This window comes from Lissotriton helveticus, chromosome 9, assembly GCF_964261635.1.
Source record: "Lissotriton helveticus chromosome 9, aLisHel1.1, whole genome shotgun sequence".
Lineage (NCBI taxonomy): Eukaryota > Metazoa > Chordata > Amphibia > Caudata > Salamandridae > Lissotriton > Lissotriton helveticus.
In genome coordinates, this window is record NC_136070.1 from 1,291,830,703 (window position 1) to 1,291,902,791 (window position 72,089).

The following is a 72,089-nucleotide window of genomic DNA, read 5'->3' on the forward strand; positions in this document are numbered from 1 at the left end:
TTTGCAGGCCTTGAAAGATGTAATCAGGGGTTCCTAGATAAAGGGCATTGCAGTAATCCAGCCTGCTGCCCCCAATACTGCTTACCACCAGAGAACGATTCTCTTTAGGTAGTAAAGGGAGAATTTTGCACAGCATGCAGATGAGGGTAAAGCAGACGCTGGCGGTTTTATTTTCCTGTGATTCCATCTGGAGGTCAGCATCAAATAGCACCCCCAGATTATGAACTTTCCTAACTGGGGTGAGCAAATCATTCTCAGGTAGGAGTTTGAAATCACAAGGCAGTTGTCTAGATACCCTGCCTGTATAGCAGAACATCACTTCCGTCTTCTCACTGTTAAATTGTAGGGAGTTCCTTCTGAGCCAGTCTGACGTGTGTCGCATACATTGCTGGAACAGGTCCATCGATACTGCATGGTACCCTTCCAAAGAAAAGGCCAGCTGCGTATCGTCAGCATAATTGACTAGACTGACTCCAAAAGATTTTATGATGGAAAACAGGGGCTGCAAGTAGACATTGAATAGAATAGGGCTAATTGCAGAGCCTTGCAGCACCCCATGAACAACTGGGGATTTAGCGGAGGAGAAGGGTGTAAGAGTTACTACTTGCTGGCGACCCTGTAAATAGGACTGAAGCCATTGCAGTGCACGACCTCTCACTCCCAGCCTCCTCAGCCTTTACACCAATAAGAGATGATTCACCGTATCGAATGCGGCCGACATATCGAGAAGCACTAAAATAGTGACATTCTGCTGTCAGCCTGCATACGTAGGTTGTCCATCATTGTATTCAGAGCGGACTCAGTCCCATGCCCCGGACGGAAGCCAAACTGGTCTTTATCCAGTAAGAGATTCTCCTCCAGGAAGCAGGACAGAGTCCTATTGACTGCTTTTCTCTAGAATCTTTACCGGGTATGGGAGAAGGGAGATGGGCCTAAAATTTTCCGGTACTGATGGGTCCAAAGAAGGCTTTTTAATCAGTGGAGACACCACCGCCAGTTTCCAGCATTTTGGGACCTCACCTTCTTCCAAGGACTAATTGCAAGTCTGCCTCAGCCATGGAGGTGTTACGTCCTAGAGATTTCCTTAATTTATGGGGAAGAAGGTCCAGGGGAGAACTAGATGAAACCTTATCACCCAGGTTATTCAAGACCTGGGGATACTGCTATTACTTACTTTTTTTAGTTAGTAATGTTTCCATAAAAATCAATTTGTGTTTTTTTAAAGAAATGGAAATCATGTTTAGAAGTTTTGTTTGGGGGAAAAAGGCATCAAGGGTGAAGCTTTTAGTTGTTCAGTTACGCATGATACAGGAGGGACTTGCTTTGCTGCATCCAAAGGTATTTGGAATAGCTTCTTTTTTGATAGAATGCTACAAGAAATCGGCTTGCAAACACAGGGGTTTTTAAAAACCTTAATACTCCCTAAAAAGACTAGACACAAGACCCTAAAGGTATACTTTTTTAGGCTCTAAGCTTTTGCTCTAAAGACAGGCTTCTTGGGTGTACAATATTTGAGTCTAAAGTAATGTACCAGACTCAACCTTCAGCTAAGGACAAGTCACCTAAGGAACTGGTAAGACTGAGTTACGAGAGCGGAGGCAGTTTAAGATTCAAAATAGGGTATTAACTTGGCAAGAAGTAATGGCAAGGGCAAACAACCCCATGAAATGTATCTTTTTCGAATATATTCAAATCGTCCATTTTGTGAAAGACGTTAACGTTCTCTGTGACTCTCCTACAGCATCAGCGACAGCATTATATGGGGTGAAAATGAAAGGTATTGGCAATTGGTATAGGTTGCTACATGAACAAGGACAAGCAACTGTGGTTGAAAAACATTTAGAAAGGCAGGTAATGTAATGCAGTGTGTGTTTTCATGCAGAGATTGGCAGACTATATGCCATGTAGGAACTAAATTATTGCGTGCAGCCAACTTTAAAAGAATGCAATTTTTATCACGGTGGCTTGCCTATTTTACCCCGGAGGCATTGGGGAGAATGTAGCTAGAGACAAAAAATAAGTGTTTTAGTTGGCAAGCTATTTCTCAGGGGGGGGTGGCACCATATTTTTTATTTTTGTCCTCGATTGGAATCTTTTTGGAAGGGAATCTTTAAGGAAATAGAGTTAGCAATTGGAAAGAGAATCCAGCCTGAGCCTCAATCAGCCCGTTTTAGAATATGTAAAGACAGAACGAAGCTAACAAAGGCTGAAGAGACATTTTTATCTATCTCTTGCATGGTAGCTTGTTAGTTATTACTCCAGAATTGGAAATGCAGTATAGTTCCCTCACAGTGGAAATGGTTCAATAAAATGGACTTGTAAGTTTGAAAAAGCTCACTCTAGTAGGGTAGGGGCCATTGGAAAATTTGAAAAGATTTGGAGTTACTTGAGAAAGATAGAGGAGTCGAGGGGGAGGGGGTAGTAAACTCTACACTGATACAGAGGTTGATTTTGTATCAGATTCTGCAATTATTAATATATTCAGATACTACAATGTAATTATGAGTGTCTGGCAATTAGATATTTGGCAATGATATCAGCAAAAATCATGAGCACTTTTTAGGGCAATTGTACTTTATGAAGTTTGCTTGCATTTGCACATTTTTATCATTTTAAATATGAATGACAATACTGGCTGCTACTGGTTTATAGTAATTGCACTTTATAATGTTTGCATTTCATTATGGTGTGGCACTGTTTTTGCTGGTTATTGCACAATATCACTTTACAATTTAAGGATTGGCTTATAGGAAATTACTGTTTTGAATCAAGTTTGATACCTTGTTTTGCACTGTTTTATGTAGTACTAGCTTCTAATAATTATGACTTTAATTCAATGGTGAAATGTATTTTATATACCTTTTTCTTTGCTTAATAAAAAACATTTTAAAAATACAAAATAATAACTATAGTGAAATACTTGAACATTATTGCTACAAGTAAGTTTCTAAAAGTACATTTATTACAATGCTAGTGTTGAACATTGCTAGAAAGTGAAGTGTGTGCTACAAACATTGTTGTCTTTATTGTACCTTTACAGTTAATAAGCTTTAAATGCTATGTATGAAGTATGTACTTGGAGATTGGTCGTTTTAGATAGCATCTGTCACATTTAAATATCTTTGGATCAATATATATAGGGCAATGGAAAACCTTCTGAAGGGTAACCTGCGGAGAGATATTAATTTGCTGCAGTTTCAAATTAAGTTTTGGGTCACACTGCCTATTTCAGTGGTGGGGAGGGCGGCAATTACTAAGATGGTGGTGCTCCCCAGGATGTTGTACTTTTTCACCAACCTACCTGTACTGGTACCGTTTAGGATGTTTGCCGCACTCTCCACTCTGCTAATTGAGTTATTATGGGTTAAGGGCAGACGGCGCATAGTACTAGGTAATTTGTATTTAGACACTAAACAGGGAGGACTGGGAGTCCACGATCTGAAAGCATACTGTTATGCGAGGCAACTGCACTGGCTGGCATACTGGCTGGTGGGTCGCAATATGCAGGAAATAGGCATGAGACACTCAGCATGGCAAAGGGGCGAAGTTCATTCACTTCTGTTGTCTAATAGCAGGATATCATCGTTAGCACCACAGTTTTGAGAATTGTGTTACTTTATTGGAGACAGTCAGTTAATTACACTACAGAGGCGATTCCATATGCCCCTATTATACATCTCTTTGGGGATCTTGACATAGATAGGCAAAATGCGTCGAATTGAAGCATGGGAAGAAGTGGGAATGAATACAGTGGGTGATTTCTTCAAAGAGGGTACTATAATGTCGCATGATAGGTTTGTGAGGGAGCATGGAGCACCAGACACTTTTTTTTGTTACATGCAAGCTTTTTTTACTATACCCGCAGTACATGGGCACCAGAAGGGGTGGAACCGGCCATGCATGCGCTAGTCACAATGCAGCACCTGATGGACATTGGCGGACACTTCACCAGGTGGTTGTACAGAGGTATAAGGGCGGTGGCAGTAGTGCCGCTCTGGGTTTTATGAGAAAAGTGGGAAGGGGACGTAGGATGGGATTTTAGCGATAAGGAGTGCGATGTGTTGATAAAATACCATAGAAAGGTGTCAAAGAACCCAAAATTTATGTTCATCTAACTTATGCTTCTGCATAGGGCATATCTGATGCCATGCAAACCGAGTTGTAGGTCTACAGACCATTCGTATATGTGCCCGCACTGCCATACACAGATGCGGATTTGATGCACATGTTGTGGAACTGCCCACAACTATGGCGTTATTGGGAGGCTATAAGCACGCTACTAACTAACATAGCACCAGTGAGAGACAATTATAACCCAGTATACTGCCTACTACGGTTGGGCCCTAATGGGAAGAAAGGTAGTCCGGTTACAAAATTTAACAAACTGGCACTCATCTTAGCTAAGTGCAACCTAACAATGCACTGGAAAGCTACCACGGTGCCATTGCTGAAGGCCTGGCATGATGAGGTTCTGAAATGGGGCAGAGTGGAGGGTGCCGAGCTACATAGAAAAGAGCAGAGAGGGTTGCGTAAGACAGCAATATCAATGGAGTGGTACCAATTACTGGAGGAGCTGGGTCAGTAGACATACTGGAATTTGATGCATAGGATGGAATGTGTGGTATCCGGTTCAGAGCAATGGCACGTGGGTTCTAGGTTTTTAGACATGAGCAGGAGTGTCTCTATGGCCCAATGGCTTGATGTGCACACAAACCAAAATGAAAACTAGCGTTGATAAACTAGATACTTGATTATGCAATAATTAGTCGCCGAGCTAGATAGTAGATTATGCAAAAATTAGTCGCCGTGCCGGAGGGGAGAGGGTGAGGATAGGGATGATGGTTATTGTTGTGGGTGTGTTAGTTAAAATAAAATGACTCACACGTTATGTGACATACAGACATTGTATAGACTGAACAGAGGTGTCAAATACCATGTTATCTCTTGTCGAGGGCATGTATGTTAGCTGTACCAGTGGAGGGTCCTAATTGCTGTATTGCATGTAGCAAGATATATGCAGATGACTGCTTAAGGCCGGCTTTAGCACTTCCTAAGTGTGAACATGCAATAACTGTACAAATGGGATCAACAAAGATATGTCCGACAATGTCATATGATGCCGATATGGTATATGGATTTTAAAGATGTATCGTGGATTTATGTACTAATAAAAAATATGTCTAAAAAATGTATGAAGTATGTACAAGCATGGGGTAAGTACTTGATGTCATAAATATGGTAACAGTTGGTTTACTAAATATTACATGCGAAAATTATTATGTGGATATATGTCAGTAAAAGTAGTAGAAAGATGCATTCAAAATTAGCATTATGTACATCTGTGGCAAAAAAGTTAACATTTGCACCTAAACAAAGTAACTAACTGAGACTTTATACTATAATTCAAATGTCACATTGCTAAGCGGCACAGCTGCACGTGTTTTTTTTATAATTGTTTATTGTTCTTTTGCTAGTTATTTTAGTGACATGCTTGTAAAAATAAGTACTTGTGAGTCTGTAAAGTGTAATTGATCTGATAATGATATTGGCAGACGGTAAGCAAATTTTATATTTAAAAGACTGTAATCTCTATTGATGTTGGTTAAGAAGTAAAAAACATATATTTAGAGACAAGTACTATATGGGTGAAGTATGGCATAATTTGAATACTTTTGAAGCAAGTAAATAACTGAAACTGTATTTAGTAGAATTTGGTATAAAAGGCAGTGGTAATGGACGTAGCATCTGAATTAATGAAACACTTAAACCAGCTAAAATATTTGGGCTTAATCCATCAGTGTTCTAGCCCATTGTGCCATTCCAGTTTAGACATGGCCATATGCAAATTTGTCTGACCTTGTGCTTTATGGTAACAGTCTAGCCAAAACTGCCAAGCTATGCATTTTCTAGACTGGAAACAGGCTTTGTATTGTGGCATTACAGCCATCTCATTAAGGCTTCCTTGAATCCAATAGCAAAGTCTCACGTTTGAGCATCTTATAGCAAACAAAGCAGTACAAAACTGGGTGGTGTGGAGAGAGCATCTGAACTAATGAAAAACTTACAGTATTTAGTAGGGTAGCATGCGCAAATCGTATTTTGAAGTGAAGTGGTGTCTATTGAGCTTGTAGACCAGTCACTTATGAATGTATAAAAGGTATCCAAGTTCAGTAATATATTGGTAGTTTACTTAAAAAAGGTATAGACAGAACTGTAATCTGTACTGATAACAATTAAAGAACTACCAAGTTATGTTCAGTGTTTATACTGTCTGTAGCAAATATAGTAAACAGGCAAACACTTTTGTAGAGAGAAAGTATTGATGAAGCAAAGTTTTACATGCCAAGTGACTTGCGGAGTCAAGACCCAAAGTAGATAAAGTATTAATATATTAATGGATTTGTTTGTATTATTAATTCTGTTGCATTTCAGGGGCTACTAGAAAATGAAGCTTGTCTATGTGCTTTATTAAATCTAATATGCTAAGAACTAAAATGCCCGCTGGCAAGCGGGAACCTTTCTGCGCATGCGTTTGTCACACTCACGTGACGCGCGTAACTCCTCTGGGGGGGTTTATTCTTTTTTTTCTCTCTTGCGCAATCTTGCAAACTAACAATGTAATCTTAGAGGCTTGCTCTGCTGCTTTGCAATAAGGCTGTCTGTTTGCCTAACAAAACTAAATGCTTAAATATATGGGATTAATTGGGGATAGTATAGAATTAAGTGGTATACAGTGAAATTATTGTGTGCTGTGTCTAAAACCTGTTTTTTTCTTATTCTTGCATGTAACAAATTGCCGATGACTGACTAAACACAAGACCTATTCATCCTTAATTGTACTGAGCATGCGCAAGAGCTTCTGCGCAGCGACCTGCGGCCTTGGACCAGGTGGCCTTGGAGTGTATTCAAAGACAGTTGTGGAGAAGATGCTTCAGAAAACTTTGAATCACGTGACTTCACGTTCAGAGACTTTTGTAACTGTAGTGACATGCGCCGTTTGGTCCAGAGTGATATCATGGGAAAGGCCTGACAGGGGTGGGGACTTTTAGGGGGTGTACACCTTACCTCATACCTGACTGACCAATGACAATTGAGAATTATGACAGTTTGCAACATTTGGGGGAGGTACTTGACCTTAGGAACAGTATAAATAGGGTGGGCACAGATAGGTAGTTGTCCATCTTGTCCCAGTAGCTGACCTGACACTGACCCTACACTCTTCAATAGGTTCCTGAAGCAGAGGTGCTGCGAAGCGCTCTGTCCGACTTTCTTGAGGCCTTGGCTGAGGTCTCTAAGGAAACATATAGGTGCTGGCGGAGCACTTTGTCAGTGATTTTGATAATCGTCCTTGGGGTCCGGACTACTTTGCTGAATTTCTAAGTGCTGTGGTGCACTATATTGATCTGTCCTGAGATTTGGGGCAGAACCCAGAGAAATACCAAGTACCAACGAGAGATGTTATAGCTGATGGTGCTAGTGCTTCTCAGAAGTTGGTCCTAACTAGTTGCTGGAGAAGAAGGAGTCTAGCAGGAGAACTCTGACTGAGAGGATTCCTAAGGCACAGGCTGAAGGCTTGGGGAAATATTAAGTTCCAGCTGGTTATATTGGCGGTAGGGCTTGGTGTTTCCCCGAGTTTCCTGACTGACGACTATGGAGAAGAGTGACGCTGGTCGATTACAACTAATCTGTGGGAAGTGGTCGTAACTCTTGAAGGTGCAGGTCCTATTGGGTGTATACCGTTTTTCCCTTTGGGTGCAACGAGGCTGTCCCTGACTGACATCTTTCTTGGGGGTCCTGACATTATACCTTTTCATGATACCGGATGAAGTTTCTACTGACGCTAGGTAAATATTAAGTAGGGTTTATTTCTATGTTTAATGACCATAATGTAATTTGCTCATGCCTAACAAACGTTTGTCCACTTTGCGCAGGATTGTACTACTGATCTGCATTCTTTTAATTGAGAGACGTTTGCGTGATGTACTACTGAAATTGCATTATAAACTAAAGTGATTTAGATAAAGTTTTTGAAACTATTCAGTGTTGTGGATTTTTCATTAATATTGACCATTGATTGTTAAGCTGGTTTTCTATAACTAACTCTCTGATCCGAAGGGCTTTTAGGTACCGATGCAAGGATTGGTAGGTCATTGGTATAGGTCCAAGGTTTTCACTGATAGTGGTATTATTTTCCCTGAGGAAAGAATTGCGCAGGTTACCAGGTTACGACTCACGAGGGCCCAGGTAGGTAGGCTAGGTGACCTCCCGCGCTATCAGTATGTAAAACGGCAGTTACTGTAATAATAGCAGGAACTGACATGCTCATAAATAAAGGATGTGTAAGTTTGTCACAGATATCTAATTTGAGAAAGATGTTGGCAGCCAATTTCGTAATTGCAAGCTTGTAAGGGGTACTTGACTCTAGAAAGATATACTCAATATTTCAATAACTCTTACAAATACTATATAAACAATAGCTTTAAGAATATATTTGTTAACCAGCATGTTCACTCCTATTATTGTTTTGATTGCTACAGCTACTGTATTACATCCGTTTAACTTGTTCATTCTCCTTTTTAGGTCCGAGACCTGCCATACACTGCGCATGCAGTGTCACACTGCACGAGCCTATTCTGGAGGATTTGAATGTGGACCTTGCATTCTACAACGCTCGTGCCGTTGTGGAATCCAAGCTCCAATTTTATTGGCCTTTGGGTGCATGCTATTTTAAAACTGAACACACAATAGGCCATAGGCGTTCGCTTAGCTCCGCCTACGGCCTATTGAGTGAGTGCAGACTGAGAGCACAGTGAATGCAAACTGAGAGCAGAGTGAGAGCAGAGTGAGAGCAGAGTGAGAGCAGAGTGAGAGCAGAGTGAGAGCAGAGTGAGAGCAGAGTGAGAGCAGAGTGAGAGCAGAGTGAGAGCAGAGTGTGTGCAGAGTGTGTGCAGAGTGTGTGTGTAGAGTGTGTGCAGAGTGTGAGTATGCAGGATGAGCAATGTGTAAGTATGCAGGGTGATCAGTATGGGGATGTCCAGGGTCAGCAGAATTGTGTGAGTGTGCAGGGTGAGCAGTATGTGAGTATGCAGGGTAAGCAGAGTGTGAGTATGCAGGGTAAGCAGAGTGTGAGTATGCAGGGCGAGCAGAGTGTGAGTATGCAGGGCGAGCAGAGTGAGTATGCAGGGCGAGCAGAGTGTGAGTATGCAGGGTGATCAGTATGTGGGTGCCCAGGGCCAGCAGTATGTGAGGGTGCAGGCTAAGCAGTGTGTGCATCTGCATGGTGATCAGTATGTTGATGTCCAGGGCCAGCAGTGTGTGAGTGTGCAGAGTGAGAGTATGCAGGGTGAGCAGTGTGCGAGTATGCAGGGTGATCAGTATGTGGGTGCCTAGGGCCAGCACTATGTGAGGGTATAGGCTAAGCAGTGTGTGCATATGCAGGGTGAGCAGTATGTAGATGTCCAGGGCCAGCAGTGTGTGAGTGTGCAGAGTGTGCAGAGTGTAAGTATGCAAGGTGAGCAGAGTGTGAGTATGCAGGGTGAGCAGTATGTAGATGTCCAGGGCCAGCAGTGTGTGAGTGTGCAGAGTAGGCAGAGTGTAAGTATGCAAGGTGAGCAGAGTGTGCGTATGCAGGGTGAGCAGTATATGGATATGTAAGTCCGGCAGTGTGTAAGTATGCAGGGTGAACAGTGTGTGAATATGCAGGGTGAGCAGAGTGTGAGTATGCAGGGTGAGCAGAGTGCGAGTATGCAGGGTGAGCAGAGTGCGATTATGCACGGTGACCATTGTGTGAGTATGCAGGGTGATCAGTATGTGGGTGTCCAGGGCCAGTAGTATGTGAGGGTGCAGGCTAAGCAGTGTGTGCATATGCAGGGTGAGCAGTATGTTGATATCCAGGGCCAGCAGTGTGCAGAGTGAGCAGAGTGTGTGTATGCAGGGTGAGCAGTATGTTGGTGCCCAGGGCCAGCAGTATGTGAGGGTGCAGGCTAAGCATTGTGTGCATATGCATGGTGATCAGTATAAAAAATGGAGAGTTATTTTAGCCGGTGCTACATACAATCAGCGCTGGAAGAGAAGACTAACATAGCAGCCAACCACAAAGTACAAGTTGCAAAACACAAGTGGTGGACCATGAGCACAGTGGCACTAATTAGAACGGTTTTTGGGGGAAATATCAAGAACAATGTGGCAACCAAAATGTATCAGACAGAACCAGTCAGTGAAAGCATATTACCAGTCAAATATTTATTTATTTGTGAATAACTGAACAAAACATTTCCACAATATATAAATCCATTCAAAATATATTTGCATATAAGAAAATACAATGACAATATGATTTATTAAAACATTTAGTTATCCTAAATGACATTAGAATGACTTGAACAATGTCATGGGATTCACATACAGCTGCTGTATTCAACTGTCCTATTGCACAGAAATGTTCAGAAGTTCCTATTGCTTGCTAACAAGATAAACTAGAATCCTGAACAGTAGTACAGCCGGTCAAAGTACACAGCACATAGCTATCAAAACACAACATGACTAAAATTGGAAATTGCAGATAAAAGATTACAATAAAAACTCAAGAGTGGACGACAAATAATTAGTTCTTGCAGTATGGCCAAAACTATCCGTTTCGTGAGCGTCAACGTTCTATCTAGATTGTTCCATACCTCTTTGGTTGGGGGATGGGTGGTTTGGGGAGACCTATGAGAATGACCACCTGTCCAGTGTTTGATCACAGCAGATGTAGCAGAAAGAAGGCAGGTTATACACCATGGTTCCAAAAGGTGAGAGCATTGGACAAAGCTCTTCAAGAAGTCAATGTACCCAGACATTGCTAAATCGAAAATAGTTAGCAGATAGGCACCCTCCACAATCCTACAGCTAGTTATGCCTGGTCCTCCAACATAACAAAACTGCTAATATGTACCTGCATTATGCAGAGCTGTTAAGACCATCTTAACAATGAAAAACAAACCAAGGAACACCGTCGCAGGCCAGGCAGAAAGGTGCCAGTGTGATATACAAGTCTCCAATGCCCAGCTTCAACAGTGTGCACAACTCTGAACGGCCACAGACAAAAGGAAATCGATGCTTAAAGGGCAGGTCTACAAATTAATAGTTTGAATAACTATGTATTCATTAGTAAATCCAGGCCTGAAGTTCTTACTGAGGACACATGCGACTAGTAGTTCCTAGAAGAACAAGCATTTTCAATGCAATAGGTCTCGCATTTGCAAAAGTTTGAGCTATTGGAATTGTAAATGATAAACCTTTTATCTATGTGTTGGTTTTCAAAACAGATAAATAAAGGTATTGTCATTTACAATGCCAATAGCTTAAACTCTCTCAAATATGAGACCTAAGCATTTGCAATGCAATAGGTCTTGCATTTTGCGAATTTGATCTATTGGTATTGTAAATGACAATTTATTTTATTTATGTTTTGGTTTTTAAAACGCAAATAAAAGGTATTGTCATTTACAATGCCAATAGCTTAAACTCTCTAAAATACGAGACCTAAGCATTTGCAATGCAATAGGTCTTGCATTTTGCGAATTTGATCTATTGGTATTGTAAATGACAATTTATTTTATTTATGTTTTGGTTTTTAAAACGCAAATAAAAGGCATTGTTATTTACAATGCCAATAGCTTAAACTTGCGAAAATGCGAGACCTACTGTATTGCAAATGCTTATTTTCAAAGTGCAACGGAGCTACCAAAAGGGGTCACTGCATGGTCAGAATTAGAGATAAGGTGTGTGTGGGGGGGGGGCATAGCAAATGGGGTGTTCAGATGAGCTACTTAGGTCCCCGCACGGTTTATATTTATATTTTTGTAGGCATGGGAAGGTTTCCATAGTATGACCAGATGAGAAGTGAGTGCATTGTATGTGCACAGTCTGTTCTCGCCGCAATTAAAGACAGGAGGGGTCACTGTCCACACCAAGCCAGAGAAACACAAGGACTGACCTGAGTAGGTTTGCTTACAGAGCCTGGAGGTGATTGGTTCAGCCCAAAGCGTTAGAGATGTAAAGCCATTGTTTTGACACTTCCTTTATAGTTTGTTTTCTCTGGAAGCCCAAAACTGCATAGTTTGTATTTCCTACATTTTAATTATGTATACTGCAGTGACTAGTTTTATAACTCTGAGACTTAGTTCAGTTTGTTTCACACAAAAAACCCTTAAGAGAAATACACAAATACTGTCAAGAAATCGTGAGCATGGGCAGACCACTTCATTTTAAAAGTGTACAGTGATTCTGACAAAACGTTTAGAAATGGTGGCTCTTTCTTGGAAAAGCACCGCAAGAGCTTGCGGTCACTTATTACTCCGATTTATAGAGCGCCACTGGAGGTCCTCTCCAAGGAGCCATTCTTAGACCCTTGTAACTTAGTTCTTGCAAAACTGGTAATTGCTTCAATGGCTGAAGCAAGGATTCGCCGCTGAGGTCACATTTATTTTGCCATTCACGGTGCAGCTGTTTTTTTAAGGGAAGAGTGAGGGGGGCTGTCAGTGGACTGCCGGGGCAGGGGGGATCCTCTCACATCAAAGGGCAGTCCCTTGCTAATTCCTTTCAATAAATCGCCATTTGCAGGAGGTGGCAACATGCACTGGGACAGACACGGGTCATCGTAAGCAAACAATCTTGGTAGCCCACAACCCCCTCTGTACCCCCCGTTTCCTAAAAAAACAAAAAACTTCCCTGTGATCTGCTTGGAAAACTATTGTGGATGGACAGCCTTGCGAGCTTTTTTTTTTTCATTCTTTGAACTCACTCGCCATTCCCTGTACTCCTTAATTTCATGCACGGAGGTTAACAGACAAAGGTCAGCTCTGCACGCCGGAACCCACTTCTGCAAAATAAAAATAAAAATGCTTGTTGATCTTGGCGTGGCCCAACGTCCTGTGATCCCGGGCGGATTATTACTGTCGGAGTACTCACAAAGAGGAATTGGCCTGGGGTGAAGCAACAGGGGTAGCAGGAGGGGGGCATAAGAAAGGTTTTTAATGTTGGAGGTGGGTTAGAGGGAGACAAAGGGCGGGAGTGGGAGTGGTGAGAGTGGAGGGGCATTGGGGCCCTCGTTTCGGTGGCTTAGGGAGGGGCAGCAAAGGGTTTAATTACAAGGGTAAAGCGGGGGAACCAGGTGGCACGGGAGGAGGTTTTTGCAGATAATGGAGGGGGTCAGATAGAGTACATTGCCCCCACATGTCTGCAATTATGGTCAGCATGGGGTACTCAGATGAGGCGATGCAGCAAGTTTGCTTACACTTAACATAAACAAGCTAGCGCTATATAAAACTTAAAATAAAAATAAAATAAATAGTGAAAAGGAAAGTGGTGGTGAAACCTGGGTTTTGCAGTGTTTAAAGGCAGCCACTGATGTACTCAATATGTACAGCTGTGTCTAAAACGAACGCTCGCTGCGGGAGTCAGAGGGCTCAGCCAAGCGTGAAAAGCACTGAGGACACGGGAGGGTGGAGGGGCAGATGGAGGGAGCCTGGCAGAGAGGGCGAGCAGACTGGGGGTGGGAGAGAGATGAGTGTCTATAGGGGAAAGACAAGAGTCATTCAGGATTTAGGTGAGGTCTGGAGACAAGAGGGGCCTGGAGAGAGGGAGAGGAGAGAACATGCTGGCAGCGACGGAAGAGACTTGGCGTCTGACTTCGGCTGTGTACTGAGAAACCCACTGCTGATCTTCTGCTCAGAGGATGGGGGAGGGCTTCTAACGTGAGGAGGGAGGGGAAAGCCAAAATCATAAAGAGGCAGTGACGGAAGAGACATTTAAGGTGGACGTGATATTGCCTGACAGATGCTCCCACTGGGAGAATCCCGAACGCTTGTAAGCGCGGGGGAGGGGCGGAGACAGGGAGTACGCGGGAGGAAAGACAGATGGCGCGTGAATGCAAGCGCTAGGCCAGCCAGCAGCACTTTGAAAACTCACCTACTAAAGTCTCTCCGAGCAGCGCATGTGCGCTGACTCAGCGAGACCTAAAAACTGCTATTTTTGGACCCAACAAGTCAGACTTGCTTTTGTGATGCTTTAAACCATGTTCTTCCATCCTGCCTGCTATTCGAACCAGCTGGGACAGCTAGAAGTTAGACAAAGAAGTGAAGTATTAGCCTATAGATGGCTGTTCCCACCATTCTTACTGGCACTTTACAGGACGGTCAAACTGTGCATGGTTGTAGTGCAGGTGGTAATATAAAAGGATATTTTGAACCATCACACACGTTCTAAAGCACAAACTAAGCAAGGACACCTTAAAACGCCTGCTTGAGGGAACCCTTTCATCACACTGTGTGTCTAGTAAGCAGCCAGGACTGAATCCATAGATGCATCAATTGGTTTTTACTAATGTGTCTGCAGGTAGGCCTCTGCAGAAGAAGCAACATTTTACTTGATCATTCCAAGATTTCTAGATGGGACTATATCCAAAGTGTAGCCACACTTTTAGTTGAGCATGGACACTGCCTCCTCAACAGACTATGGAGAAAATGATGGCTTGAGGCAGCTGTAAAACAAAATATAGGGTTGCATGAATGTTTTACAACCGGAAGGTATAAGCTCTTGTGGTAAAATTCACCCAGTCTATAATACACTGAATGTTTCTCTTCTCTTTGTATTCAGTATTACGTTGGGGAGGGATGCAAGTAGAGCTGCTTTTTTTTAGAGAAATAGCATGGTGGTGCTATTTTAGAATGACGACCCATTTTTTTTTATTTTGGTGGAGAATTTTAGGGTGTAACTTTGTAGTGCTTCAAATATGAAACTCTAGCAATTAAAGCTAGGAGAGGATGTGGCCTCACTGCTAGGGCGGACAACCTCAAATCTGGGGAACCAGTTTCAAGCCTCGGCAAAGAAGCGCAGTGCCCTGTGATTATGGGCCAATCACTTTATCTCCCCGTGCCTAGCTAAAAGGAATGTAGCCTCATGCAATGCAACTGGTGCTCGTGTAAAGCGCTCCGATACCAGGTATCTTCAGGTCAAGTTCATGCTATATAAAACAAAAAAAACAAAAAAAGCTCATCGTGGAGCTGAAAAGCTTTAATCTGGATGGAACCAAAACGAACCCTACTGTAGCAATTCCTCCAACTCAAAGTTTCTTCAATGTGTATTGCAAGTAACCTGCTTGGATCCTTGAGGCTTCACTCAACCAGCAAGTGAAATGTTGCAACTTGAAGACTTTCTATAAACCAGAGCAGTGCCTAACCTTTTTCAAACCACAACTCACATTTTAGAACTACTGTAACCCATCTAGCTTTGATGGCCGTGAGGCAGGCGCGTTTTTTAATGTAATGTGGGGTAGCACACATTTACAGACCGCATATCAACTGAAATAGACAACATTTGCAGGCATACAGTTTAAATAATAAAACTATCCTGAACACAAATGTTAATATGCGGAAACAGAGTTTCAGTGAATATTTATCATGTGTGCATGCACCAAATAAAGTTCTTCATTTGTTTTGACCCCAATAAAATTGTTGCTTCAATCAAAATTCAAAATGTAAAAAAATGTGCTTAATTTTTGCTTTCCAAACTGCTGAATGTTTACAGTTGATTTACAGGATTTGCATTTTGCTGTGTTACAAAAAATGACATCCTACAGCCTTTCCGTTCACACATTCTGCACCCCAGCAAGATTGTCACAATTCACTATTTTTCCTTCTCTGACTGCAATATAAGAGGATTTTGTAAACACCAATCCTGTTTTAAAAAAATTACCATCAATTTGTCAGAGCACAGTGCCTGGTATTTGACCTTTGTATTTAACTTGTCACATTTGCGGGACCGGAAAGACCGATTTGAAAGGCATCTTTACTGCTTAGACTTTCCAAATCCACCAAAAATCAGGACCTACTGGTAGGTCGCGACCCACAGTTTGGGAAACACTGAACTAGTGTGAAATGCATGAATATTTCTCTTCCGCTAAGGCCCATAGGGATCAATGTAGCAGCTTCAGTAATGAATAGAGGAAGTAGCACTGAGATGTGAGATTGAAACTCCACCCCCAAAGGGCTTGGTACCTTTTGATTTGCTGTGTTGATTAGTTTCAGCCAATGAGTCATCAGTATATGTTACTATTGTTATAAATAACCATAAAAGTGTGCACTGTAAAAACAAAAACCATAACATTTTAAAACATGCACCAACCTCCACACAGTAAAAAACGGAAGCACAAATCACATTTCTTAGCAACTCGTAGTCTATTCAAGCAGCACAATCCAGGATCGTAAACAGGGATAAAGTGAGTGGTGCATAATTGAGGTCTATAAACTATATGCAACGCAGTAATTGCTATACCAATTAGCAAATACAATATTTATAAATGACTTTTTTCCACAACCCGATGTAACCACTGTTCCTCCTGCCACCCACCACAACCACTCTTACTCCCCTGACCCTGTGGGGCAGCTTCACACACCCCTCTGAGTAACCACTATCTCTCACCATAGCCAAGCAGCTACTCTTCCTACTACCACCCTATATAACCTCTTCCTCTCACCCCCCTAAGAAACCCATTATTTCTATTTATCACTCCCCACGTTCAATTCAGTCCTACTGCCTGTATCTCCAATCCCCGTCCTCCACCCTAGATCACCGATCTATTCCCTGCATGAATGTTCTTTTTTTTCGTGTGTACACTACTTCCCCTTATGAGATCTATGACAATACCATTTTGGCTCGGATCTCCTTCCCACTACCCTGGCATATCCAATCTACCTCCTCCTGCCCAGACAGATCAAAGACTTGCGTCTAAAGGATTTTTAACAGGAAATGTTGTATTATTAGGAATTACCATTCATGTTGAGCCATAGGAAACTGGATGGTTGAGCAATGACCATATTTTCTAATCAAAACAAAAAAGGATTGATGTTGAGTGGCCTTTGATCATACTTGAACCTTACCCACTTCTGCAATATGCATGTTGAGGCATTAGGGTCTATACAGATGATGGAATAAGCAAGACAGTTGATCCGTACTACTGCTAAAAATAAGGACCGGTTCAAGGCGCTACACCTGAAATGGGGCTCCTTCATAGCTATGGGAAATGCTTCAGGAAGTCACAATAACCTAGAGACTACAACATTAGGGGTGTTGCAGTCCAGATGACCAGAGGAAATAATGTTCAAACCCCTGGTACTGCCAATATCTCCCTGGTCTGCCTGCATAAGAAGGCACCTGAACAGCTTGCTAACCAAAGACAATGGAAATGGTCTCTGCAAAATTACAGCCGCAAGAAAGTCTGGTGACTGTAGACTTGGAATGTAGCCTTCTTAGAAATGATGGGTGGAGGAGACACAGGAACCAGTCTTTTACATCAGCTGGGTGCCTTGCAAAACATGAACAGCCAATGCCTGCAGATACAATACAACCAGTCACTGTAGAAGGATGCATGAAACATAGGAAACAGTTTGTAGAACAGGAGGGTGTTTGTAGACATGAATCAGTCCATACTGAGAATCAGTAACCTTTAGTTAGATGAAGCAGTCTCTTTAGAGGAACTGGGTGATTGCCAACACACAAAGAAACTTCTAGAGAGCACCAGGGTACATAAAGACACCAGAAGTAGTCGTCCATGTCTAGCAATTGGGTGAATACAAACAAATGATGCAGACTTTGTAGAACAGATGCGGAAGTTCAACATGTAGCAAGCAGTCGATGTAGTAGAGCTGGACACTAGCAGACAAAGGAAGCAAGACGGATAGCCTGCTCTTCATGGTATCTCACACGTGCTTCTCCCCGAAGTTAGTGTTGTCATATTATTGCATGGAGACCTTCTCTTGCTGTGCAATTCTGCAATTGAAATGAAAAGAAAATGATTAACAAACGTACAATTGTGAAAATCTAATATCGCACATGCATTCTTAGTTCTTGAGGAGAAGCTGATCCTATTTCCCCAGGTTTCTCCGATCTCCTTTTTTATGGTAGACCAAAAGTTAGGTGCATGACAAAGTTTCACTTAAAGCATAGAAGGTGCAAATAGCCTAAATTCAAGCAACAACAAAAATGGCCCCCAAGTTACGGAGTGAAATACAGCCACAATAAATTGGTCATAGCTCCTCACATCGCTAGACTCCAATGTCACCACCTTCTACACCGCATAGAGGTAAGCTCCAGGACCGCTAATTGGTTTATGAGAGTTCTCCAAACACGGTCATTGACAGTTATATGCTATAAATTCAAATGTATCCTACGACTTGCTAACTGTGCAGCTCCTGAGGTATCCTCGAAGCTGTGCACTGGGGATTGAGAAGCCCCGAATCAGAGCTCCACCTGCACCGAAGATCAGCCCTCCACACTCCACGAGTTCTGCCTGGGGCCCTTCTGCTAGTGTTCTGCTCGACGCGTTGTCCGGTTGCTGGCCCGCCAGCTAGTAGCCTCTGTGACGACAATCCTTTGAAACCAACTTGCTGATCTGGTTGCTCCAGACTGGCCCTTGCCTCCATGCAAAGGTGAGGCACCTTAGACCTTGCTGGTCTGCATCAGAAGCCTTCTTTGAATCCTGCGTGGGTTGCCTTTGCCAAGGCTTGTTGACTCCAATCCAGCAGTCGACCCCTCCATCTGCGAGAACCTTCGTGGGACAGCTCCTCTCCAGCACCTGGTCATCCTCGACACCTCCTGGTCCGCGTGGCTGAAGAGACAAACTTCACGAGAGCACCAGATTGCTCCTCAACGTCGTCTGGTTCCTTCCTGGTTCCACCCGGTCACTGGCTAGTGACCCAGACTCTATCCCCTCTGCTATCAGGTCCTCTTCATCCTCGATCCGCCCTTGGATCCATCCGGACACCTTCCTCCTGGTCGCCTGCAGCATCTTTCTTCACAGGCTCCATAGACTTCAACGGCGAAACCGAACACATCTTCACACTTATGCACCCGCCGTCCGTGGGTGAGGTAACACGAGTACTTCGGTGCTCCCAAGGGTATTGACTATCCAAGTGTCTAGGTTTTTAGTTGTTTCCTTCTAGCTAGACCGGAAGTGTCCTGAATCCTCCTTTTTCTAAACTCTAAGTTCCCATTGACTAAACATTGACTCACGCTTGTGTGTAAAGACACTGCACGCGCCGCCTGTGGGCCTCCTACTCCTAACCTAAGGTTCAGATAGTGTAGCCCCAGCGATTCTCTAGGCCCTAGGCCTTTCCTTTCCTCGTGACGTGGTACTTATACGGGTACATGGTATATGGTTTGCTTCGCCCCTCGGGCCTAACCGTAAATTGTGCAACTTGACATTCTGACTAAGTAACTTGTGATGTGCTTTTGCCTCTGTTCCCATAAAGAGTTCAGAGGAGTGTGTTAGTAAATAAATACATATGTATTTTATATATATCCTGAGTGGTGTCCTTTCATTTGGTATTCAAGGGGTTACATATGGTAAAACAGCTGGCTTTACACGCCCTCAAGAGTGTTTTAGCCTAAGACTGTTCTGTCCACGCTACCACTAGGATAGCTGGTCTATAAGGTTGACTTACAACAATCACCATAAGGGTTGTTTAGACTGGTGCAAGGTGTTCACTAGAATAGTGATCATATACCAGGTCAACTTCTCACAACTGGGTACACTGTTTAGTTTGGACTGCCACAAGGACTGTTAACTGCAAATCACCTTATGGTAGTTGTGAGGGACTTCGGGTGAGGAGTTGCTCACAGTAGGGAAGCACCTGTTTCTGCAATGTTTTTCTAACATTTTAATCTATTGCCCAGTGGCTTACCACCGGTTGTGTCTGGAGTTTTTTGTGCAGTCTGTTGCATCCCAGGACGTTTCTTTTTGTGTTGTGGGATGAGTTGTACTCGTGGGATGGTGCAGAAATATCACCCACCGTTGCAGTTGTGTACTTGTCTATCACTCATATCTGGTTGTGGGTTAGTGCAGAAATACCACCCTTTGTAGTGCAGATTGTTGATGTGAGGGTGTTTTTCCTAGTGATTGCCGTTTTCCCTAACTACTTTGAGTGTAGAGTTCTGCACATTTACATGTTCCGTGTGGAGCATCTTGCCGCACTTACTTCGGGTTTTGGTGAAGGGCTGAGTTGAAGCCAGATTTTGAAGTGTTTTTCCTAGTGATTGCGGTTTCTCTTCCGATTTGATTGGGTGTTGAGTTGTGTACTTTTACATGTTCAGTGTGAAGCGCCTTTCAAAACATGCAACCCCAACTTCAGGTCTGGGTGTAGGGCAATGTTCATGCAATATATTTTGTGTGGAGTTGTGTTCCACACGTACCACCCATAGTATGGGTAAGGGTGGAGGGCAGCGTTTATGCTGTCTGTTTGCGGTGGAATGTATTTTCCACATTTTCTACGTGTTTTTTATTTGTTCTTGTTTGCAAGGATCCCTACCGCGCCTTGCGATTGGGATCCTTTGTACCATCTTCTTGTTGGCCTGGCCTGGCCAGCCAGCTTGTTTCTGGTATCTGGGTTTGGTTTGTGTTTAGTGGTGTGGTATTGTGTGCGTTTTCTTGGTTTGGTTCAAAATGGACATTGTTTATTTATACTTTCTATTTCCTTTATGGTTTTCTTTGCTTGCATTATTTTATCTGTTGTTGTGGACCTTCATGAAATGGTTCGATCTTTTATCTTCATGCTCACGCATCGGCAATTTGCTACAATGATGGTCTTGCATTTGTTCTGATGTCATGGTGTTGCATGTAAAAGGTTTGTCATCCTTTGCATGCACTATTTGTAGCAGCTCTTTTGTCATTTCTGTAAAGAAAGGAGATGTGTTATATCTGCTGCTCAGCCAGTTTGAATGTGCAGTGGAATGTTGGTGTGCATGGCGGTGTAATGGAATGTGAGGATGCCTGGATGTGAAGTATGTCAGGTGGAGGATGGGCTGAGCAGTAGTAAGGCTGCTCCTGGTGGGGCTCTACCTGGAAACATCTTACTTGAATAAAACTACCTGCTTAACACATGGACTACCTGATGACTTTATTACCATATTCACCCAGAGGTTATGATACTTTCTCTGAAATAGGTTTTACTGAAAGGTGCTTTCCTTCTACTGTAATTCTCTGTTGTACATTTTAGTTGTACGGTATTTGAGATGAGCCTAACCAGTCTTCCTCGGACAGAATCCATTGGACTTGGCTTGATTAGTCGCTATCACAAAGCTTGAATGAAATTCTGTATACCACATTTTCTCTCAAAATGCTTAGTGTAAAATACAGGGAACAATGTACCAATTATGGATTGTGTACTAAATTCCAAGGTCCACTCCACTTAGTAACTCCTTTGATCTGTTGCAAAGTTGCAGCAATCCTCCTGTGTGAAGTACCTGCTCATTCCTGATCCCCACTTTCAATGGATTAGATTCAACTGTTGAGGTGGGGGCAGCAGTGGGGAGTGTTGCGGAGCACCATATTGGGTTTTTAAAGGCTAGCCATTAGATTACGCACTCTGAATCACCCCCAGCATCTCCGCATAAGACCAAGACAACAGATAAAGAGGGCTACCTTTAAAATAGGTGAATGTTGAGTAATTTCCCTACGTGGTTCTCAGATACCTAATTGCAGTGGCAGGTTATTCCAATGGTGAGGGGCAGGGAAGTAAAACTACCTACATCCTGACCTGGGCTTTCTGAATCTGGGGAGCCTAAGCAAAGGCTTGTCTCATGGTCTTAAGAGTATGGAGGGGGTACAGTGAGTGAAGTTTAATGATATATAGGTAGTCCCTTTACCATGTAGAGCCTTGTGAGTGAAACAGCTAATCTTAAAAATAGTTCTGCTTCTCACAGGTAGCCAATGTAAGGTCTGTCTAAGAGGGGCAGATGCGGGTCCAGGTGAGTGGCTGCAGAGAAGATGTGCACCTGTGTTCTGTGCTACCTGAATCTTAGATAGCAATGTCACATTGGCAGAGGCCAAAAGCATATTCCCATAGTCTAGATGACTAATAACTAGTGCTTGGGCTAAAGTTTTTCTTGTTGAGAGAAGTAATAAAGGAAAGACTCTGCCATTGCTAAAGTGTACATGGTCAGGCGTGAGTTTAAATTTTATTTGAAAACCAAATTGCAGTGTTTATCTTCTCTGTAGCTCCAACCCTTTCTCTAACATTCTTAGCCGCAGTCCTTTTCAGGTTCTGTAGGTGCTGGTATGTGTTGCAATCCTTGGTGTAGGGATGGGACCTTGCTATACAGTTCTATACAGTTAAAAGTTTTAAAAGGCTACAAAAAGTTAAGCCATCCCCTCAGGTTGACTTTCAGGAAGGCCTGTTCTGCTACTCCCCACCAAAACACCAAGTTTCAATCGTTGGCTTTATTTATGGGGGAATGGAGGCTTTTTCATACCCGGTTTGAAAATATTCTCATGAATTGGATGTAAACCAGATTTAATACTTACACTATATGGATTTGTACTCTAGGGCCTGCTCCGCGGGTACTACGGCAGCTCCTGAGCCACTCTTCTTCAGCCAAGTAAGCCTCATATTAGTAGGGAGGTTATGTGCTAGGATTTACTTCAAGTGACGTTTAAGGTCAGGAACATATTGAACAGGCCTGTGAGGCATTCTTGAGGCAGCTCGTGTGCAATTAGTATCCAAACTAGTCTTCAACTAAGCAGATGTACACAGAGCTAACCTGTGCCACCCAGCTGTAGCAAATTGTCCTTTAAAAGCTGTAAAACTTCCCTTAGGAATCCAGGGGTACACAAATGTCGGTGCTTATTTGTATGTGTGTCTGAAAGTCTACCTAGAAGAAACTTGTGGTTCATCTCACTAGGTCAAGCCTCTGTGGAGGGCTTTGTGGGAACGGAGTCATGGACCTAGGTAATTGGATGAATTCTTGCACACAAATGGTCCTTCATGTCAACCCTTTCAATGTGACTTTTGAAATTAACTATCGACAGCAATTTCCGCTAATGAAGATTTAGTAGCAAGTGCTTTAGCAACTACTACTTTGATGAGCTGGTATGATTCAATGTAGTATCTGCTTCGTCTGTCATGCATCCATTATATGATGCTCTCATCTGTGATCTTGGAGATGCAATATCATTTGGAACTTGAGTCTCTAAAAGCAAATGACGTGCCGTCAGAGTGGAATAAATAGCTTATGCTATCTGGAGGTAGGCCATGCTCTAGTATTTATTTATTTATTTATTTATTTCGATTTATATAGCGCTATATAACCCAGGGGTCTCTAAGCGCTTGTCCAGTAAACACCACAGGAACCAAAAGGAACACTACAGGCGATTTATAGCCCTCCCCAAGCTTTCTGGAACAGAACCGTCTTCAGCTTCTTCCGAAAAGTCAGCAAATTGGGTTCTTTGCGCAGGTTCACCGGTAGACTGTTCCAGACCCCTGGAAGGGTGTTGGAAATGGCACGACCGCCCACCGTCGCCAATCTGAACCGGGGTTGCGTGAGCATAGTTGCTTCGGCAGATCTTAACACCCTGGACGGTGTATATGGGGTCAGGCGAGTCTTGATGTAACTAGGTGCCTTACCATAAAGGGATTTATGTGCAATACATAACCCTTTAAAAAGCACCCTCTGCCTTACTGGGAGCCAATGTAACTCATGCATGAGTGGGGACACATGCGTGCTCCTGGGTTTCTTGTGAATGAGCCTGGCGGCATCATTCATCACCAACTGCAGTTTATCCAAAAGTTTTTGAGGTAGGCCCAAATAAAGCGAGTTACCATAATCCAGTCTTGCCAGGATCATAGCAGAGACCGCCCTTCGCAGGGTAGAATGGGACAATAATGGCGCGATCTTCCTAAGTTGACGCAACATGCCAACACAAGTTCCTACCACCGTGGTGACCTGTTTCCGCATGGAGAGCTTATCATCCACATAAATGCCAAGGCTTTTTACAGCCACTGCCGGCTCCGGGGGCGGTCCAAGTTCCCTCGGCCAGAATCCATCATGCCATGGGTTGCCGGCGATGGTAACAGGTAGAACTTCCGTTTTCTCCGGATTAATTTTTAAAGAATTCAGTGACATCCAGTTAGCTGTCTGCTTCAAGATGGCTTGCAGATTAGCTGGTGCCCCATCATCCATTTGGATAATGATTTGGGTGTCATCAGCGTAATTATATACCTGACAATCCATCTGATTCAGGAGTCCAATCAGTGGTTGAAGGTATATATTAAATAACAAGGGCGACAAAGCCGACCCCTGTGGCACTCCACAAGAGATTGGTGATGCCGTGGAGAGTAATTCTCCCAACTGAACTCTTTGTATTCTCCCTTGTAAAAAAGAAGCAAACCAGGCATGGGCTGTGCCCCGGATGCCGAAGTCTCTCATCCGCGTCAACAGTTGTTTGTGACTGACGGTGTCAAACGCCGCGGAGAGGTCTAACAGCACCAGGGCGCCGGGTATCCTCTTATCTGCCCTAGTTCGAAGCTCATCTATGATGGACAGCATGACCAATTCCGTGCTGTGGTTTGCACGGAACCCAGATTGGTTAGGTTCCAGCAGGCCATTCCCTTCTAGATGGTCCGAAAGGGTGGCCAAAACGTGCTGTTCCAACACCTTGGCCAAGAAAGGGATCTGGGAGATAGGCCTAAAATTCTTTAGGCATTTCACATCTGCCCCAGGCTTTTTCAGCAGAGGGATCAACCTTGCTTCCTTGAAGGCATTAGGAACCTTTCCTAATGCTAGAGAGGAGTTCAAGAGATTCAATACCTCCTCTTCAATTCCTGGCATAGCCAGTTTGAAAACGTCAGGGGGACAAGGATCTGCCTGGGAACCCGACTTCACTCTCCCGATAAGCCTGGGCAGGTCCTCCTTCATAATGGGGGGAAGAAACTCCAGAGGTCTAGCCACCGGCTTTTTGGCCGACGTGGTCAGTGGAGGGCAGGCATGTATGGGGGTGCAGGCAATTTCCGAATTAAGATCCGCAATTTTGCTGGTGAAAAAATTCTGAAAACTCTGGCAGTCCTCTAGAGTGAACTCCGGCCTCTGTTCTTTCACTTTTTTAAGTTCATTTAGGACTCTGAAAACTTCTTTTTGAGGGTTTGTCGCTGTGATAATCCTTTCTTCATAGAATTCTGCCTTCCTAGCTGTAATTGCCTGCTTATAATTCGCTAGTTCAAGCAGATAGACGCTTCTCGCCTTCGTATCATAGGCTTTACGCCAGGCTCTCTCCGTCTTGCGCAAGACCCTCTTTTTCTCCCTTAGGGCATCGTTATACCAAGTATAGTAGGTGTCTGATGGCCCCATTCCAGTCACCAGAACAGCCTGAAAGCTTTACAATTTCATCCCAATATGATCTTTCTATAAATAGTTGAAGATTCTGAAACCTATTCCCATCTGTTAACATTTTCTTATCTGTTACACTTTCCAGTTTACTTTAAAAATCAAATCTGTGGTTTCTTTGAGGACTCCTCTAATGTCGTTGTTCTGGTCTCTATTCTTTTCAACCATATCGGGCTGTTTTCCTTTTTAAAGGCAATCCTCTTTCTAGATTTCAGGGGTTGTACATGGCCATGGGTTACCAGTGCAAGTGTTCTGTTGAGTGAAGTCAGAGCAGCCCTGTGTGACTTTTGAACAGGCTCAACGAGGACGTAGTCCATGGGACATTCTTGGGGAGGCTACATCCACATATGCTACCTCCCTGCTAGGTTGTGTGCCATGTATCCGACACATCACACCTCTTCCGCAAGGTCAACGCTGTGGCTTGCTGGGCAGATCTAAGAATAGGTTGATATTTAAATCTCTACTGGGTGTTGGTCATTTCAGTCTTCTAAATGCATCAGTCCTTATTACGCCGACACAAAACAGCAGTTATCACAATTTTAGAAAAATGGTTGGACACTAAATCCAAGTGTCATATTGGCCACAACCTTATTCATACTGGTTGTCATTCCTGTTATTCCAGTCACAAAAGACAGGTAGTTTGTACCACTTCAAATCGGGGACTAACAATGTACACTCAAGGTGTGACTCCTCCGGGCACATGCACCCGAGATATCAGCAATTGTCTTTCCGCTGAATGTTTAAAACTAATTAAATAAGTGAACAAAGTATGTACTTTCTTTTACCCTATGTTAGAACCCTATTGATTTGAAGAACTCTGGCTAGTTTTGCCACTTTACCCAGTTATTCAGGCCATGGCCTTAATTTCAAGCCTGTCGAGCAGGCCCACGTCTTCCCTTTCAAGAGTGGAGATCTTGGAGGCAGCATGTGCATACATCCTAGAGCCAGATGAGATCACATGACCAGGGGGACCTTGTGACTTATGAGGACAAGAACCAATTGTAACCAAGCCACATCCACTCTGGGAGCAGAAATGCCTCCCTAACTTCATATTTGTCATGGCCCCTATAAATGTTAACCTCAGACAGTCAGAGTGCAGATAAAACAAGAGTGCTATAGATTATAACATGTTAGTGAAACCTATTTCTGGCATTGAGGGAGGAGGAAGTGAATGCCATAGAGCTGAAGCCGGTATGTTGGTGAAACTGGAAAAGTGATCTAATGTATTCCTCACGGTGATAGAAGAACAGCATGTTTTTAGAATGTGGACATGCACGCGCTTGAAACGGAGCATGGCAGCCAGCGAGGTTGGATTCAAGCATGAAATATTGTAACGAGAACAACGGGGCAGATAAATGAAGATTTGGCTACGTAGAAGGAAGAATGTGAAATGAATTGTGCTCCATGGGTTGCGAGAGACGTGGGACAGAGGGCATATGTTAAGAAGGTTGATAAAGACCAGTAGATTCATTAAATTTACATTATACGGCGTCGGGAAAGCAGGATGGGTAGAACGTTGCTGGAAAAATCAGTTCTACTTATTGAGAGGATGAGAGTGGCAGTTGAAGGACAAGGAGAATGTTTTAAGATAAACTCGTCCTTAATAAAGCAGGGCACCGTATTAGTCAGACAGTGAAAGAAAACCACATAGATGGAGATTATTTACAACAGGTGTGTTTGCATCAGATTGGATGTTGTAGTAGAGATTCATCACGCATAATATTGAGGTGTTAGCATGGGTAATGGGGTATAATGTCTCATTGCAGGATTCCGTTGCGGTTTAGATTAAGCAAATGAGTAATGGTAACTAAAGTTTGCTTTTATTAACTTTTTCAGTGACCCCCGGCGAATGGCTGAAATTGCCCGAAATGCATTGGGTTTAATAAAATACTGCTTCCTATGACCTGAATGCGTCTGTACTTGTTCTTAAATGAGGTCCAGAAGGATGACTTTGAACATGAGAAAACATTGGACATTTGCATGAGACCATACGTGTGGAGTTTAAAGATGGACTGAGAAGAGAAAATCTTGTTAAAAAATAAAGAAAATTATGATAAAAGTGTGTCATCAGGAAAAAGAAAGCGCAAATAGCCTACAGCTGTGCCACTTGCTTTGGGGGGATGTGTCGCCTTAAACTCCTTGAACCATTGTAACCAGGGGCCAACGGGGTAAGGCACCCTTACCAGTGAGCACGCAACGGTGGACAAAATCGAAGATTAAGTTAAAAGAAAGAAAAAAGGAGGTGTGCATCTCGTTCCATTTCAAATCATTTGCTGCAAAGAATGTGCATCGTGCAGGTCAAATAACTTTTATGTTGATAGCTCAGTGGGTTACGCTTGTCACAGACATCTTTTTGTTACTTGCAGTTCATAAGTTACAACCCTAATATAGCACACTGAGCTATGAACTGTCTAAGCTGCATGAAAACTGCATGTTATAGGTTGGAAGAAAACAAGTTACTTACCTGTAACTTTGGTTCCCCAGTATTGGTAACTTTCATAGATTCCCATGCTTTTGTAACATTCCCTGTCGTCGGAATGTGAGTCTCGGTAACAAAAATACCATAGCTGTAGGTACAAAAGATAAAGGAAAAAGGCCTAGGCCTCATTTCCTTTTGTAGCATATCACCCTCTTTTTGTAAAAGAGACCAAACTTAGGCATCAGCCAATCAGAAGTGCCTCACCCCTTAGAACCCTCCTGAAGGAACCTCAGAGCCTCAGATTTTCCTAGCCGTTGTGTACCAGACACCATATCTGTTGTAGGCTGAGCTTTCCTCGGGGAGGTGGGTGGGCGCATGGGAATCTATGAAAGTTACCAATACTGGGGAACCAAAGTTACATGCAAGTAACTTGTTTTCTTACCCCAGTATTGGAACTTTCATAGATTCCCATGCTTTTGTATCAGAGTAGCAAGCAGTTTGCAACAAAACCACATTTTGTGGTGTCATAAAACTATAGCAATAGGCAACATGACAAAGTGTATAATACGGAAGGTGGGATAGAAAGGAAAGCTCACCAATTATTGGAAGAGGTTCCTCAGGACAGCCTGTCCTACTGCCGCATAATCTTGTAGTAAAGACTACAAGCAGTAATGCCTGGTAAAGGTGTGAACGCTGCTCCAGGTAGCAGCTCTGCAAATGTCTTTAATCTGCACCCCCGCGAAGAGGGCTGTTGAAGCCACAGATCTTGTGAAATGTGCTCGAATCCTCCCAGTCAGAGGTTTTCCTGCAGCAGTGTGACAATGCAGAATGGCACTCGGGATCCATCTTAAAATGCCCTGTTTGGATAGCGGAAGGCCCTTGCTTGGACCCCCGAAGGCAACAAATAACTGTATTTCCGAAATCCCTTAGTACGTTCCAAATAGAATTTCAAGCACTGTTGTACATCTAACGAATGCAATGTTCTTTCTGCTGGCGTAGCCGGTTGAGGAAAGAACGCCTTCAGAATTACCGGCTCATTCAAGTGGAAGACAGAGGGAACCTTAGGCATAAACCTAGGATTAGTTCTCATGATGACAGTGTTTCTTTTGAATTGGAGGAAAGGTTCTTGGATAGTCAAGGCCTGCAATTCTCCAACACGCCTAGCCAACGTGAGAGCGAGGAGGAGAGCCAATTTCCATGAAAGGTATTTCATGTCAGAACGATGGATTGGTTCAAATGGGCCTTTCATGAGCTGAGAAAGGACTAGATTTAAATGCCATGTAGGAGGAGGCGGTCTCACTGGTGGATAGAATCTGAACAAGCTCTTAAGAAATTGCTTGACAATTCTGGAAGACCACAAGGAAGGCCCAGACCCAGTCCTTCTGAACCTCGATATTGCTGCCAAATGGACTTTAATCGATGAATAGGCTAGTCCCGATTTAGCCTAGGACAGCAGATAAGGTAGGAGCTGATGAGGCTTGGAAGCAAAAGGATCAATTTTTTCTCTCCTACACCAGCAACAAAATCTTTTTCACTTAAGACGGTAAGTTCGGTTTGTTGAAGGAGCCCTTGCCTGGGAAAGGACCTCCTTAATCTCTCTTGATACGGGTAGATTCATAAACTCTCGCTGCTCAGGAGCCATGCAGTCAGGTGTAATGACTGTGGATCTGGGTGCAAAACCTGTCCTTCGGACATTGTGAGGAGATCTGGTAGAACCCTCAAAGGAAGAGGAGGAGCTAACGGCAACAGATGGAGTTCCATGTACCAGAACTGTCTCGGCCAAGCAGGGGCTATTAGGATCATCCTGCACGGCTCCACTTTGATCTTCCTGACGAGCCGTGGGATCAGAGGTATGGGGGAAAAGGCGTAGACAAATGTCCTTGACCATTCTATCGAAAGCGCTTTCCCCAGAGAACCTCGATGGTGAAGCCTGCTTGCATAAGACCGGCATTTCTTGTTGGTCGGTGTGGCAAAAAGATCCATCTCCGGTCTGCCCCACTGGCTGAAGATCTCCTCCAGAACTCGCTGATTCAATTCCCATTCGTGGCTGACTGAGGATGACCTGCTCAGTCTGTCGGTGTTTTCATTTAGGACCCTTGGCAAGTGTTCTGCCTTCAGCGATATCCCCTGAAGGATCGCCCATTCCCAGATCCGTTGAGCTTCTTGCGACAATGGATGAGATCTGGTTCCTGCTCCCTTGTCCACATTGTGCATGGCCGTGGAGTTGTCCGTCCTGATAAGCACTTGCGAGCCTTCCAGGCGAGGAAGAAAAGCTTGCAGAGGCAGTCTTATCGCCCATAGCTCTAAAAGGTTGATGTGGAGACGTTTCTCCTGGGGCGACCAATGACATGCAGGTCGTGCATCACTGCTCCCCAACCCTCCAATGACGCGTCTGTTGTTACTACTTGTGGAGACGGGTCGCTTACGAAGGATAGACCTTGACAAGTTGTTTTGATCTGCCCACCATAAGGCCGCTTCCCTCATCATTGGAGTGATGGTCACCTTGTCCTCGAATGAACCGTGGACCTGCTTCCACTGGTTGTCTAGTTGCTCTTGCAGAGTACGCATTCCTAGTCTGCAATGAGGAATTAGAGGAATACATGATAAAATCACCCCCAGCAGAGACTTGTAGAGGCGTACTGAAAGACACCTTCTTTCTTGTAACTCCCGAGCCAAGGTCTGTAATTTCTCTCTTCTTTCCGGAGTAGGGAAGGCTCTTGAGAGTTTTGAATCTAGGATGGCTCCCAGGAAACGAGCCTTTCTGGACGGGACCAGATATGACTTTTCGTTGTTTAGAGTGAGTCCCAGATTCTGAAACAAATTTGTACAAGCCTGAACAGCATCCAGCACTGCCTCCCTGGACGGAGCTTTCAGCAACCAGTCGTCCAGGTAGGGGAAGACTTGGAAATGGTTCCTTCGCAGAAAAGGTGCTACTGGCGCCAGCACCTTTGTAAAAATCCTCGGGGCTGAGCGGAGTCCAAAGGGTAAAACCCTGAACTGAAAATGGATTTTGGCTACTGTGACTCGCAGAAACCTTCTGTGTGCTGGGTGAATCGGGACATGGCAGTACGCATCCTCGAGATAGAGCGTGGCCATGAAATCCCACGGGCTGATAAGCTTCAAGATGTCCTGGAGAGAGACCATCCGGAATGAGAGGGAGATGAGATAGGTGTTTAGCTCTCTGAGGTCTAAAATGGGGCGCCATTTCTCTAGCGTCTTCCTCACCTGGAAGAACCTGGAATAGAATCCTTGTCCCTTTTGATTTGAGGTGACCGGCTCTATCACTCCCTTCCGGAGCATCTGTTGGATCTCGAGCCGCAGGAGACGCTGGTGTTTCGATGGAATGGATGCCGGGGGTTTGGTTGGAGGGACTTGCGTAAATTCCAAGGTATGCCCTTTCCGAATGATGTTGAGAACCCAACGATCCGATGTTATCCTGGACCAGTTTTGAAGGTATTTAATTACCCTGCCTCCAACTGATGATCTCTTGGAGGAGGGTCCAGTAGGAAGAGCCAGGAGGCCGCTATTGGCGCTTGGACGAATCTCGTCCTCGTCCAGCCTGTTTACCCTTATTGTAAGGCCTGGAGTAGTTTGTAGACTGGCCCTGTCTTTGCGGATAAGGCTGACGGTATTGCTGGGGACCTGAGCCCGTGGAGGAATAGTGCTGCTGTTGATCGGATCCCCTGTAATTATTACCTCTGCCTCTGGATCCCTTAAAAGGAGACTTGCGGTATTGAAGGGTCCCCAAGGACCTGGCAGTCTCCGTGTCCTTTTTTATTTCCTGAAGAGTGTCAATCAGTTTTCCGAATAATGCTTCACCATCAAAGGGAAGATCCAGGACCTTGTTTTGGATCTCAGGCCGAAACCAAGTAGCCGTCAGCCATCCTTGACGACGGAGGACTGCCGCCCCAGCCAAGGAACGAAACGCTGTTGTTGCAATGTCCATTGCACAGTCAATGATCTCCATTGACGTCGCTTCTCCCTCCTGCAAGATCTTTTTTGCCTCTGATGTTGACTCCGGGGGGTAGCTGGTCTAGGTACGGGGCGACATCACACCAAAGCTGGCGGTCGTATCTACCCAAGATCGCCAGGGCATTTGCAGCTCGCACCAAAAGACTCACCATCGATGAGAATCTCTTCCCCGCATTATCCAATCTCCGCCCTTCCTTGTCCGGAGGAGTTGTTAAGGGGGCAGACGGGTTACGGGATCTCCTCTGCGCTGCCTGTGAGATCACGAAGTCTGGTCTTGGATGACCCGTCAAGGCCGCCGGTCCATCGTCGGGTGCCCTGTATTTCTTATCCAGACGCGGTAGCACAGGGACCACCGTCGCTGGGTTCTTCATAGCCTTTAGGCCCTCCTTCCACAGATGATCTACAATAGGAATTGACCTAGTTTTCCTAAAGGGTTCTTTGAAAGCATATAGGAAACAATCCGTAGCCACTACATCCATGGCCAATTTGAACCTGCCAGCTGCTCTTTCCATCAGCTGATGGAAGCCCCCAATGTCCGCTGGCGGGGAATCAACTGGATCTGTAACTGGTGATGAGGGATCCGGAATGATATATTCATCATATTCAGTAGAATGAACAGAGTCATGATCAGACTGTTGATCCTCATCCGAGGAATCATCATGGGCATCTGCCAGCCCGGAGGAATCCTGTGAAAAGGATGTTTGAGGCTGAGGAGAAACCTGAGCCGGTAAACTTGGCATCACCGTTGAGGCAGAAATCACTGCAGGCGCAGCAGGCGCCGTCGGGACCAGAATTGGCCTATTCGCCTTTGATTTGTAGTCCTGCAGCATCTTATTTAGATCCGGAAGAAAAGAAGAAAGGCACTGTAACTATATCCTGCCCAGAATGGTGTTGCGACTGGGCCTTCTGATAATGACCAACTTCCTCCTGGTCGTATTCGCCCTCAGAGTCAGTCTCCTGTCATTTGACTAGAAGTTGGGAGGGACTATTGGCATAGCTGTACGAGTCCTGGTCATCCTCCTCTGACTCCCCTTTCTGAAAGAGCATGGTTGGTAGCAGTGGGGTCACTCTCCTCGGAGAAGTAATCCCCGGCGTGATTCTGGTTACAGAAATCGTAATTCTCTTTTCAGAGGACAATACCGTCGACGGTTCCGTCGCCGAAGGTTGTACACACGTCGATGCCCTCGTCGGCGCCTTCGTCATCGGCGCCACAGTCGTCGGCAAATCTCCCGTCAACGCTGATGAACCTGCCGTCGACTGTTCCTTTGTCGACTAATCCCCCGTCGACGGGCTTGTTGACTATATCAATTTAGATTTTGATTTCTTAGTCGACGGAACCTCCGCCGTCGAAGTCTTCGTCGACGAGGACTTAGAACTCCTCTCAGAAGACTGGGAAGAAGGTTTCTTGAAGGCTGAGGCAATCTTCTCACCTTTGGAAGGAGTAGTAGGTCCTACCCTCTCCTTTTCACCTCGGTGAGGAGATTTGCTGGGATCCAGGTTCTCAGACTCCCTGGGGGTCTTTTTTGAGGCCTTATAAGATTGCTCCACAGAAGAAGGGGAACCCCTACCCCTCTTCACTGACCTTCTTGAGGAAGACATCGACGCTGCATCCTCACTGTCACTAGAGACCGTCTCCTTCCTGGATTTCAGCTTCTGGAGCCATGTCAAAAGTCTACCCTCACGGTCCCGGAGGGTCTTGGTCGAAAAGATGCGACAGATCTTGCAGTCCGCAGCCTTGTGGTCAGGATAGAGGCAATAAATGCAGTCTTTGTGCTTATCCTCCACAAAAAGCCTTTACTTGCCACAGGTGGAACGTGGCTTGAAAAGGGCCTTTTTCTTCTCCATATCAGACATCCTGGAAGGCAGCTAACAATCCTGAAGTGAATCTGAAAAGATTCTGAAGAAAAAATCCTGAAGAAATTTCTTGAAGAGTAGAAGTTGAGCAGATAGAAAATCTGAAGCTCCTTCAGGAGGGTTCTAAGGGGTGAGGCACTTCTGATTGGCTGATGCCTAAGTTTGGTCTCTTTTACAAAAAAAAGGGTGATATGCTACAAAAGGGAATGAGGCCTAGGCCTTTTTCCTTTATCTTTTGTACCTACAGCTATGGTATTTTTGTTACCAAGACTCCCATTCCGACGACGGGGAATGATACAAAAGCATGGGAATCTATGAAAGTTCCAATACTGGGGTAACTCCCCCCCCCCCCCCAGTCTTTTATTATCCTAATTTTGCTAAAACAAAGATTAATTTAGTTAGAAACACATTTGAAAAGCCAACCCCAACCAGTGGTCTGGTTAAGCACAAACTCAGGATTTAAAAAGCACCACAAACACTTAAAATATACAGCCTATTAGTATTGGTGACATGTCACTCCTACACTTTTTAAGAACAATTGTTACTTACCTGTAAACAGGTGGTTCTCCAGTAGTGGTGTCTTTCATAGATTCACATGCTTGAATATTCCCAGTCAAAGTGGGAGTGTGTGTAAATACATAACACAAAATATTTACTAGAAAATATATAGTAAATACTCAAAAACAAATCCTACATAGGAATACATGGTAGAGAGAGAAAACACTTGTAACATATTCCTGTCATTATGTTAGTCCAAATTACAGCCAATCAGGCGCCAGCACCCTTCCAGAACCTTCTTCTCAGAGCTCAGACCCTCAGATGAGGAGAAGCGAGCCTCTGAAGGGAGGTGGGTGGGTCGGTCGCATGTGAATCTATGAAAGACACCAATACTGGCGAACCACCTGTTTACAGGTAAGTAACAATTGTTCTTCTCCAGTATTAGGGTGTCTTTCATAGATTCACATGCCTGAATAGAATAGAGAGCAGTAACAGCCTAAGAGGCCCGATTGCTATGTAACAGCATAGAGAAAATCAATGAGACAAATACAGTCATGTAAGTACTGATAGCAATCATAAAACCATAATGGAGAAGGGAAGACAGAGGCTCACCTTAGTTAAAAAGATGACGAAGTACTGCCTGTCCCACTGCTGTATCCACCTCGTTGATGGCATCCAGGCAGTAGTGCTTCGTGAACGTGTGCCTGTTGGACCACGTGGCGGCTCGGCAGATCTGACGAAGCGGCACACCAGCAAACAGGGCGGTAGAGGATGACATCGCCCTGGTGGAATGAGCCCTCACTGAAGATTGTAGAGGCTTGCCGGCTTGCTGATGGCAGAAGATCATGGCTGAAGAAATCCAACGTGCAATAGTTGGCTTGGTAACAGGGCGCCCTTTACGCATGCGTCCATAGGCAATGAACAGTTGATCGGACCTGCGAAAAGGGGCTGTCCTGTTGATGTAAAATTTACATTGATTTCTTCTTGAAGCCTTTTCTGTTAGGTGTGAAATCATCTCCGAGACACAACGGATTTTATAACAAAAGTGGAGGGTACACAATTCAATGAAGACACTCAAATTATGGCCACACTGGATGTAACATCCTTATATACCCAAATTCCCCAGGGCGAAGCCCTGGAAGTGATGGAATTTTACTTGAGTCTAGAGAGAGACCACATAGGGTCCCCACATCATTTGTCATCTCACTGGCTGAAATATCACTTAGAAGGAACTACTTCAAGTTTGAGAATGAGTTTTTTGTACAGGTCAAGGGGACAGCCATGGGCTGTCCTTATGCATCAGAAATGGCCGTGCTGTTTACGGCCCAATATGAAGAGAGGTTTATATACAACAATAACCCCTTCTCAAGTAACATACTACAGTGGTTGAGGTACATTGGCGAAGTCTGGCTCCTGTGGCAGGGGAGCCAGTCTGAGTTAGACCAATTCTTTGGATGGATTAACACAAGACACCACGACATAAAATTCTGTATACAGTCCAGCAAAACTAAAATGACATTCCTTGATGTTTCAGTCAGTTGCGATGATCAAAAAGTAATCACATCGTTGTATAAAAAGGTGACTGACAGAAATACCATTCTCCACTAGAATAGTTCACACCCACAGTGTTTAAAAGAAAATCTTCCGTATGGACAACTACTGCGGATTAGAAGGAACTGTACTGAACTAGCGGAGTTTGATACCCATGCGGAATCCTTTTGTAAAGAGATGGAGGTGAGGGGTTATCCTAAAAAATTGTTGAAACACTCCAAGAAGAGAGCCAGATTCACCCCTAGGGAATCCTTGTTGCAGAAAAAAATCAAGACAGATTTGGACAAACTTGTGTGTGTGACAACCTACGGGCCTCATACCAACAAGTTTAGACAAATCATTCTAAAAAACTAGCATCTACTAGAGAATCTAGAACACCCAATGTCTAAACCGATTTTTGCAATGAAAAAGAACTTAAATCTTGACCAACAGCTAATCAGAGCTGATAGTTACATCCCAAAACCTAGGAGTGACCTTATAACACAATGGAATTTAAAACCCATTGTGGGGCACCACAAATGTGGTAATTGTGTTACCTGTCCCTCGACGTTGGAGGGGGATGTTTTTAACCATAATGGAGTCACATGGAGACAGGCTTTAATACAGGCTTTTGATATAAATGGCAGTTAAAAAACTCTGGGACACTTATAGTACCAAAACCATCCGTTCTCTAAGTTTAGGAGACCCTTGAGTTGTTGAATTTGTTTACAGTCAAATGTGTATTTTTCCTGTATATATCAACTGTTTTTTGACAGATTAATTGTCTTTCTATTGTTGCACTCTTTTTTTGTATTTAGATGGTTGTACTTGTGACACATTTATGTGGAGTCTTTGATGTATCATGTTTGATGTTTTTGTAAAAAGGAGATTTTCTGTTTAGTAGATGATGTGTTCTTTGTCTGAAATTAAAAGAGTAAAAATCAAAATTAAAAAAGGCAAAATTGATTGCCCAGGTAAACTTATTCATTTGTGTTTATTTGTCTGTATTATTAATTTAACCTATTAATCGGAGGGTCAGGTAAATTTGCATTTTTTCCAAGATGTAAAATTTAAGGTATCGTTTGATGTCCAAAGAGTGCAATCGTTGCTCTGCCGGAGGCTGAGGATCGGCAAAGAAAGTCTTAAAAAAAAAAGTCTCATTTAGATGGAAATCCGTAGGCACCTTTGGCAGAAAAGTTGGGTTGGTGCGAAGCACCACACAGTCCGGTTTGAATTGGAGAAAAAGAGGTTTAATAGTGAAAGCGTGAAGATCACTCACGCGACGAGATGTCAGAGCAAGGAGAAGGGCTACCTTCCAGGTCAGAAACTTTAAGTCCGCCCTATGGATAGGCTCAAATGGCGCCTTCATTAGTTGGGCCATGACGACATTGAGATGCCAAGAGGGAGGAGGATGCCAAAGAGGTGGGAACTTCCAGTACAGTCCTTTGAAAAACTGACAAATAACTCTGGAAGAGCTGAGAGAGGAGGAGCCATTCTGCCGGAAACTAGAGATTGCCAAGAAAACTCTGAAAGTAGCATGGGAAAGCTCTATTGAGCCAGGTGCAAAAAGAACGGAAGTAGCTGCTCCGGAGTGGCGATGACCCTCCCGATCCGGAGGAGCTCTGGCCTGAGCGAGAATGTCTCTGCATTCCGGCGAGATATTTAAATGCGCAAATTCAAGGTGCTCAGGTTCCAGGCCGACAATTGTAGAGAGGAGGGGTTCGGATTGCAAATCTGACCCGTGTCCATGGTGAGGAGGTCGGTCGAGAATGTAGAAGGATGGGCTCGCACTGGGACAGAAGGAGCAACTCCGAGAACCACGCCTGTCGGGGCCATCTGGGGGCGATCAGGAGAATGTGGCATGGCTGCCTCCGCATCTTCCACAGCACACGAGGCACCAACGGAATCGGAAGAAAAGCGTAGGTGAATAGATCGCACCAATTCTTCAAAAGGGCATTCCCACACGACCCGTGGTGGGGATGCCAACTTGCGTAAGATGGGCATTTCCGGTTCTTCGGGGTTGCAAAGAGATCCAGAGACGGACGACCCCCACCGTTGAAAAACAAGGTCAAGAGTTGGTTGATGCAACTCCCACTCGTGGGTCAACGACGTGGACCTGCTGAGGAAACCTGCTAGGATGTTGGAGATACCCGACAGATGCACCGCCGTCAGGGTAACTTGATGACGGATTGCCCAAGCCCAGATCGACTGAGCCAGCCGAGACAAGAGTGGAGACCTGGTTCCGCCCTGCTTGTTGACAGTGCATACTGGTGGTATTGTCCGTCTAAATGAGCACCTATTCCCCTTGAATCACAGGATGGAACGACTTGAGTGCCAGAAAAATGGCCATCAACTCCAGCCTGTTGATGTGCCAAGAAAGCTGAAGCAGAGACCATTTGCCCTTGTTGGAGAGGCCTTGAAGGTGAGCACCCGAGCCTTCTAAGGAGGCGTCCGTTGTTAGCTTGAGTTCTGGAGTGGTGGAGAGGAAAGAAGACCCTGTTGCAAGGTTGGATGGTTGCGCCCACCACTGGAGAGCTGTTCTCATGCGAGCGGTGTCACCAACAAGGTCGTTGAAAGAACCGGTGACCTGACGCAACTGTGCGTCCAATTCTTCCTGAATGGGAAGAGACCGTAGTCTGCAATTTGGGATCAGCGCAATACAAGACGATGCCATCCCCAGAAATGACTAAGATCCGGACTGAAACGGACAGTTTTGCCCGACTCAGACACCAAGCGGAGGAATTTTCATTGACTGTCTTGGGACACTAATGCTTTTGCAAGCATTGTGTCTAATGTGGCTCCCAGAAAATTCCTGCGGGGAGCCTGTTCGACCTGGGACTTGTCAGAATTGATGGCTAGGCCGAGAGATCGAAAAGAGTCCTGACAAAGAAGAGTGTCTTGCTGCAGCTGTTTGCAAGACTGACTTGAGGAGGCAGTCGTCCAGATATGGAAAGATTTGGACGCCCTGGAGACGCAGGTAAGCCACTACTGGAGCCAATAATTCCGTGAAGACACGAGGGGCGGACTGGAGGGCGAAAGGCAACACCTAGAACTGGAAGTCTCTCCTTCCCACCCGGAAGCACAAGTACTTCCGATGCCTTTGGAGAATTGGAATATGGAAGTAAGCATCCTGAAGGTCGATGGGGGTCATGAAGTCACCCATGGAGTGAAGACACAAGATCTCTACTAGTGTAAGCATGTGGAAGGATTGGCTCTTGAGATACCTGTTGAGTGCTCGCAAATCCAGGATCGGTCGCCAGTCTCCCGACTTCTTGAGTATTAGGAAAAAACGGGAATAGAAACCCTGTCCCCTCCGAGACTTGGAAACCACTTCGACTGCACCTTTCTGAATTAGAAGACGAACTTGATGGAAAAGCTCCTTGAGGTGGGGAGGAGGCTGGCCAGACGGTGGAGTGGGAGGAACCTTGAAGAACTCAAGTGCATGGCCCTTTGCCACAATGTCCAGAACCCAGCGGTCTGAGGTGATGTAGGACCACCCAGAAAAGAACAGGGAGATTTGACCACCAACACTGGGGGGGGGGGGATACACAAGTCATTGTCGTTTGGGAGTGGATCCTCTGAGTATTTTCCCCTGTAGGATTTGGACGACTGCTGTCAGGTAGACTGCTGTTGGCTGGATGAGTAACGTTGATTACCTTGGTGATAGGAGCGATATTGAGTGTTTCCTCCACGAAAAGTTGAGGTGCCGCGTCCGCATGCACCACGAAAAGGCTGCTTCCGAAACTCTAAAGTCCCCAATGAGCGAGCAGTATCAGTGTACTTCTTAATGGACTGTAATGCCTCATCTACATGCACCCCAAAAATCGACTCACTGTCATACGGCATATCAAGGATTTTGGCTTGTACCTCCTCGCGGAAAGAGGTGGACCGTAACCAACCCTGCCTCCGCAAGACCGCTGCCCCAGCAAGTTGATGAAAGCCAGTGCACGCAATGTCAACTGCGCAATCAATAATTTCCTCCGATGTCCTCTCTCCGTTCTGCAGAATCTTAAAGGCTTCCGCCTTGGAAGCATCAGGGATGAGGGTCACCAAGGTAGACAAGTATGACCACATCTGGCGGTCGTAGCGGCCTAAGATGGCTAAAGCATTAGCCGCCCTCACCGTAGTGGATACCATAGTGGAGAATTTGCGTCCAATAGCGTCCAGGCGATGACCCTCCCGATCCGGAGGAGCTGTAATTGGAGATGTCTGATTACGGGAACGACGTTGTGCAGCTTAAGCGACCATTGAGTCAGGCTTTGGATGAGCAACAAGGCACGCTGGAGAACCAATGGGTGCCTTGTATTTTTTCTCAAGGCGAGGCAGTTGTGCTGGTAGTGACTTTGGAGTTTGCATTAATTTCACCCCTTCAGTCCATATAAAATCTATGATGGGTATAGTGTGGACTTCCTTGAACGGTTGATTTTTAAAATCATAGAAGAAACGGTCCTCCTCCCTCTGGACTCTGGGAAGCTTGAAGCGCTGGGCCGCTCTATCCATCAGCTGATGGAAACTTGCAATGTCCACCGGAGGCGAATCCCCGGGCTCCACCGGAGGAGGGGAAGGCGTCTGGATTTGGTAGTCGTCCCACTCTGTCATGTGGGTGGCGTTGTCATGATCATCATCGCGCACTTCTCCATCTTCCCATTCTGGAATGACGTCGTCATCATCAACAGGGTACACCGTAGTGTGTATTTTCACTGACGTCTGAACTTGTGGAGAAGGCGTTGGTGGCTGTGGAACAGTGACAGGAGCCGCCGCAGCCACATGAGGCACAGGCGAACCCTGTGGACCGACGACGAAGAAGATTTCTTGTGTACTTTTGTCGACGACGATTTTGTTGACGAAGCAGATTTCTTAGTCGACAACGAGGCAATAGGTAACGTCGACGAGAGTCTTCAAGCTAAGCGATACCTTAGTCGACATGGAAGACGTCGATGTTGCCGTCGACTATGCTTTGGAGGCTGATATCGTCGTCACTGTATCCGTCAACGAACCGGAGACGGCAGATCTCATCGGGACGATCGTCGACGCTCCCGTCGACGATGAAACATGTTTCGGAGCAGAAACATGATGGGAGGCAGCAGAAGACGCCTGAGAGCCAGGTCTCGTGGGCGTAGAGGTAGTAGGAGGTGGTGAAGACACTGCAGGAGCCACGGACAGGGAAAGTTTCTTCCTTTTCAGAAAAGGAGAAGGCATATCCTGCACACTACTACGCTTGGAGGTTGCTTTAGAATGTCCAGATAGCAAACTTTCTGCATCCGACAGTGCAGAATCCTTATCTTTAAGTCTGCGAAGCCAAATAAGGAGACGGCCTTCTCTGTCCTTAAGGGTCTTTGTAGAGAAAGTTCTGCAAAACTTGCATTTACCAACCTCATGGTTGGGATAAAGACAATAAATGCACTTCTTGTGGGCGTTTTCAGAGTAAAGACGCAATTTCCCACAAGAAGAAAAAGGTCTAAATAAAGACTTCTTACTTGAAGACATGCTGAGAAGACTGGAAAACTTGAAGTTGAGAAAACTGAGCAGAGCTCAGGGAGACTCCCTTCACACGACGTGCGGTAGAAAATCTGAGGGTCTGAGCTCTGAGGAAAAGGTTCTGGAAGGGTGCTGGCGCCTGATTGGCTGTAGTTTGGACTAACATAATGACAGGAATATGTTACAAGTGATTTCTCTCTCCACCATGTATTCCAATGTTGGAATTGTTTTGGAGTATTTACTATGTATTTCCTAGTATATATTTTATGTGTTATGTATTTACATACATATGTTATTGGTATGTTATTGCTATTTTATTTACCGTGGGACTCCCACTTCGATGACGGGGAATATTCAAGCATGTGAATCTATGAAAGACACACTAATACTGGAGAATCCTAGTTATCTTGTGTAACATTTCCAATAGACTGATTTAAGCACATATGATTAATTGTGTTCGTATAATGTTTGTGTGATGTAAAGTTCTGACGCCCTACACTGGTGTAAGTAGCACTATAAAAACAAATTAAACGCATGATAGAGGTGCTATGGAGAGATGAGGGGGGCTGTTGGACGATGGTAGTGAGGGAATCCATGGAGAAGGTGGTTAACGGAGGGTGTTAAAAAATATTGTTGCACTGGGCACCACCAGTGCTAAAGCTGGCCCTCGGTTGGCATGTTGAGCACAAGACAAAGGACAGCCTGCCACAGATGGAAAAAGCACTCAGAATTGAAGTGTAGGGCTTGGCAAAGGCCTGAAACTGCAACACACTATTTAGGAGAGCTAAATAAAATGCCCTGAAATCGCTTCACATGTCTGGTGCTTAGATCACAGCACAGTGGTGCCCATCAAAATGCATTGTGGCATCCATGGTTTTACTTCTCACTAGAACCAAGAATGGTCCACTCTTTAGATTTTGTATTATAACACCCCCTCTTCAGTTGAAGGCTTTGTAGAGGACTCGACACACATTAGTAATGATGGGCAAGCATCTGCCTGTTCATCTGATATGCTCTATGTTCTGCTTCTCTCTCAAGCTACTCGTATTCTATTTTCAAAGCTTGTGCTGTGTGTCAAGAGATCACTGGACATTGGCTACCCTACTTCAGGGCCCTATTTATTGCCCCTATAATGTCCCCCATTCTGAGAAATCCCTCTTCCTTCCTTTTAGTGACACCCCCAATGTTCCCATGCTGAGAATCCCCTTGTCACTTCCTCACCTCCAGTGTACCAGGCGCCCTCTCCCGTCCATGCCCCTCCAATAAAGGACTGTGAAACTGAAAACATGCGACAATTCAAGTGAGATGTTGGGCATCTGGTGGACATCTCTGGGTGTGGTCTATTTCATCTGCCAGTTGCTTGGCTTCATTCTCCTGACACGGAAGGAGGTTAGGGAAGGAACTAGCGAAGTTTACCTACACAAATATGGTACAAATCCAAGATGGGGTTTCCCTGGCAGTAGACACAGTATTTCACATTTTGACCTGGAAAACAAGCAAATTAAGATATGTTACAAGGTTAGTGCATTGATTCAGGTTTGTGAAAAGTAAAGGGGAAAAAAAGGACAACCCAGTCATTTTGTAAAGTGGAATATAACATTACAGCAGGATAAGAAGAACGCAAACGTGTGTGTAAACATTTGCTTTCAGATGAGGTTATAGTGTTCTAAACTTTGGAATATTGAGTTAAATCGAACCACTAAGATTGGGAGATCAAGGAATGTAAATTTGCTTGAACAGCCTTTTTTCTTGAAAATTAATTCTTAGTAAGTCATCCGTACACTGTCAAATGCTGAGAAACTGAACTTGGCTCAATTGAAGTGTTAGACTATACTCCAAGAACATTATTCAGTAAAGTAAGAGAAAAGTTCATAGAAGGACTGCAAAATGTTGAAATATGTGAGGCATGTTTTAACATATTGCTTTTTTTAAATTTTGGGCCAAATTGGGAGTCAGGTGAACATTATCGCAAAGCCAAGAGAACGGTGGTCTTCAGTGAAGATTTAGATAGGAAGATCAGCAGTGTCTCCTCTCCCCTACAGGTGAATGCATGCAGATCTTTTCTCACATAGGAGTGCATGTCCAGATGCAGGATGTGGTGGGAAGCATGCAGCTTCTGAAGTATCATTGGTTCTTGACAGAAAGACAGTTGTTATGCAACTCTCTGGCAGACATTTTTGGAGACCAGATCAGTGCTTCTATGATAACCTCCCTACCCAGGCTACAGAGCACTCACATGAACTTCCATCTGCCTTCCATTAATAGTACCTCTCCGTTAGAGAAAAGTGAGCCATGCTCACTGGAACAGATGCTATTGATTCTGGCCAGCACTAAATCTGCGTCCCCAGGGACATATACCCTCCTAAGGTTACTTCCATGTTGGTGTGGCGCCGCGGCCAGGGCGACTGACGCTGGAATCTGGGGATCAGGGTTCGATCCCCGGCTCCGGCGGCAGGTTAGCCCAGCACCATGTGACTCTGGGCAATAGCTCGCTTAATCTTCCCGACGGCCCCCCAGCGCCTAGAGACCCTTACGGGTGATTGTGCGCTTTACAAATGTGGACTTTACTTTTACTATGTTGCACCTGCCGTCACTGACATTTTTAATCACTCTTTAAATTCTGCCTCTCTTCTGGCAGAGTGTAAATCTGCTCACGTGGCTCCAATGATTACAAAAATCTAAAGTCAACCCTGATATTCTTGCCTACTACCAATCTATCTCTTTGCTTCCTCTGTTAGGAAAGTGCCTAGAATGCCACAAACAGCTGGCAGCCTTTCTAGAAGAGAATAAAATCCTGGACCCCTCCAATCAGGCTTTAGAGCAATGCAAAGCAGGGAAACCGTACTAGTAGCAGGCACAAACTCTATCACACTCTTACTTGATGCAGGCCTTCCGGTAACGCTAGATCTGTCGGAGGTGTTCGACATGGTCTTGTATCCCATCTTAATCCACAGACTGCTCAATGTGGGCGTATATGTTAGAGCTCTACACTGGCTCAAGAGTTCAGTGATTGGATCCAAACCTTCTCTATTGACTTCTTTAGCTCCTACACTATGGGGATTAACAAAGGAATCCTGCAGGGTTCCTCCCTGACCCAGAAATTAATGAATGTCTAGATTGCTAGATCGTGCTTGTTAGATACTGTTGCTTATGCCAATGACAACATGCAATTTCTTTTGGGCACACTTCAGATATGGCAAAAACTCAAATTGTAGACTGCATGAGGAAAATTGAGGATTGGCTGACTAACAACTACCTCCAATTAAATAGTGAAACAGAGACAGGGCTGTTTGGCAAGGTTCTGGGGTCTTGGTCAACAGACTAGTGGCCTGCTGAATTAGGCCCTGCCCCTTGCCCAAAACAGGATTTTAAAAACCTTGGCATCAAATTGGACCCACACTTTCTATGACGGACCAAGTCAGTACAATCTGGTGCACTTGTTTAGCCCCTTTATGTCTAGTTAGATTTTTTTTGTGACTTCCCATTTCATCTATAAAAAACCCTAGTCTAGGCACTCATTACTAGTTGCCTGGACAGTGGGAATGCACTACTTATATCAGCAAATGATTCTCTGCAGGTTGAGCTTCAAGAGGCCGGAAATCAGATGCCCGATTAATTTGCAACCTCCTTTCTCGCTCATCCTCTGCTCCAACTTTGAAAGCCCTTTACTGGCTTTCAGGAAGAGTGGCATTTTAAAAACCATGTTACCTGACCCATATGGCCTTAACCAAGCAGCTTACTGCTTACCTACATGATAGACCAGCCTTTGTGAATGTTTAGATCATTAAATTCAGCTTTACTAAAAATCCATATCCGCAGTTTGATTTAGTGGCAGATCGTTTTCAATATATTGCCCCCTTTTATTGGAACAAGCTCCCTCTGCAAACCTGGAACTGTCAAGACTTATCAAAATGTAAAAGTCTTTTAACATGAATGTTTTAACTGGTCTACCTGCACTTGCTATTTCTGGTTGCATAGCACCGGGATAGTTAGGTGTGAGATGTGCACTATAGCAAATGCCTATAACAAAGCCATGCCCAAGATCGTTCTCCTGCTTGAGCAACATTGATCAAAGTGAAGACAACCAAATACAGTTGCAGAGTCTTCGAGGCTTTGTAGGAGGCGCAGCCGCCAGGTCTTATATGGTAAAAACTTTAGCTGCTTTTCAAGCTGAAATGATGACCCTGAATCAAGAGAATCAAGCTCTGAAAGTTGAGTTACAAAGATACTGGCCAAGAGCAAATCTACGCGTCCTACAAACTGCAAGTGAGCCAAGATCAGGGCCAAGGTGGAGTCCGAGACCTGTGTTACAGCCCATTTGGTACCCAGTGCAGACTTGGTTTAGTCCAAATACCACTACATATACCTCTAATTTACCTACAGGAAAACCTCAGAATGGGACAGTAACAACTTCTCATCTTGTAGCTCTACCAGTTAGTTTTCTTCCAGTGACAGCCAGTGCTGGATTTGGAAAAAATAAAATCGAAGTGCTAGGGATAGGTATTCTGCTGCTGACACCACCTACAGCGCATGTCACTGCTGTTGAATGCCACTACCAGCATTGCCTTCTAAGCTTCAAACTAAGTCGGATATTTAGACTACCGCAGGTCACGCAAAGTGGAAGGAATGGCCTGGATTTGCACGTGTTATATTTGATACATTGAATTGCTAAACACTTGAATTGTCTTACAGAAAATTAGGCCAAGAGGTGCCCTCCCCTAACCAAGTGCCAGTGTTAAAAATAAATGTTGGTGCAGAGGCCTGCCACACACCGTCACAAATGAACCACTGGTGGAAGCACAAAATATCTTGTGAATCAATGGAAGTTAAAGTTTATTTGTAAGTGACAATTCCTCAAAGCTGGCATTCATGGTCTTGCTTGGGCGGGAATGCAGATTTGTGATCTATTCCATTAGAAGACAGGGTGTGGAATGGATTGCTATACAGTTTCCAAAATATTAACGAAGTTACTAGAAAACACTTTGCCTGACACAAACATGCAGGCAGTGGACAATGAGGTCCCAAGTCTAAAAGAGGGTATTAAACAGGTATTTATCTCTCTAGTTTTAATAGATTATGGAAACAGGCTAGCCTGAGGATAAGAGCATCATTGTTCGACAGATAACTTGGAGAGGATCTTAACAATGCCTTAGTTCAAATAGTTAATCTTTCTGAAGACTGATTAAATCATTGATTTTGTAGGTAGACTTGATTATAGATTAAGTAAAACAGCAAAAATGTTAAAGGGGATACTAGAATTGTAGTGGTGCAGCAAGTAAAAAAGAAAATTCAGTCCCACAATCGGGATACTAGTGAACCAATGCAGTATTTGTGCACCACAGTCAAGAGGTGAAAGAATAAAGACAATGTTTGAATTTAGGTTTACACTGCTGAAAGTCAGGACACTTCACAAAAGATTTCCTGGCAAAGCATAAACAAATCCAAGCATGGCAGTAGTGTAAGGGTTGGTGCTGGAAAACATGGACATTCTATACAAGGAGGCCAGTCTACTGAGGGGACCACAGCCAACTGGAACTCCCACCTACATTTGTCCAAATGGGACAGAATTTTGAGTTTGAAGTAATAAGGATTCTGGAGTCAGAATGACTTTATGGAAAGTTGTGCTGTAGACTGGAAGGGATATGGTCCAAAGCACCAATGCGGGGAGCAGTCTGGACATTTCCCTAACTCCCAGATTGGTTCAATTGTTCCACAGAAAAAGATCCTACCAAACTACAACCTATGGAGTGACATTTGGGAGGGGTTCTATTAAGACTTGTGCCGTGTGCCAAGAGTGATATATCGAGACACTGGTGGCTGTGCTTTTGGCCCTTCCTTTTTGTACTTATTTTAATGCCCCATACGGATGGCTCTCCTTATGTTTTCCTGGCTAGAATCACCATGTCACTTCTTCATCTCCCGTGTACCATTCACTGCCTCCACCCTCAAGAGAAACTCTTCCTGCCCGGGACCTCTCGAATAAAACAATGGGAAATTGAAATCTGGGGAGATCTCAAGCAGACTCGCGATTAGGCGAACCAGTGGCCATCTTTGAGCATGTTCTATATATATTGCACCCAAAGCCACCAGCAGTTGTTAGGCTTCATTAACTTGACTCTAGGGGAGCTCTGAGAAGGAATCAGAGAAGCTTACCTGCAGAAATCCAATATCCAGTCCAAAGAGTCATCCTTGGCAGTAAACATGTATTCCACATTGGCACCTATAACATAGAATGAAGCAAGTTATATTACAAGGTTCTTGCACAAATTCTTGATGGTGCGAAAAACAAAGTAGACAACTCCATGTTCAGATAATTTGAAAATTCACATTACAGCAGGATAACAAGACTTCGTACTTGTGTACAAACATTTGATTTCAGATCTAGTAATAGTCTTACAAAGCTTTAACTTTTCAATTGGTCAATTTAAGGGGCAAATTAATGAATAATTGGTCAAATAAACTTAAAAATGTAATTTTAATGTAGTCATTGGTAAACTGTTGAATACTGAGAAATCAAATTAAGGTGTCCAAGCAAACTAACACAATTCGCTAAGATTATTATTTAGTAAGGCAAAGTTGATAGAAAAATTCAAACTGCTGGTAACTTTGGTTAGAAAGCGCAACATCGTGTGGCACGTGTTTTAACATATGGCTTTTATTTAGGAGGCATTCTCTGAGCCGAATTGGGAGTAAGCTGAACATTCTCATTGCCAATAGGAAGTTGTGTCTTCAGTGACGAATCTAGTTAGGGAGCTCAGTGTCCTCGGTTCCTCAAACCCCCTTTCCCTACAGTGTCACACACTCAGATTACACTTAGGCATGCATGTTGAGGTGTGGAAACCGAGGAATACACAGCAACATTAGTCAAAGGCAAGGCGAGTGCTTGGAGACATTTATAAGAATTTAAAGTTAAGTCCTTACTAGCTTACACATTCATTTCAAGTGTTTGCCCAACCCAAGACATGATGCTTCAAGCGCACACAACTGCATTGTACAAGAACAGATAAAAAGAGTATTCATAAAATGTGTTGTATTGCTCATTTCAAATGCATGCAGATTGTGTTTGTTTTTACATAGGTACTTTACAATCCTATGTCTATGTTCAGACATTCACTTCACAAATCTTCTACCAAAGACTTTTATTGCCTTTGGAAACCTGTGTTCTGGTGAATATTTAGAAAGAGGTAAGCACACTGGTACTTACATGAAGTAACTTACTTTTTACCTGGGGCTGGTACCGGTCCATCCCTGAAGAGCACGTACACATAAGGAGCTTGGGACTGACTGGATAGTTAAAAGATGAAAGGCACAAGTCAGACTTCACAGATTGAAAAACTGTTTTATTACTAAGCCAATGGACTGTGTCACATATTGCGGAGGAAGTTTTCCAGTGAGTGAGTTTGCCCCAGTTCCCACCTGCCAACACTGCATAGGATCACACATCTAAAAAGGTATTATCCAAACACATCCATTTGATAGTGCAGAAATGAAAGAGGAACACAAAAAGACAGACAAAACCATAATCTCTAGAGCTAAAAAGATCACCAATTATTTTATATATTTGGAAAACTTTAAATTAAGATTAGTATATTAGTTCAGATTAAGGAATAGAGTGATCAATCATACTTTAGGGCCCAAGAATCTTATGGCCTGAACTTGCATATGGTCAACAGAGCTACATCTTTCAAAATGAAGATTCCAAATGAGGCATAGAAATACTTGAGGTTTAAGGTCTAGTCAAGATCCATGTAGTTCACTAATGTCAACTTCAAGTAAGCTTGTTTTACATTGGGGGTGTAAGATAACCTGTTCTAATCAATAGGACTCCACATAAGTGATTGTCTCAAGAACCCATTTCGTCATGACAGACAACCCTACAAGATCAAGTGCTTATCTTCAGGTATTAACTAGCGTTAGTCATTTAAGGGTTTTAGATCTCCAATCAATTAGATATGCAATTTTATTCAAGCTAAGAGCTATTGGTCGCATTGCAACAAAGTTTGTTCACTGATAACCATACTAATGGTGAGGAAAGTACCCTCTGGATCCCCACAGAACAAGGGTGGACTACTGCCTGGACCTTTATACTCTGCCCAGTCAGTGGTACAGTGCTTAGAGGTCCCAAGAAGAGTATCTTTGATTGCGGTGACAAGACTGAGTGCAGGAGAGCGGCGGCTGCAGGACGCTGGGACAAGTCTTAAATCAGTCTATCCCCGCCGTTTATTAGGTACTGTGCATACTGGGGACAGATCAAGCAAACGGAGGGACAATTTCTAGGGAGCACGACTATACCAGTCTCATATCTGGCTCAGTCTCACATGTAGCATTAGAGGTTTCACCAAGCCCATGATGGAATGGCTTATTAGCAGGAGGTGCTGCTGCTATTTACCTCACTGCCAACGAATCAAAGGGAAACATTACAGGTGGTGAGTAATCTATTGTGTTATTGACAGTCATTTCTAAATTGAGCCTTTGAGGCCACTGAAAATATAATACCAGTGATATTCTTCTAGGTTCAATTAAAGGAAGTTTCTCTTCTGGAGTTCAACTTTTTAATACAGATAAAATATTGAAGTTCGATGTGGCAAATATTTTGCATAAACAATCTGACAAGGAAGCTGCTGACTCGATAAGGATTAGCCTCAAACCCTGTTGAGATCACCACTATTACTGGGCAAACTTAGCTTTGACTTGAACCTGTGAAATAATGCTAACCACCTGGCACATGCTCGGTGCCAAAAGGTATCTCCACTCAAACGGCAACACAATTTTACTCACTCCTTTTCTTCCAGAAAGGGCTTAATAATTAATACCAAACTATTGTTTTAAGCGGATGCATATTTCAACCCCATGAGAGTTGAAGCTTCACAGTTGTCAATCAGAGAAGCAATATGTAAGTTAGCACAGTCATAGGACTATGGAAACTTGAACGCACATTTATAGAAGTAAACACCACACCATAATAAAGATTGAACAATTTAAAACCTTACCTCAGATACACGTCTCATTAAGGGCTTCCTTCTTCCACTTCCAGAGGGCTTGGTCTTGACCTTGCTGAGCAACTTCAAAAGACCTGGTTTTGTTTGCAGTCCACTCCAACACCGGTCGTCTCAGAAAGATTTTAGAAGCTGCTTCCACATCCTGCTACAGAGGTGCCAACTATTGGACATTTTTGCCCTCCTAATGCTCTCCTGCCACTCAAATTACAGCCATGTTTATGTCTTCTGCCCCTAAACATTCCATCCACATGAAAAATCTTGAGCCATTGCCAGAAATGTGCGTTTGTCAACCCAGATGTTGGAAAAAATGGGTGTCTAATGAATGCCCTAATGAGGTGCCAAAATCTGCAAAAGGACAAACTTCCTGCAGTCAAGACTTCACACCAGTTCACTTCACTGCTTCAGGGCCCCCACCCCATTGGCTCCATCCCACCCACCACATAGAATGTGTGTCCTAGTTAATAAAATAAAAAAAAGAAAGTCTACCTGACCAGTTCAAGATGTTGCTTCTCTCTCTCCAGATTTACCCGTCCCATTGGTACAACCAGCTGCAGCTCATTCAAAGACAGATTGGTTTGTAAGCAATCCTCTGCATAGTATGAGCATACATCCCACTTGAAGATGTAATGATGGGTCAAAATGTTCCTGGCCACCCCATACTAGAATTGGAATGAAAGAAGGCACGTTTTTGGAAGAGGGGGTGCTTAGGGGAAGGGGAGATGGCTCAGATGACCGAGGAAGAGATCTTAGGAAACATCCAGTTAAACTCCACCCATCTGTGTATGCAGCCAGTCATATTAATAAATAAATCCATCTAACAAGATCACTACTCCAGGCCACATATTGAGAACAGTACAAGGTTGAAAGGAAGGTATAACCTGTAAACACTAGGGGGTGCTCCACAAGCTCTGCAGGTCATGAACCTATGCCTACACAACCTTCAGCTTCCAAGTCCAGTAACCACATCCAGAATTTGCAGCCAGCAGTCCAGGTCATATCCCTTACAAAGTAACACACATCATTCAAACATCCAATCAAGACAAAGGGGCAGGTCCCGGCTCTGCAAGTATATTAGGCTCTTACTGCAGACATTAATTCCCATGTCACAGGTCACACCCCATGCCAAGCATGCTTTGAGTTGGGTACAGAGGCCTGTGAGAATATCACCTGTAAGTCACCGACGGAGAATAGCAGATTTAAATATCTCATGGCATTGCTAGGTCTGAATGCAAAAACTGAGAGGTCTCCACCAGAAAAAAGGGGGTTTTGAGTTTGTCCCTGTCGACCTGGCATCTTTGGCGTGGTTTCCCCTGACTGTTTGCCTCTACCTCCTGTATTTATGACACTGTGCTGGATTTCGTTTTTGCTGGTTTAGATGCTTTGGGCACTTTGCCACTGCTGATCAGTGTCAAAGTTCAAGTGCTCCCTAGGTAAATTGTTATTATGATTGGTTATGCATGATTTGCATATTTGTTTTACCAAGAAGTCCCTAGTAAAGTGCAGTGAGTGTGCCAGGGCTGATGATTCAAATGAGACTAGTGGGCCTGCAGCACTGATTGTGCCACCCACATGAGTAGCCCTAAAATGGTGTCTCGGGCCTGCCATTGCAGTGCCTGTGGGCAGTTGCTAACTGCCATGTCGACCTGGCCAGTGTCCCCACTGACCAGGCCTAACCCATCCCTTTCTGTACACATTGGCACCCCTATGGAAGGCCCAAGGAACCCCCCGGGCAGGGTGCAGTGTATGTGAAAGGTAGAGCATGTACTAGTGTGGGTGGCATGCTCTGGTAGTGAATTACAGCCATTTTTTGTTTTTCACTATTGAAAAGCTATCTTGCCCATAAGGTTATAATGGGGAATGCTGTGTATAATGGTTACCTGCATATCTTCCCATAGTAGCAAGATATGACATAAAAGTCTGGTATCCCTGGACCCCGCATTTAACAACATCTTTTAGGAAGGATGGTTTTTAAATCCTGTGTTTGAAAACAGCACTTTTAGAAGGTGGCCGTTCTTGTCTGACCTTTGTGTGCCTTGGCCTGTTTGTGAATTTACTTTCTGGTTTGTGAGGGGCAGGGGCTGGGTGGCTCCCAGAGGCTGAGTGGGCCATCCCTGGGCTGAATAGCTCCATCTGCATCTTGAGTGATGGGAGGGACAGCACTTGGGCATGAATAGGACTGTGCCTGCCTTCCACAATGCTGCCTCCACCTCCTGCAGGGCGGCTGACGACCCTGCCCCCCACTCTGAAAGGAAAACAAAGTACTCAAGGAACTCCCAGAACTGGTACAGACCGGGCTCAGAGCCCTCCAGCACAAAGGGAACAAATACTTTTTGGGGTATAAGTACAGGACCCCAGACTACAGAAAATTAGATCCTGGAATCAAGAAGGAACCTCTGCCAAGGAGCAAGCTGGATGACTGAAGAGGAAGGACTGTCCTGCTGTATGTTTGTGGGCTGTCCTGTAGTTGCGTTGCTGCCAAGGGGAGGGGAAGGACTTTGTTGCTGCATTGCCCCCTTGCTTGAAGATATCTCCAAGGGCTTGAGGAGAGCTGGCCTCCTGTTAAGAAGTCCCAGGAACAAAAGGACTTCACCCCCAGTTTCCCCCTGAACTCTGCTGAGAAAGTTCTGCCCTTCCTAGAGTGCTGAGTCTGACTGAGGGGCCTCTGGAAGTTGTGTCTGCTGCTTGGGGAGCTGGACAAGGAAAGAAGACAATCTGCAACATTCATGCATCGCTCGCTTGCGGATCGCATCACCGACAGTGCGTGAGGTTTCCCGTTGCCACGAAGATAGTCGCAGCACCTGTTACTGCTGCAAGAACCGGCGCATTGCTAGCTTGTGGAGTGTATCGCCCCGGTGCAGGAAGATTCCTGTCGCTGAGAGTATCCTCGCAGAGCCGGTCATCACTTGCTGAGATCGCTGCACCGCTTTCTTGCAGACGCATCACATTGCTGAGAACATCGTTGCAGAGCCAAGAGAAGATAGACGCTGAGCCGCGCAGAGTCGCCGCACCGAAGATAGTCACCGCCCTGATAGTCGTGCCTGTGCATGGCGCTTCCTACCGAACCTGCGCACCGGAATCCATACAAGGTATCGCCTCCCTCCCCATACAGACCGGATTCATCGCAACACACCCGCTGCGTGCAGCTGGGCTGTCTCATCGCCTCCCCAGCATCTCAGGAGTGACGCATCGCTTGTTTTTCAACGCTGCAGCTTCAACTTTGAACTTTTGTCGCATCTTCAGGTACTTTGGGCTACACCTGCCACAACTGTGGATTATTTTGATGCAAACCCTAGAACTCTTTTGAAATCATATTCCTGATCTGTGTATATTGGATTTTTGTCATTTTGGTCTGGTGTAATTTAGATTAAATACCTTTATTTTTCTAAACTGGTGTGGAGTCCATTTGTGGTGTTTTTGGCTGTGTTACTATGAGTGTTGGTACAAATACTTTACACATTGCCTTTGATAAGCCTGACTGCTCGTGCCAAGCTACCAAGGGGGTGAGCAGGGGTTATCTAAAGAGTGTATCCTCCTTACCCTGACTAGAAGCAAGGGTTCCTATTTGGACATTGGTACCTACCTCTGCCACCTAGAGATCCCCAGATCTAACAGTACCTGTGCACATGAACCCACAATTCATTTTCAGATGAAAATGTAATATGTCCTAGCACTCCCTGAAAATGGAGAGTGGGGGAACCTAGAAGGAAAGTGTGTCTACGTTTGAAAAAAATTGGTGGTGCAGCAAAAAAATTCTAAGGAGGATTCTACATTTTAACAGTAGTACGGATTCAGAAACCCCCCCTAAAAATTATAACTCACTCTTTCCAGCTATGTCCAGCCTGCAAATACACCACACTGTGATGGGTATTTATTGTCAGATGATCAGACCACAGCACATTCCAATAAGGATCCAAATGTATAGAGAGACGAGTCCCACAACACATGATTGATTCAATCATAGTTCTTACCACTGCCACCTATAAAAGCAGTATAATCCTTTTCTCCTCACCTTCTGTGAGATTGCCATTCTTAGCTTCACCATTTAAAAAATAAACAACTTAAATCTCTTATACCCCTTGGCTGTTGTCTCAAAGTCAGCACCAACATTTGGTAAATATTTAAAACTCATGGTCATACTATTTCTGGTTTTAACCCCTTGTATGCTTATGATGAGCCCAGCTCGTCATGAGGCACAGTGGAGCTGTGCTCATGACAAGCTGGGCTTGTCATAACGGCCGCGGCACTCGCATGCGTAATTGATTTCCCATTGTGTGGGAGAATCAATTAGTGAGCATAGTTGTTATGAGCCCAGCCCGTCATGAGCACAGCTCCACTGTGCCTCATGACGAGCTGGGCTCGTCCCGAGCACCGCAGCGCCGTGCCCCGTACCCTGGGGGAATTACCCCCCGCAGCAAAGGGCTTAAAGTGATATGCAATCAACTTTAAAACATGCAAGGCAAAATATTTATTAAGAAGTGGACTGACTGGAATAGCTTTGTTCATTAAGTTAAGAAATGGAACAGTCATCTCTAGCACCAGATTTTTCGTCTTTACTTACGTTGTTAATACCTAATAACTTCACTCAAAATCTAGTTTTTACCATTTCTTTTCACTTCCATTATTAACAATTCAATTATCGAGACCATTTTAAAATGGGCTCCATTTTTCCAAGATAAGCCAGAGTACAGTGCCAATAGCAACGGTGCAAACATTCTAAAATCGATTCAAAGTGTTTTACAGGTTTGTTAATTTGGTTCTACCCATTAAGACAGACTGGCTACAGACGTGATAGTAAGATACTTTTACTGACTTTAAAAGTAAAAAACCTAAACAGTTTATAAATTTGATTACGCTAAAACAAGAATCTCCGAAACCCCCCTGGGAAATGCTTAACCAAGAGTCTAGTTTAAACTTAAAAATGGTTTAGTATTATCATTTAATTTGGGTGAAAACGTTACCATCCACTAAAATTTGAGGAAAGCCAGAAAAAAAAATGAACAGGGTTCTTAAACAGAACCTTGTCATAAACTACTTCAAATTTTTTTTAAAGTGCCTTAATATATCATTACCTGGCCCTATACTTCTAGTTACAAATTCAATCTGCATTAGGCCTTGGACAATACGCAAACTAGTTTTCCACAAGATTGGTTGGCCAATCTGATCAAATGTTGCTTTTAGAGTGTAAAACCGCAGTTCTGTATTCAGTAGATTTGTAAAAAGCCTTATTCGTTCCTTTAATACCCATTAATAGACAATCTGAAAATGCTAACAGATTATCATTGGAGAACCATTTGCTGAATTTGCCTCATACCAAAGGAACTATTCATCTGTCACCAATGACACTAGCTTAGAAAATAGTGCCTTCACCACATTTTCACACTATGTTCGTAACACTGCTACTTGATAAGCATGTACTTTTCTTTAAACTTTCACACTAAGGAATCTTTATACCAAGAAAAATCTATCGCTAACCATGCAGAGTTCCCCATGGAGTCCTCTTCCAATAGGGTTGGTTTCATAAATAAAGTCTTCTTGAGGACTTAACATGAATGCTGCACCATGTAGCTTCACTTACAAAAATTTCTAGTCTGAAAGCAAAACAGGAAATCTGCTCTTCAAAATGTATATTTATCCACTGTCCAATGGTTTGATCTAAACAAGCAGGTAAAAGTAAATGTTATCATTAGCACTTCTAGTATTTGAAATAAAATCATTTAGTTTTAAACCAGCATACATTCTCATACTCCACAGAAACTATTAATGCAGTCAAGTGCAGACAGCTCCGAAAGCAGACTTAAGTATATAAAAGATCTTATTTATTTTTCAGTTTTATAGGTTGTGGTGGGTCTGGTAAAATCTTGTTCATAGGAATGAAAAGGTGAAGCTTCAGTTCTCCTGTCACCAGGAAGGATTCAGCCATGGTGCAGCTTTTAGAAAGGGGACCGGAGAAAACAGTATTACAAAGTAAACAGCAAAAGCAATGGACAGGAAGAGAAAGGATCTTTAATAAAAGTGGACAGTTAAGGAGAACTTTGTCTTATCCAGAAATTGAGACGTGGACACCACACATCCAGGAGGCAAAAGGGGTAGTCCGTCCGACTTTCAGGAGTTCGAGATGCGCAGGGAAGATCTGAAGCTGGACTGAGAGGAAACCAGAGAGGACATAACCGCAGAAGAGGATTCCAGAGAAGACTTGGCGAGAGAGAAAGACCCTGGTCTGCGGAGACCACACCAGAAACAAGAAAGATTAGAAACAATGCCTTTTGAGAGACTTCTGTTTAACTCATGATGTGTCAAAAAATGAAGTAGAAGAAAACAATATCCAATTTTGTAGAAAAATGTGATTCCTGAGCAGGTACTTTTCACTCACAAGACTCACCTTCACAATATGGTGTCAGAAGAGGGGTATGGATTCCTTCACATTGGAAGCCTTTATTCAGCGGTTTGCCGATAAACCTAGACATTTACAAATAGCTTTTAAACAGACTGAGATCCTCCCAACAAAAGATTTCATTTACAACAGGCTCTGCAATATTAAAATGATGAATTCATGCAGAATGTGATGCCCAGGATAGTGCCACAGTGAAGTTAGCAGACTGAAGATCATGCCAGGTTTTACCCAAATGTTGAATCCACTGTCTGCAAAAATACAACTGGGTTAGGATCGTAATTGTTTAAGGACTTTTGAAAGGATTGCTCTGAAAGCAGCTTGGTCACCTGAAAAAGGATTATCTAGAGGTTTACATGTACCCTATTTGGCAGCGAATCTCTATTCACACCTGTGTTAGTCAGAATTGCAGAAACAATTCCTATCAAATTTCAAACAGGGAGGGTCTAAAGACATTTGGATTCTCAGATGAGGATTACTCAGCCCCGATAGTACAAGAACCACCTAAAGATAGAACAATGATGTTAAACTCTGACAGCAGTGAATTGAACAATCTCTTGAACTTAAGGAAAAAAGTTAAAAGGATGGAATCGCACAGATTTCACGTTAGAAAATCTGAGCTGGTGTGATTCCATCAGGACTCAGAGTGCACAATTTCCCAGCTCTGTTCATACGGTGGTCCCAAATCGTGAACTGCTGCTCCAGGGACTGGATGATCTGAATTATAGAGACAGCTAAATTAGTGAGGCTGTACTCTGCCAAGATATAGCCGAAATGGCAAAAAAACGTAGGACAATGACAGCCCTAGATGAAGCAAAGGAGATATTAGAGAACATGAGAAATTAATTGAAAGACTTCTGATAACGTCTAGTAGGAAAAAATACAGATAACTTAGAAAAGACGTATGGTGGTATACCCAGGAAAGAGCCTACCCTTATCTTGATGTTACTTACTGCCAGGATTGGAACCAAAGTACCAACTTTAAAATCAGAGTATAAACAGTAGGAGGAAGGTTCTTACCTTCTGATACTTACTCCACAGATTCCGATGAAGATAATTCAAATACATCTGAGGGAGCTCAGTATAACTATAGGGCCAATAGAGGGAGACAAGGAAACCAGCCGTTTCACCAGGGTCAACCTTTTTCACAGAGGGGATAAAACAGGGGGAGGGGCAGACAGTGGACACAGGACAGAAGCAACTATCAGCAGATGAACCAACATCAGCATCCCTGCCTCAAAATGAGGAAACAACAATACTGGATATCCTAGACAGAGTAGGGCACCACACAACCACAGAGGACTCTTTACCCATCTTTAATGTGTCATTGGTGGCACTGACTAAAGAGGAGATCTCGGATTTGGAGAGGGGGCTATCTTTTGTTCCCAGTACCAGATGTCGCACTTCTAAACTCCACCAAGACATTGATTTTTTTCGAAAGGTGACTCTAAACAAGTTTTTTATGCATCACCCTGTTGAAGCCAATGAAGATAATTTATCTAAAGGCAGGCTCAAATCCTCATTTACACCAACACTAGAGATGGTGGATCAGGCATTCTGCATTTTTGAGAAGATAGTTTTGAATGAAGTGCAACGCATCACAAAACATCTATTTACCAATCAATACAATTTGTCACAGAGTCAAAACTTGGCTCTCAAACTTGAAACAAACCAGGAGATAGCCATCAAGCCCTGTGATGAGGGCGGAGGAATAGTAGTGATGGACAAAACAAGTTACAACAGGAAGGTACACAACATGTTAGCGGTCCCAGAACACAAGAAAGCACATCCCTCTGCACTTGGAAATTAGACACTGATATCCAAAGAATAACTAGGAGGGCACTAGAGGAAGAACATATTTGCCAACAAGAAAACGCTTACCTAAATAGGACACACATGGTGGTACAATCGCTCTATAGGGCTCCAAAAACTCACAGAAGTATTGATTCACAGAAGTATTGATTCACACTGCAACTGATCATTTCTACCATAGAAGCTAGCACCGAGCCTTTGTCTAAATATGGAGACATGTTTGGCTGCCCACTGACCAAGAACTACCAATCGTACATCAGGGACACTGGTGATAGGATTGACAAAATTGCGGACCATACCCTTTGACCCGGAATGTGAAGTCCTAGTAACGTTTTGACATTGAGGCACTTTATAACATTCCTCAATGTCAAGCATTACAATCTGTAGCAACCTTTCTTGAAAGATCATCAGATAATACACGAGACTCCTTTATCCTGGAATGCCTAGAAGTGGTCCTCAATTTTTTTAATTTAACGTACAAACCTGCCAACAGATCAAAGGGACGAGCATGGGGGCTTCTTGTGCCCCCAGTATAGCAAATATTTAAATGGAGGAATACAAGTTCAGGCATATCTTTAATGAGGCAGCACCATTCAACGAAAATGTTGAAAGTTGGAGGCGTTTTATAGATTACATCTTTTTCGTCTGGAGTGGAGAAAATGTCATGCTACAAGAATACATGGCTTGGCCTAATGTCAGTGATGCCAACCTCAAATTCATGGCTAAATTCAGTAGCTCAGAGGTGGAATTTTTAGACTTACTAATCTCTAGGCAAACAGAAAAATTACAGGTTAGTTTCTTCAGGAAATAGACAACAAAAAACACGATTCTTCAACATCAGAGTTTATCCTCCAAGCCCAAAAGATTTGATTCCATTCGATGAATTCTTCCGAATTTGCACGAATATAAAAGATTTCAACAGGCACAGAGAAACGATCTTATACATTTTAACAACTTAGGCCATATCATATATAAACAAACAATCTATGACATAGCTAACATCAATACCATTATTCCTTTAAGTCTTATGACCAAATAGTGCATCCCCAACTCAGCGTGTACACCATAGCAGTCAATCATCCATTCCAAGATAGCACCCATGGAACATTGTCCTAATGTATCGGGTACCAGTGCTGCAGTTTGAAATGTCGATACAGGAAGGCTATCAACACACCGGGTTCTACACATGAGAAGGCATAACATTATTTAAAATCTATCAGATCGTGATCTATACTTCAAGAATAACTAGGCAGTGACAATAAAACCACAGGATTGTGGCCACAAACTGTTATGATTATGCCCATAAACATTGGTTTAAATATGGCGCCTCTCAATACACTAAGCCTTGAGCTCAGTATTACCAAGACACACCCCTCAACGTCATGATACGTTACCGGCACCACACAGACTATGTTAAATTCTGGGGGAATATAATGCTGAGCGTTGGTGGGCGTCCCTGTTGGACAGCGTATTGATCAGAACCAGACCCAGAGCACCCGATCATTGAACAGGAGGCAAGTGTAGTAAAAGTTATGGATCTATGGTGGGTTCAAGTTCGGACCTTCCAGCTCTGGGAAGAACTTTTCATTTTCCAGCTACCGTCACAGGGTCACATGAGGGCGACATGTACGCGTGGCAAGGTTATGTACCCATCATTGGTTCACGTTAGGACCTTCCAGTGTTGAGTAACGTTTTTCAGGTCCCAGCAATCGGCATATGGATACATAATGGCGGCATTCAACCATAAGTCGATAGGCTGTGGGCAACGGCAAGTAGAGTCCTTCTTAGTGGCATAACAGTGGTGAAAAAGTGGTTATTGTTTTCAGGATATTATTTTGGTAGGCAGGGTGTATTTGAGTTACCCGCAACAGTCAGTTTTTATTTCAAGGGGTTATGGGATATGTAGGATGGGAAGGAGTAGTAAGGATTAGAACAGAAGGGTTAACTGATTGGTAGTCCTCAAGAGGATGCAGGTGAGGTCGAGGAAACCGACGTGATTGGAAGAATCTGGCACGAGGCGAATAGTTGAAATAGCGAGCGTAGTGAAACGAGGGTTGTTTTAACATTTGGCTGAAATGGCAGTCCAGAACGGATCTGAATATCGTTTGTAAAGAAACAGGTAAATTGAGGATTGCAGAATCTTGGAAGGTCACATAGTTACATTTTAAGGGCACAAGGTTTGTTTTTCACTCACGGTGGACTTGAGAGAGTAGAGTTTTGGTTTAGTATGTAGTTTTTGTTAACAGCAATAGGGATGTTCAGTGTTTATTAGAACCGCGGGCATACTGGCAGGCGTAAGATCGAGGATGGAGTGGGGGAGGTTAGCGCGTTCAGTAAACTCTAAACAGTGGTAGAATCTCATTTAGAGTGCAGGGTTTGGGTTATTATTTAATATGGAAGGGTAGGACTGGGATAACACGCACGTAAAATTATTGTTCAAAAATGCATCTGTGTAAATACATTTCATTAAGTCAGCATGAAGGAACAACAAGGGTTTTCATTTTAATTTAACAGCTTTCCCTGACGAAGGATAAAACAAATACCCGAAATGCATTGGGACTAAGATTATTAGCTGTAACACTTGAATTAATGTTCCAACGTGACGTAGTACGAGGCCTGGATAGGCACAACTACCTTATGTGAAACAGAGGGGCGTTTGGACAGTTTGATCGTGTACAAGCAAGCTAAGCTGGATGAAATATGAAAAGTATGGAATAAAATGAATTTGAACTTGAAAAGTTTGCAACGTATTCTTGCGGAAGCTGTGCGATTGGTTTGTAGCAATGTGTAGCTACAATTCTTGCTTCATAACAGTGGTGAACACCTAGTCTTGTTTCAAACGATCTAAACTGTAGATATACCATATACATATATGCCTCATCTGAGTATAGACATGGGATAGGTGGCTCATAAGACTTGAGAAAGTTACAACTTAATTGCAAACGATTAGACTGAGCTTGGAGAAAAGGTAAAAACAAGCTCGACAAAGGCGTATAAATTTAGTCTCGCACTCTGCAAAAAATTACCTCAACACTAAAAGGTTATTTTTCACTGAGCAGATTAGTAGGGCTAGATCCTCTTCCTAAGAACTGTTTGAAACCATAGCTAAACTCACTTCCCCCAACCTGCCTAAAACACATAGCACCCCTGAATTATGTGAAACGTTGGCTAGGTTTTCTCAACAAAAGGTGGAAGCCATCTTTTCCTCATTTACGGATTTGCAGAAAGAGAATGAGGTATTAGCTAGGGTCATGCCCATTAGATCCAAAATAACTTTGATATCGTATAGCTTTACGCCACTGGAGACACACAAATCCATTAAACTCCTGATGTCAATCCCCTCTGGATCCCTGCCCCGCGTTTGTGAATGAACACGTCCCAGGGATTACCGGGACTGTCCTCACCACCCTGTTTAATACCATCCTCAAATTGGGGCGGATCCCCAAAATTTGGAAAATCGCATCTATTCTTCCACTGCTTAAAAAACAAAACCTTTTTCCGAAGGACTAAAGGAGCTACAGGCCTATCTCACGCCTCCCACTTCGGGCAAAGATAGAAAAAGCTGTGAATAACAAACTCAGCCATTTCTCCAGACACCGCATACTGGATCCAACTAAATATGTCTGTCATGCTGATCATAGCACAGAATTGGCCTTGATTAAATCCACAGAGGAGATAAGAGGCCTTGGACCAGAGAGGCGCCACAATACTGATCATGTTGGATCTCTCAGCAGCCTTCGATACAGTTCAACATGAGGTTTTAATGAACCATATATCAGAAGCAGGGGTACAAGGCAATGCTTGGAACCTTCTTAAATCCTTTCTTACCGACAGAATGCAAATGGTGGATTTGGATGAAAGTAGATCTAAACAGCTCTCCCTTCCATGTGGGGTTCCGAAGGGGTCGTCCCTTAGCCCCACACTTTTTAATGTATACGTGTCCCCTCGGGCAGCCCTAATATCTCTTCGGTTTCAACCGACGTCCTATGCCGATGACACGCAAATAGTGCTATCACTTCAGCGTGGCCAAGAAGCCGAAAAGGGAATAAGATGCCACGACTGCATGAAAGCTATCTCCGGGTGGATGTCATCTAACTGCCTGAAACTAAATTCAGGAAAGACAGAGGTTATTATATTTGGTAACAACTTGAACCTCTGGATGCCTGATTGGTGGACAGAAGAACTGTGAATTCTCCCCGTTCCTGCCAAGAAAGTGAAGAACCTGGGGTCACTGTTGACAACAGACCCCCCTTCGGAGACCAGATAAGTGGGGTTGTCTCCGCAAGTTCTTTTCTCCTCAGAATTCTGAGGAAACTAAAGTTATTTTTTTCAAATAGACAGCCTTAGAACAGTGGTCATTGGGCTGATTTTGTCCCAATTGGACTATTGTAATGGTCTCTGCTTGAACATCCAAAAGGGACATCTGAACAGGCTCTAAATCATGCAAAATGCAGCAGCTAGGGTGTGGAAGGGTACTCCCAGGTTCGTTTCGGTAAAAAAGGGCCTAACATCTCCACTGGCTCCCAGTAAAACAACAAGCACAGTTGAAAGTACTTTGCATGGTTCTTAAGGCCCTAAATGGCGCTAGCCTGGAATATTTGAACCAATGGTTCAAATGGTATGTTCCTGGAAGAACTCCGTTCTATGGAAGCTAGACCAGTGATTGTTCCCCCAGTCAAAAAAGCTGGCTGGGGTGGCAGGACCTTCACTTCAAGCGCTGCAAAAGACGAACAATTTAACATTTTCCTGAGAAATGCAACGGAGCGCCTTACCTTTACGAAAGGGCTGAAAACCTTGCTGTTTACGGTACAGTCATTTTCACCACAGCAACCAATTAGGCAGTGCTCAGTGCCAGGACACCTTATGGTAATAGCCACGCTTTAGAAATGTTAATAACATTACCACGTTTGATACTGGAATACGCGAGTACTGTTTATTAATATTCTGTGTAGCGAGCCAGAGTATTTCTTTTAATAACACCAATCTGCAACCCAGATGGGATTTTGATATAAAGTTTGGCCATGCTGGTCCTCCTAGTCCTTGCCACCATAGGCATACTGTCTGCTAGAATAGCCACAGCAGACAGAACATATACCAACTGTGTGGCTTTGTGATAAATAAGCATATTAGAGATTGGAAAACAGGGGCCTTGAAGACTAACATGAGTACACATTCCAGCTATTAGCAATATTTCTTGTGATTGCAATGTGCTATTGCTGATACATACTGATTGAATATCTTCTTTTTTGCACTAGTGAGGATATATTAAGTGAGGACAGAAACATACAAACAGATGTGCTTCCGTTCATTAAGTGGACTGACAAACACCTTTGTTCTTTAACTTAGGAAATGGAACAGTCATCTTCAACACCAGATTATTTTTGTCCTTACATACGTTAATACCCAATAACTTTACTCAAAATCTACTTTTCCCATTTCTTTTCACTTCCATCATTAATTCAATGATGAAGACAGTTTTAAAATGGGCTCCATTTTCCCAAGATAAGCCAGAGTACAGTACCTATAGCAAGTCTGCAAACATTCTAAATCGATTCAAAGTGTTTTACAGGTTTGTTGATTTGGTTCTAAACATGAAGACAGACTGGCTACAGACGTGATAGTAAGATACTTTTACGGACTTTAAAAGAAAAAAGCCTAAACTGTTTATCATTTCGTTTACGCTAAAACAAGAATCTCCAAATTCCCACTGGGAAATGCTCAAACAAGAGTCTAGTTTGAACTTAAAAATTATTCAGTATCATTTAATTTAGATGAGAACGTTACCATCCACTAAAATTTGTGGAAAGCCAGAAAAAGAATAAACGGGGTCCTTAAACAGACCCTGGTCTTAAAGCACTTCAAATAAAAAAAAGACAGGGTCTTCATATATCATTACCTGGCCCCATACATATTTACAAAATCAATCTGCATTAGGCCTCAGATAATTCTCAAACTAGTTTTCCACAAGATTGGTTGGCCAATCTGATCGAATGTTGCTTTCAGACTGTAAAACAGCAGTCCTACATTTAGTAGATTTATAAAACCCCTTATTCTTTCCTTTAATACCCATTATTAGACAATCTAAAAATACAAACAGATTATCACTGGAGAGTCATTTGCTAAATTTGCCTCATTCCAAAGGAAATATTCATCTTTCTAATGGGGCCTCTCTTGACCACCGATACCTCTTTCCGCCGGTAGTGACTTGCGATCACAGCCAATTCAAACTCGCACCGGACGTCGGTACCAAGTGGCAAACTGTATAATGATTAATGAAATGACTAACAGCGCCAGCAGGTTGGTGGCCAGCCTGCTCACAGAGACCTTCAACTGCGATCTACTGCCCCTCTGCATGCTGGAGGCCCTGGCCCAGAGGCTGATTGTGCACTTTGAGCATGATAGAGGCTGGTGCAATGAGGACTACCAACAGGTGATGCGCATCGCGCAGAGGGTGCTCCTCTGCAAGGAGAAGCTGGCGGCCTTCTTCACCGACGAGACTGGCCTGACTCTAGGCCTCATCAATGAGATGAAGCGCCAACTGGGGTGCAATCACTGGGTCCGAGTCCGGATCCAGCGTGCGTACCTGGCAGAGGACGATGTGCAATTAGATATTGGATACCAGCTATATCATCACTGGTTGAGACCAGATGCCATGACACTGTTACTCTGGCATTATAAAAAGTAGTAACTACGATCATCCTAGATTTAGGCTCTTCTAGAAATTAGGTAATGACACTCATGCCACATTCAGAACATGTTATGTGGCGAAGATTAGCCCACTAAGAATGTCGTCAGCTAGCCGGTCTTAACGTTCTTACACATTTTAAGATAGAAGGCCATATCATATTTAAATAAAGTATCTAGAATCAGTACCATTATTCCTAAAAGTCAAACACACCTGCTATGACGGAATAGTGCACCCCCAACTCAGCATGCATACCATAGCAGTGTATCATCCATTCCAAGATAGCACCTATGAAACATGGTCCTAATGTCGTTATTAACCGAGGTGTACTAATGGAGTCTAGGGATTCATCTCTACATGGCCCCCTTTTGGGCTTAGGACATAGCATGTCTCATTTAATAAATGACATGAGCTAGTATCCGGTACCAGTGCTGAAGTTTGAAGTGTCAATGCAGGAGTGGTATCAACACACCGGGTTCTACACAGGAAAAGGAATAACATAATATTTAAAATCTATTAGATCTTGAGCTATACTTCAAGAAGAACTAGGCAGTGACAAACGCAGGATTGTGGCCTCAAACGGTTTCGATTATGCCCATAAGGTTAAAACATTGGTTTAAATATGGGGCCTGTCGTTACCCTAAGCCTTGAGCTCAGTATTACCAAGACACACCCCGCGACATCACGATACATCATCGCCACTATGCAGGCTACGTTCCAATTCTCAGGGAATACAATGCTGAGCGTTGTCGGGGGTCCCGATTGTGTGGCGTGTTGACCAAACCAGAACCAGAGCACCCGATCATTAAACAGTAGGTAAGTGTAGTAAAAGTTATGGATCTATGGTGGGTTCACGTTAGGCCCTTCCAGCTCTAGGTAGCACTTTTCATGTTCCAGCTACCGTCATAGGTCACATACGGGCAGCATGTAAGCATAGCAAAGTTATGTACCTATCATGGGCTCACGTTTGGACCTTCCAGTTTTGGGTAATGTTTTTCATGTCCCAGCAATTGGCATACCGATACATGAGGGCAGCATCCTTCTATAAGTCAACAGATTGTGGGCAGCGGCAAGTAGCATCTTGTAGTGGCATAAGAGTGGTGAACACCTAGTCTTGTTTCAAACAATCTAAATAAACTGTAGATATACCTTATACATACATGCCTCGTCTGAGTATAGACATGGGATAGGTGGCATTACCATGTCGTTTAGTACTGGATTTCGAGAGTACTGTTTATTAAGCCAGATTCATACTAGACATCCCGCGTAAAGACCACATTTCTAGTCACCTGAAAAACCTCCACTGGCTTCCCGTCAATAAGAGGATAACATTCCGCCTCCTAGCCCACGCACACAAAGCACTTTACGAACCAGAAGCCCTGCAGGAGCCTCACAGCGCCCATAAGCCCTGCAGGAGCCTCACAGCGCCCAGAAGCCCTGCATGGAGCCTCCCTCGGCGCCCAGAAGCCCTGCACGGAGCCTCCCTCGGCGCCCAGAAGCCCTGCACGGAGCTCCCTGCATGGAGCCTCAGCGCCCAGAAGAAGTAAGTAGCGCCTCTCAGGGGTCCTCGGCCGTCTACCCGCATATAAAGAAGCAAAGACCTCCAAGGTACCCAACATCCTTAAACTGCTAGTTAGTTGCAGAGCAAACAGCTCTGTATCAGTTATTTTTATATAACACATGTTTGATATGGTTAAGAACCTTAAATGAAGCTACTAAACTTAACGCTCACCTACTTAAATATTCAGTTGTTACTTTGTAGTTAAGGGCGTTCTGGTAACTTCAGCATTATCTGTGCACTATGAAACCGAGCTCGCAGAAAACGGAATATTTGAAGTATTTTTACTGATCCTTCCATATCTATTCTCCTGTCTTCAGACCACAGACAATTCAGTCAACCTACTAGTAATTGAGAGTAAAGCTGCTACGGCTGGTGCATGAACATTTACCCTTGTTTCTTTTCCTTAGACAACCGCTGCTTCATTGAAAATTACAGATGAGGAGATGAACTGGTGACCCCAGTGAGACCCCGCGCAGAGGCACCAGGCTTCCTGGTCCGATCCAGGCCATCTCATCACGCGCACGACCTCGGAGCCAGGCATCCAACGTTACTACTCGGAACAAGCGGCCATTGGAAATTACAGATGAGGAGATGAACTGGTGACCCCAGTGAGACCCCGCGCAGAGGCACCAGGCTTCCTGGTCCGATCCAGGCCATCTCATCACGCCGCACGACCTCGGAGCCAGGCATCCAACGTTACTACTCGGAACAAGCGGCCATTGGTTACAGATGAGGCGATGAACTGGTGACCCCAGTGAGACCCCGCGCAGAGGCACCAGGCTGAGACCCCAATGAGACCCCGCGCAGAGGCACCAGGCTGGTGGCCCCAGTGAGACCCCGCGCAGAGGCACCAGGCTGGTGGCCCCAGTGAGACCCCGCGCAGAGGCACCAGGCTGGTGGCCCCAGTGAGACCCCGCGCAGAGGCACCAGGCTGGTGGCCCCAGTGAGACCCCGCGCAGAGGTACCACCTTCCAACATTCCGCCTCCTAACCCACGCACACAAAGCACTTTACGAACTTGGACCCGAATGCCTCAACACACGACTTTCCTTCTACACCCCCTCCCGCCAGCTACGCTCCGCCTACCAAGCCCTTGCTGCTGTACCTCGCATCAACAAAACCACCATGGGAGGAAGATCCTTCTCCTACCTGGCAGCTAAATCCTGGAACTCACTCCCCATTCACCTTCGCCTCACTCAAAACCACCTAGCATTCAGAAAGCAACTTAAAACTTGGATATTCGACAAGTAATTCCCCACCCTTCTTCAAGCGCCTTGAGACCCTCTGGGTATGTAGCGCGCTATATAAATATTTTGACTTGACATTAAGAGTCCGTGTAGTGAGCCAGAGTATTTCTTTTAATAATACCAATCTGCAACCCAGATGGGATTTTGTTAAAACGTTGTGCCATGCTGGTCCTCCTAGTCCTTGCCGCCATAGGCATACTGTCTGCTAGAATAGCCACAACAGACAGAACTGTGTGGCTTTGTGATAAATAAGCATATTAGTGATTGGAAAACTGGGACCTTGAAGACGAACACGAGTACTCATCCCAGCTATTAGCAATGTTTCTTGGGATTGCAACGTGCTACTGCTGATACATACTGATTGAATACCTTCTTTTTTGCACTAGTGAGGATATAATGAGAAGACGGAAACAATGTAAATTATATTTAATAGATGGGTTCTCTGAGATATGTCATTTTAAATATTACAGATACCCCAACCACTCGCCTAAGTTTGTAAATGATGGTCCTAAGGTGGTTATAACGTGGCTAATACCTCAGAAACATGCGTCGAACGCTCTGTGTATGCACCCTGCCCACAACACAGTCACAGAGACTTAAACATCTTTTTCCCTTGTTTGACCAGTACGTGTATGTATTTTTGGGTGGGTTGATAGGGTGGATGTTACGGAAGAGAACAAGTGTGGATGCGAGAGGTTAGTATGTGGTGAATTGATGGGGGTTCATTGAGATAATTGTACTTTGTGTACAAAAATGTTCATGACATTTGACTATTTATAAAATGTATAATACATAGGTCAAAAAAGGCAAAAGGAAAAAAGTCATCAATAACAATTAAATAAATTGAATTAAAAAATAAATAGAGGTTTTGATGAAGTGACGTATTTATCATGTCTGAGTGCATATTAATACCTCATTGGAGCAGATCTAGCCCTAAAAGTGAAGAAATAGAGGTCAAGTGGGAGGTTCTGAAAGGTTGTTTTCTCCAGGACCTATAATTGAATTATTAGAGGGGATTCCCTTCTTTAGGAGTCAGGCGGGGTCAATCCTTACCCAGGAATTAAGAAAGCTATTTTGCAGAGACTGGTTAATGATGCAGAGATTTAATGCTCAAGATTTAGAAAAGAAAAACAGGTACTAGGAGAAATGCCTAGAGCTTAATCCAACAGACTGAAAGACTTGGGAATAAATGGCTAAAAGTGAAGGGGCCGATTCACAAAAGTCTAAATGTATGACCTTTGGTATTCATAGAAAATCGTGTATGAATCCAATCTTTACGTCGCGCACCCGGGCGGAAAATCTAGCCCCTGGGCCGGATGATCATTTCCTCAATGCTAAACGCTTGTCCAAGTGCCTACCATCCGGCACCATGCTCCAGCGGAAACACGGCAGCCGAACAGCCAATCCCAGCCCTGCAGCAAATATGAAAGGAGATACAAATCTTCCAACATGTCACTGAATGTGTTAGTTGCTCTGCTCCTTGCCGTGCAGCAAGACGACGAAGAGGAGGAGAGTAGAGAGGATATTCAGACAAAGGATAAACCTATTTGGGATGTCCAGCCAAGATGTCAGGGCCAGATACCATTTCCCTCCAGACGTCATCTTGGAGATGGGATGCGAGGGGGAGCAGGAACTTGACTGTGACCTGATGCTCCCATCCCAGCATATCTCAAGATATTTACTGCTCTCCATTTCTTTGCACCGGGGTCATTCCAAAGGTTCTCCAGTAACCTTGTGGGCATCTCTCAGGCAAGCCAGTTACAGTGCTTGCGTCAGGTAATGAGCTGCATCCATTCACTAGCCCACCTCCACATACGAATGCACCATACACTGGACAGGAGAAAGGGCAGCTCGGGATTTCGATCTCATTTCTTGCTTCCCACGTGTGCTGGGTGCAATTGATTGTACCCATGTGGCCCTTCAGCCACCCGCTGCATTGCACACACACTGCAACAGACACCAATGGCATTCCATCAATGTGCAGAGTGTCTGTGATGCCAGTGGAAGATTCATTGATGTGCATGGTGGTTCCAGGCAGTACCCATGACAGCCTTATTTTGAGCACGTCACCTCTTGCCCGGCAGACGGCTGCAGGAGAATTTGACATGTGGCTGCTGGATAAGTACCCTGCACTAAACATGAGGGATATGTGTAAATGAAACTTATGAATGCCACATTACATTAACAACCATTGTACTATAAGAATAGTTAAACCACTTGCACAGTCAGACACTGCATGTACCAAAGTATAGATTATGCTCGTTTTAAATTTAAGAGGGAAATGTAACCTATTGCCCTATCTTCCCTCAGGCGATGCTGGGTATGCACTTTCCCCTGAAGTCCTCAAACCTTACAGACATCCAACCACTGTACCTCAGTGTAGGTACAATAGGGCACACATATGAACTCAAGCCATCATATAGCCCACTTCTGGTCTGTTGAAATCGTGACTCAGATGTCTTGACCATACAGGGGGTGTGCTGATGTACACCCCTGTAGTCGAGTGAAAGATCATATTAGCCTGCTGTGTTTTGCACAACATAGCTTTAAGTCATGGCTTACACATGCCTCTTGTTCCTCAGCTAGCTCTGAATCCAGGGAACCAGGCCATTGCACATAACAGAGGTCAGGGTATCCAAGTCTGATCAGCTGGTTGCCACTCTTAGCATGAGTAACCTGTTGTGTTATGGGCAAAATGTAATTTGCAGTCTGTTGTCAATGACGAAAGTTGGATAATTACGACGGTCCAAAAATTCCATTCGGATACTACTTTGTAAGCCATACTAACATACTAACTAAGTAAACCACAGCTGTTGACAGGAGTCAAAAGATTGACCGTGCATCAGGTCATGTGCCAATGTCAGCAATCAGTATAGTGAAGGTCACAAAGGAATCTATTGACTCAGGAAAAGATGTATGTTCTGAGAGACCTTCCATGACTTTTTGAGAACGGGTGTCTGAATCACAAAAGGGCCTAACTATAGCATTGAGTGTTTGCCCCCAACAGATTGGACTCCTCCCCACCCCCCCCCCCCACCCCCGCACAAATGATGGGGCCCCCAAACGTGAGTGATGATGTTCTGGGTGAATCTGGCACTGTGTGTCTGAGATACACAGCACTGCTTCCCCAAAAATGACCGTAACAGAGAAGTCATGTTGAGCACTAAATATGGACTACACGTGCCGTGATGCAATGGAGGGGGAAACTATCCTGGGGTATGATGTGACAGCCCCCCACCCCCCTTGTCCCAGCTCAAATATCATTTAATGGTCTGTTCTATCTTTTTTAGGTGTATGATTTTCTCTTACATGGCCATTTGTTTCCTCCGCAAATCAGGATGGCAGAGGATTTGATTTGTGGATGAATCAGAATAAACACAAAATGGCTGTCAACACCTTCCTGGGATGTAATTCCTGTACCACTTCCTGTATGACATTTCCGGTATGAAAGAATGGGTCAATTTTTGCATCTTCCGGCACAAATGCTTGCCCTCCGTCTGCGGAGCGTAGGCCTCGTAGGTGTGTGGAAAAGTACATTTTGCCATGTTATATGTGCCTACGTGTTCCCCATCCTATGTTATATGTGCATGATCGATATGCATATGTATCCCCCTATGATCGATTAAAGACGCAATTATAGTTGTGTCCAACTCTAGTATGCCAGTTTCCAGTTCTCGTGAAAGCAACGAGTATTAGGCCTATGTTGCCACGTTTCACAGTGTGCACGTTAATTCATTGAATTGTCCCCGTTTCTAGGCCTCAAAAGGGGCCCGGACACCAGATTCAAGCTCCAGTCTCCTGAACCCATTCGTGGAGCGATGCAGCCCCCACCTGCATCCCTGACCCTTCACTTCCTTTCGCGCAGCGCGGTGCGGTGCCCGGCCTGGCTCTGCCTGCCTGCCTGCCAAGAGTATGTTATGCTTCTAGTTATCAGTTCAGCTTTCCTCCTTTGCATTCCTAAGCTACTGAACTGCATCAACAGTTTCAGCTATGGTCTAGTCTTTCTCTCTCCATGCAAGAGAAATACTGTATTAATATTCATAGAATATTCCTAGCACGCGCAATACATGTAGAATAATGCATGCACCAGCCTTAGTGTCAAGTAGCCTTTGCCCTGATAACTTTTAGATTCTATCAACATGTACTCCAAACACCAGATACCAGATATGCTATAGGTACATGTCGTCCTGACACCACAGACTTTAGTCTCCTCTTCTAGTGTAGAAGTCATAGCCCCCAGTTCTCCCTGGTAACACGTCATTGCCCGTTTGCGCGCACCACTAGGTTAAAGGTCCCAGCTGCTCAGGTAGCCCCCTCCATGTTTCCGCCCCATTCATGACACTTCTGTGACGTTCACATCACATGTCTCAGTGCACGCCCTGTACACGCCTTTTTTTTCCACCCATGTCCTCTTATCTTACGTTTGTCATAAGTTACGCCTACTGTATGCATC

The 72,089-nt window shown here is 44.1% G+C and overlaps 1 protein-coding gene across 1 annotated transcript; it reads right to left on the bottom strand.

Annotated features, from left to right (window-relative positions):
* Positions 1-11,780: 11,780 nt before the first annotated feature.
* LOC144780831 (uncharacterized) lies at positions 11,781-50,319 on the bottom strand. Its single transcript, XM_078659332.1, has 6 exons — positions 49,936-50,319; positions 48,164-48,229; positions 47,099-47,165; positions 42,362-42,430; positions 34,550-34,890; positions 11,781-17,808 (listed from the first exon to the last, which is right to left on the bottom strand). The coding sequence occupies exons 2-5, from the start codon at positions 48,210-48,212 to the stop codon at positions 34,551-34,553; spliced, it is 525 nt and encodes a 174-aa protein (XP_078515458.1). The 5' UTR covers positions 48,213-48,229; positions 49,936-50,319; the 3' UTR covers positions 11,781-17,808; position 34,550.
* Positions 50,320-72,089: the final 21,770 nt, after the last annotated feature.

What these genes read in the sequence shown, in the direction of transcription:
- LOC144780831 (XM_078659332.1), bottom strand. Translation starts at nt 48,212, where the DNA reads ATGTGTACGTGCTCTTCAGGGATGGACCGGTACCAGCCCCAGGTAAAA. An exon ending in GTACCAGCCCCAGGTAAAAA is followed by an intron (nt 47,166 to 48,163) that starts GTAAGTTACTTC and finishes TCTATGTTATAG; the next exon opens with GTGCCAATGTGGAATACATG. An exon ending in TTTGTACCATATTTGTGTAG is followed by an intron (nt 34,891 to 42,361) that starts GTAAACTTCGCT and finishes TTACATCAACAG; the next exon opens with GACAGCCCCTTTTCGCAGGT.